The sequence below is a fragment of the Coffea eugenioides genome, chromosome 6 (genome assembly GCF_003713205.1).
Source record: "Coffea eugenioides isolate CCC68of chromosome 6, Ceug_1.0, whole genome shotgun sequence".
Taxonomy (NCBI): domain Eukaryota; kingdom Viridiplantae; phylum Streptophyta; class Magnoliopsida; order Gentianales; family Rubiaceae; genus Coffea; species Coffea eugenioides.
This window is the reverse complement of record NC_040040.1, coordinates 55,074,369-55,146,004: the sequence shown is the minus strand read 5'-3', so window position 1 is coordinate 55,146,004 and position 71,636 is coordinate 55,074,369. Positions and strand designations below refer to the sequence as shown.

Here is a 71,636-nt window from a genome sequence, read left to right as displayed (position 1 = left end):
GACGTTTCGTTCAATAAGAATCAAGAAATTGAAATTCACTTGGAGAATACTCGTGAGATACTCGCTCACTTTTTAAATGATAAAACTTTGTAACATTTATACTTGAAATAGTCATGCGAGTCGAAAGTACAAGGGAAAACGTACTTTGAGCAATCATTATTTCATTTCTCAAGGTTACAAGTTCGGCCAAGTCCTTACTTATACTTCGAACAAGAAGACTCAAGTACCCTAGATGGTTCAAGTACTATTCATATCAACTCGACCCAAGTCGCAAGTGTATTTATATAGTCCTCGAGCGTAAATTTGGGCAGCATGCCCTTTGTGTTTACCTAATTTTCCAGCCATTTAGGCTTCATTATTTTTCCTCAACAACAACCCAACATCACACATAAAAACAATTCAAGCCAAGAGCCGTTCCATAGGCTCACAGTATCATAAAAACAAGATTTACAACAATCACAAGTGCAGAATTTCAACTTAGCACAAGACAGATTTGACGTACAAATGCGGAAATAACATATCCGAGGCTACACTTATCGGATTGAGGCGTAACCTATGCCGTTTCGAAGCTAAGACACAAAGCTACAACATTCATGAAGGTCACTTAGTCCATTTCCTAGTGTAACTTAGTTAAAATCTCAGATTACTAAACCAGAAACCAATTCACCGGCTGTTTAAATGCAGAACACTGTAATGGACATAACTCAGTGTACACAAGTCCGAATCAGGTTTTCTTTGAGGCATTTTAAAGCTACTTCAGAACACTACAACCTTTATGTTTTGGCCCAGAGCTAAATCAGAATGGATCCTGGTCAAAAATCGTGATAAACTGGACTGAACTGAAGAAACGGACTGCTGGGAAATTCTTAAAACAGTAAGGGTATTTTGGACTTTTCACGTCCTACGTTGCTCCGATTGAGCTGAAATTTGGTAGGCACCTATAAAATACAATTCTCTACAACTTTCCTTCTTTGACCCAAGGCCAATTCGGCCTCTAACATACAGATACAATTTCGGACAGAATGCTTGGGAAATTTTCCAGAAATCTGAAATTTTTAGCTCTAAGTGTAATTTCCTCAAATTTCTGGTTCTAATCACCACTAAAAAACCTTATATAACTTTAATGGCAACATTCATGCATCATACATCAACTTGAGCAGAAAATCAGAAACCCTAGTTCATCAAATAAATTGGGGAAAAACTTCTACACATGCTAGCATCCATGAATCCACCACCAATCAAGCTACTAAGCTTACTTTAACCATGATTGAAAGAGAAAGTTAGAGAGATATCATCCTCTTACCTTGAATAGAAGTCACTAAGAGCAGCCCAAGCTTTCTCTTTCCAAACTTTCACCACCAAACACTAACTAACCACTCAAGGACAAGAGTAATCGGTTTACTTTGTTAGATTTCTCACTTAGTTGGTAGAAATCAAGAAGAAATGAAGAAGTTCCTCCCTTGTTCTTCCTCTCTCTCTCTCTCGGCACTTAGCAGAAAAATGAAGGAAAAATGGGGCTTAACTTGTCTTATAAGAGAGTAAGAGAATTAGGACTAATGGTGTCCACAAATCTTGGCCAACACTTGGACTAATCTTGACCACAAAATTTTCTTTCTCTTGCCTTGCCTTTGAGCCACACATTCGGTCAAGCTATCATTATGAGGGGGAAGATATTTTGCTCAATTAGTAATGAGCTTATACAGTAAGAAAGTGGGGGTCAAGTGGTGCGTTCAAACGGTAGTGCGCGGGACCCGCCGGTTCGCGCCGTTTTTCTTAAAACTCACGTACTAGGGTTTTTTACTTCCCATTCACTAACCTTATATCATTGCTACTACTCACATATTATTTCTCACTTAAAAGTCACTTTTAATCACCAAATTGATCCTTGGCCAGTACCGAAAATTCATCCGGCGGAAAAATCGCAAAAACCCTAATTTTGCTCAAATCTTGAAACCGAAGCGAAAAACCCTATTTTCTAGGTTCATCTGCACTTATTGTTGAACAATTGGGTAGTAGAGCCTTAATAAATAATAATTTTCAAATAAAAGGAAATTTTTAAGAAAACGTGAGGAATTTACAATTTCAATAATTAACATTAGAATCTCTAGTAAAATATGAAAGATTTAAGAAACCGTTTAGTCACAAGTAAACTAGGGTTTTTTTTTTTTTTTTTGCTACAATATTAGGGTTTCTAGTCTTTTAAACCAAAATAAGGTTTTAAATCAACCCAAAGAAATACACTTTAATATTTTCTTCACAAACAACCTCCTAATATTCGGGATGTTACAATCTCCCCTCCTTAAAAGAATTTCGTCCTCGAAATTCATACATGCACTTCGAATAACATAGGGTATTTTCCTTATATACTCGTTTCCGACTCTCAGGTCTCACTATAGCCAAAACTGAGTTAAATAGTAGGAATCACGAATCGTACCTTCTACGTTCCCTTCCTCCTTCGACGGTCCAGGGTTGGTCTTGGTCGAGTTATGGGCCCTTTTCTTTTCTCGTAATAGAACTGAACAATCAGCAATCCAATGCTTGGTGCTCCCACACCGCAGGCATTCTCCCCCTCTTTTCCAACAATTCCCCTTAGTATGATTGGTTTTTCCACAATAGTCACAAGATAAGTGGAGGATTGAAGTTTGATCTCCTTGTGAGACAGCTTTTAGTTGCCTTCCTCCAGCTGAGGCTCCTCTCGGAGTACCTTCTGTTGATGTCTCCAAAATTTTCACACCACTAGCTCCTCGACCTACTTTAAAGGGCGGCCTATCTTGTTCGCCTTGCTCTTGACTTTGATTTTCACTAGGTACATCCCTTTTTCTTGAATGGAAGCCCTTCACTTGTGCCCTTGAAATTGCTATCCTTTGGGCTTTTTCTGGGTTCTTCGTAAAAGTTTTACCTTGTGCCATTGCTAAAACCTCTTCAGGCATCCCTTCGTATTGTCTTTTTAGTTCTATGTTCTCGCGCAATAACTCAATTTTCTCCGAATATTCGTGTTTCCATTGCCCTTTCCAATGCTCGGCTAGTCTCTTTTGGACCTCTATTTCATTTCGAAGAATTTCGATTTCCTTATATATATCATCCAATTGTGCCATCTCACAGATTCACTGGAACTCAAGTGATAGCCTGTCAGGCAGATCAACAGATCAGGGTAAGTAACTAAACACAAGTAATAATCTAACCATATACCGGTTGGTTGAAAAATCGAATGAGACGGACGGGAGGGTAGAACATAATCGGGGCAATATCTTAAAATGACATCAAGGAAGCATAACCAAGGGAAGAAGAAAGAAATCGGTCTTTGGCGAGACTTTCTCGACATATACTACAACCTAATCATCCTCTATAGGAACCCTAGCCAAACTATTACTCGATTCGTCCATGAAAACACTCCTGGGTGTTCAGGTACAAGAATCCATAATAAGGTAATTCACAACTCGAGCCGGCCGGTCCCAAGAGTAAATTACCCATATTAGAGATTCCTACCCAGCATACATATCTAAGGTCCCCAACAATAGACAATTGTTCCACACTTAACAAGTCAATCCCCACAGTCCAAGAATCTTCTCCCGGCACGAGCTCGATAGGAGCTCTGATACCATCTGTGAAGACCCCACCTCCCCCTAAGGCGTACCAAAGGGTTCGGCGGACCGCCTGCCCAGCTCTCGCCAGGACTCAGTCACTATCTTAATCGAGTCACGTACACACATCCATGAACCATAAATAACATTCCCAATTCAAGCTTATAATTTACATTAATAGAAATCGAGGTACAAAGTCTCAATACATCAAACTAGTTCAATACGTATACAATCTAAGTACAACATGTTCCATTCGAGGAATAGCGCGAGTACAAGACCAAAAAGTCAAAAATCAAAACAAAAGGCTACGCTAGTCTTTTACAAGCCTCACGCGTCACTCGTACCCCTGAAAGGAAAACAAATGGAGTGGAATGAGCTAAAAGTCCAGTGAGGTTCCAAATAGCAAACTGACCATTATTTATAAGTACGAGTTTTCGATATAGCAAAGTAACAAGCATAAAGTGTTCATAAATGTGAACAGTAACACGTCAAGTGGCAATCTTAATATGAACGAATGTAGAAAATTTTTCAAAAGAAACAATAATCCAATAAACAATAATCACTCCAAAGTATAAGGATACGGATGACTCTCAGGAGCCAAATTCCCATTGCATTACCAGAAGCTTGATCCCGTAGTAGTTGACACTCCGTCAACTTTCAAGTAAGTAACCAATCCAGTAGAACACCACTTAAACGACTCTCCGTCCACCGTTCAACCCCCAGCTGGGCCCAAAAATCCTCAAGAACACGGGTGGTAATACTCGAGTATACCGATTAGTCGAGGAGATATCACTCCACTCGACAATACAAGAGACCCAGGGTTCGTTACCCAATCGACCAAGCCCTTGCTGGCTCGACTAGAGTAACTCGCCACAGGGTTTCTGGAATTCCAGGAAGTGCGCGCATCATAAACAAGTATATCAAGTCAATTGCAACAATAAACAAGTATATCACGTAAGGGCAAGTGCGATAAAGTACACTCTTGCCCTTACAATTCACGTATATAACATGTAATCAGATTGGTCACGTATCAAGTTCAAGTATCAAGTTCAATTCGGTATTTGAAAGCACTCACCCAAAAGATATAGTGCTACTGGTCACTTTCAGGTTATACTCCGAGTTCGGAGTCCAAATCTGCGATAAAACTCAATTTGAGAACTTTGAAACATGACTAGAGTTCGAAACTTAGACGTTTCGTTCAATAAGAATCAAGAAATTGAAATTCACTTGGAGAATACTCGTGAGATACTCGCTCACTTTTTAAATGATAAAACTTTGTAACATTTATACTTGAAATAGTCATGCGAGTCGAAAGTACAAGGGAAAACGTACTTTGAGCAATCATTATTTCATTTCTCAAGGTTACAAGTTCGGCCAAGTCCTTACTTATACTTCGAACAAGAAGACTCAAGTACCCTAGATGGTTCAAGTACTATTCATATCAACTCGACCCAAGTCGCAAGTGTATTTATATAGTCCTCGAGCGTAAATTTGGGCAGCATGCCCTTTGTGTTTACCTAATTTTCCAGCCATTTAGGCTTCATTATTTTTCCTCAACAACAACCCAACATCACACATAAAAACAATTCAAGCCAAGAGCCGTTCCATAGGCTCACAGTATCATAAAAACAAGATTTACAACAATCACAAGTGCAGAATTTCAACTTAGCACAAGACAGATTTGACGTACAAATGTGGAAATAACATATCCGAGGCTACACTTATCGGATTGAGGCGTAACCTATGCCGTTTCGAAGCTAAGACACAAAGCTACAACATTCATGAAGGTCACTTAGTCCATTTCCTAGTGTAACTTAGTTAAAATCTCAGATTACTAAACCAGAAACCAATTCACCGGCTGTTTAAACGCAGAACACTGTAATGGACATAACTCAGTGTACACAAGTCCGAATCAGGTTTTCTTTGAGGCATTTTAAAGCTACTTCAGAACACTACAACTTTTATGTTTTGGCCCAGAGCTAAATCAGAATGGATCCTGGTCAAAAATCGTGATAAACTGGACTGAACTGAAGAAACGGACTGCTGGGAAATTCTTAAAACAGTAAGGGTATTTTGGACTTTTCACGTCCTACGTTGCTCTGATTGAGCTGAAATTTGGTAGGTACCTATAAAATACAATTCTATACAACTTTCCTTCTTTGACCCAAGGCCAATTCGGCCTCTAACATACAGATACAATTTCGGACAGAATGCTTGGGAAATTTTCCAGAAATCTGAAATTTTTAGCTCTAAGTGTAATTTCCTCAAATTTCTGGTTCTAATCACCACTAAAAAACCTTATATAACTTTAATGGCAACATTCATGCATCATACATCAACTTGAGCAGAAAATCAGAAACCCTAGTTCATCAAATAAATTGGGGAAAAACTTCTACACATGCTAGCATCCATGAATCCACCACCAATCAAGCTACTAAGCTTACTTTAACCATGATTGAAAGAGAAAGTTAGAGAGATATCATCCTCTTACCTTGAATAGAAGTCACTAAGAGCAGCCCAAGCTTTCTCTTTCCAAACTTTCACCACCAAACACTAACTAACCACTCAAGGACAAGAGTAATCGGTTTACTTTGTTAGATTTCTCACTTAGTTGGTAGAAATCAAGAAGAAATGAAGAAGTTCCTCCCTTGTTCTTCCTCTCTCTCTCTCTCGGCACTTAGCAGAAAAATGAAGGAAAAATGGGGCTTAACTTGTCTTATAAGAGAGTAAGAGAATTAGGACTAATGGTGTCCACAAATCTTGGCCAACACTTGGACTAATCTTGACCACAAAATTTTCTTTCTCTTGCCTTGCCTTTGAGCCACACATTCGGTCAAGCTATCATTATGAGGGGGAAGATATTTTGCTCAATTAGTAATGAGCTTATACAGTAAGAAAGTGGGGGTCAAGTGGTGCGTTCAAACGGTAGTGCGCGGGACCCGCCGGTTCGCGCCGTTTTTCTTAAAACTCACGTACTAGGGTTTTTTACTTCCCATTCACTAACCTTATATCATTGCTACTACTCACATATTATTTCTCACTTAAAAGTCACTTTTAATCACCAAATTGATCCTTGGCCAGTACCGAAAATTCATCCGGCGGAAAAATCGCAAAAACCCTAATTTTGCTCAAATCTTGAAACCGAAGCGAAAAACCCTATTTTCTAGGTTCATCTGCACTTATTGTTGAACAATTGGGTAGTAGAGCCTTAATAAATAATAATTTTCAAATAAAAGGAAATTTTTAAGAAAACGTGAGGAATTTACAATTTCAATAATTAACATTAGAATCTCTAGTAAAATATGAAAGATTTAAGAAACCGTTTAGTCACAAGTAAACTAGGGTTTTTTTTTTTTTTTTTGCTACAATATTAGGGTTTCTAGTCTTTTAAACCAAAATAAGGTTTTAAATCAACCCAAAGAAATACACTTTAATATTTTCTTCACAAACAACCTCCTAATATTCGGGATGTTACAATCTCCCCTCCTTAAAAGAATTTCGTCCTCGAAATTCATACATGCACTTCGAATAACATAGGGTATTTTCCTTATATACTCGTTTCCGACTCTCAGGTCTCACTATAGCCAAAACTGAGTTAAATAGTAGGAATCACGAATCGTACCTTCTACGTTCCCTTCCTCCTTCGACGGTCCAGGGTTGGTCTTGGTCGAGTTATGGGCCCTTTTCTTTTCTCGTAATAGAACTGAACAATCAGCAATCCAATGCTTGGTGCTCCCACACCGCAGGCATTCTCCCCCTCTTTTCCAACAATTCCCCTTAGTATGATTGGTTTTTCCACAATAGTCACAAGATAAGTGGAGGATTGAAGTTTGATCTCCTTGTGAGACAGCTTTTAGTTGCCTTCCTCCAGCTGAGGCTCCTCTCGGAGTACCTTCTGTTGATGTCTCCAAAATTTTCACACCACTAGCTCCTCGACCTACTTTAAAGGGCGGCCTATCTTGTTCGCCTTGCTCTTGACTTTGATTTTCACTAGGTACATCCCTTTTTCTTGAATGGAAGCCCTTCACTTGTGCCCTTGAAATTGCTATCCTTTGGGCTTTTTCTGGGTTCTTCGTAAAAGTTTTACCTTGTGCCATTGCTAAAACCTCTTCAGGCATCCCTTCGTATTGTCTTTTTAGTTCTATGTTCTCGCGCAATAACTCAATTTTCTCCGAATATTCGTGTTTCCATTGCCCTTTCCAATGCTCGGCTAGTCTCTTTTGGACCTCTATTTCATTTCGAAGAATTTCGATTTCCTTATATATATCATCCAATTGTGCCATCTCACAGATTCACTGGAACTCAAGTGATAGCCTGTCAGGCAGATCAACAGATCAGGGTAAGTAACTAAACACAAGTAATAATCTAACCATATACCGGTTGGTTGAAAAATCGAATGAGACGGACGGGAGGGTAGAACATAATCGGGGCAATATCTTAAAATGACATCAAGGAAGCATAACCAAGGGAAGAAGAAAGAAATCGGTCTTTGGCGAGACTTTCTCGACATATACTACAACCTAATCATCCTCTATAGGAACCCTAGCCAAACTATTACTCGATTCGTCCATGAAAACACTCCTGGGTGTTCAGGTACAAGAATCCACAATAAGGTAATTCACAACTCGAGCCGGCCGGTCCCAAGAGTAAATTACCCATATTAGAGATTCCTACCCAGCATACATATCTAAGGTCCCCAACAATAGACAATTGTTCCACACTTAACAAGTCAATCCCCACAGTCCAAGAATCTTCTCCCGGCACGAGCTCGATAGGAGCTCTGATACCATCTGTGAAGACCCCACCTCCCCCTAAGGCGTACCAAAGGGTTCGGCGGACCGCCTGCCCAGCTCTCGCCAGGACTCAGTCACTATCTTAATCGAGTCACGTACACACATCCATGAACCATAAATAACATTCCCAATTCAAGCTTATAATTTACATTAATAGAAATCGAGGTACAAAGTCTCAATACATCAAACTAGTTCAATACGTATACAATCTAAGTACAACATGTTCCATTCGAGGAATAGCGCGAGTACAAGACCAAAAAGTCAAAAATCAAAACAAAAGGCTACGCTAGTCTTTTACAAGCCTCACGCGTCACTCGTACCCCTGAAAGGAAAACAAATGGAGTGGAATGAGCTAAAAGTCCAGTGAGGTTCCAAATAGCAAACTGACCATTATTTATAAGTACGAGTTTTCGATATAGCAAAGTAACAAGCATAAAGTGTTCATAAATGTGAACAGTAACACGTCAAGTGGCAATCTTAATATGAACGAATGTAGAAAATTTTTCAAAAGAAACAATAATCCAATAAACAATAATCACTCCAAAGTATAAGGATACGGATGACTCTCAGGAGCCAAATTCCCATTGCATTACCAGAAGCTTGATCCCGTAGTAGTTGACACTCCGTCAACTTTCAAGTAAGTAACCAATCCAGTAAAACACCACTTAAACGACTCTCCGTCCACCGTTCAACCCCCAGCTGGGCCCAAAATCCTCAAGAACACGGGTGGTAATACTCGAGTATACCGATTAGTCGAGGAGATATCACTCCACTCGACAATACAAGAGACCCAGGGTTCGTTACCCAATCGACCAAGCCCTTGCTGGCTCGACTAGAGTAACTCGCCACAGGGTTTCTGGAATTCCAGGAAGTGCGCGCATCATAAACAAGTATATCAAGTCAATTGCAACAATAAACAAGTATATCACGTAAGGGCAAGTGCGATAAAGTACACTCTTGCCCTTACAATTCACGTATATAACATGTAATCAGATTGGTCACGTATCAAGTTCAAGTATCAAGTTCAATTCGGTATTTGAAAGCACTCACCCAAAAGATATAGTGCCTTTACTGGTCACTTTCAGGTTATACTCCGAGTTCGGAGTCCAAATCTGCGATAAAACTCAATTTGAGAACTTTGAAACATGACTAGAGTTCGAAACTTAGACGTTTCGTTCAATAAGAATCAAGAAATTGAAATTCACTTGGAGAATACTCGTGAGATACTCGCTCACTTTTTAAATGATAAAACTTTGTAACATTTATACTTGAAATAGTCATGCGAGTCGAAAGTACAAGGGAAAACGTACTTTGAGCAATCATTATTTCATTTCTCAAGGTTACAAGTTCGGCCAAGTCCTTACTTATACTTCGAACAAGAAGACTCAAGTACCCTAGATGGTTCAAGTACTATTCATATCAACTCGACCCAAGTCGCAAGTGTATTTATATAGTCCTCGAGCGTAAATTTGGGCAGCATGCCCTTTGTGTTTACCTAATTTTCCAGCCATTTAGGCTTCATTATTTTTCCTCAACAACAACCCAACATCACACATAAAAACAATTCAAGCCAAGAGCCGTTCCATAGGCTCACAGTATCATAAAAACAAGATTTACAACAATCACAAGTGCAGAATTTCAACTTAGCACAAGACAGATTTGACGTACAAATGCGGAAATAACATATCCGAGGCTACACTTATCGGATTGAGGCGTAACCTATGCCGTTTCGAAGCTAAGACACAAAGCTACAACATTCATGAAGGTCACTTAGTCCATTTCCTAGTGTAACTTAGTTAAAATCTCAGATTACTAAACCAGAAACCAATTCACCGGCTGTTTAAACGCAGAACACTGTAATGGACATAACTCAGTGTACACAAGTCCGAATCAGGTTTTCTTTGAGGCATTTTAAAGCTACTTCAGAACACTACAACCTTTATGTTTTGGCCCAGAGCTAAATCAGAATGGATCCTGGTCAAAAATCGTGATAAACTGGACTGAACTGAAGAAACGGACTGCTGGGAAATTCTTAAAACAGTAAGGGTATTTTGGACTTTTCACGTCCTACGTTGCTCCGATTGAGCTGAAATTTGGTAGGCACCTATAAAATACAATTCTCTACAACTTTCCTTCTTTGACCCAAGGCCAATTCGGCCTCTAACATACAGATACAATTTCGGACAGAATGCTTGGGAAATTTTCCAGAAATCTGAAATTTTTAGCTCTAAGTGTAATTTCCTCAAATTTCTGGTTCTAATCACCACTAAAAAACCTTATATAACTTTAATGGCAACATTCATGCATCATACATCAACTTGAGCAGAAAATCAGAAACCCTAGTTCATCAAATAAATTGGGGAAAAACTTCTACACATGCTAGCATCCATGAATCCACCACCAATCAAGCTACTAAGCTTACTTTAACCATGATTGAAAGAGAAAGTTAGAGAGATATCATCCTCTTACCTTGAATAGAAGTCACTAAGAGCAGCCCAAGCTTTCTCTTTCCAAACTTTCACCACCAAACACTAACTAACCACTCAAGGACAAGAGTAATCGGTTTACTTTGTTAGATTTCTCACTTAGTTGGTAGAAATCAAGAAGAAATGAAGAAGTTCCTCCCTTGTTCTTCCTCTCTCTCTCTCTCGGCACTTAGCAGAAAAATGAAGGAAAAATGGGGCTTAACTTGTCTTATAAGAGAGTAAGAGAATTAGGACTAATGGTGTCCACAAATCTTGGCCAACACTTGGACTAATCTTGACCACAAAATTTTCTTTCTCTTGCCTTGCCTTTGAGCCACACATTCGGTCAAGCTATCATTATGAGGGGGAAGATATTTTGCTCAATTAGTAATGAGCTTATACAGTAAGAAAGTGGGGGTCAAGTGGTGCGTTCAAACGGTAGTGCGCGGGACCCGCCGGTTCGCGCCGTTTTTCTTAAAACTCACGTACTAGGGTTTTTTACTTCCCATTCACTAACCTTATATCATTGCTACTACTCACATATTATTTCTCACTTAAAAGTCACTTTTAATCACCAAATTGATCCTTGGCCAGTACCGAAAATTCATCCGGCGGAAAAATCGCAAAAACCCTAATTTTGCTCAAATCTTGAAACCGAAGCGAAAAACCCTATTTTCTAGGTTCATCTGCACTTATTGTTGAACAATTGGGTAGTAGAGCCTTAATAAATAATAATTTTCAAATAAAAGGAAATTTTTAAGAAAACGTGAGGAATTTACAATTTCAATAATTAACATTAGAATCTCTAGTAAAATATGAAAGATTTAAGAAACCGTTTAGTCACAAGTAAACTAGGGTTTTTTTTTTTTTTTTTGCTACAATATTAGGGTTTCTAGTCTTTTAAATCAAAATAAGGTTTTAAATCAACCCAAAGAAATACACTTTAATATTTTCTTCACAAACAACCTCCTAATATTCGGAATGTTACAAGCAATGCAATTTGCATGCGGATAGAGATGGCAAGGAGAGAAAGCTCCAACTCCAGGAGTTGGAGGAAATTCGTCTTGAAGCATATGACAATGCACGTTTGTACAAAGAGCGTACCAAACAGTTTCATGACCGCCTATTGCGTGCGAAACACTTTTCTCCAGGACAAAAGGTACTCTTGTTCAATTCACGGTTGAAATTCATGCCAGGTAAGTTAAAATCTCGTTGGACTGGACCATATGTGGTAGCCAATGTTTTTCCCAATGGTGTGGTTGAAATCCAGAGTTTAGAGACTAATAAGAGTTTTACAGTTAATGGTCATCGGTTAAAACCGTTTGTTGATGTTTCAGACATTGGCACTGTGGAAGAGGTACACTTGATAGATCATATCTATGCCTAATTGCTCACTGAGGAGTCGTCTAGCCAAAGACGTTAAAGAAAGGCGCTTCTTGGGAGGCAACCCAAGGCCTCCATTTTTTGTTATAGTTCTCTTTCGATTTTCGTTGATTTTTGGTTGTTTTGTTTCATTGCCAGTGTTTTTGGTGTTGGGCAGGAGACTTGGATTTACAAGGCATGCCCACGCCCTATAAGTGATGCTGTTGAACATCGTAGAAATGCTTGGGCAGAAGACTCTGCCTTATAAGGCGTGGGCACGCCTTACAGCAACTCTGGTCCACTCTGGGGACACAGGCTTGGATTGAAGACTTCCGCTTCCATCTGAAGCAACGCTACACCACACTACCGTCGGAGGCTCCACGCTGCCAGTCCCTGACACCTCCTCTACCATGGTGTTTTGCTGCAGTTTTTATTCATTCAGGGAAGTTTTTTGCTCCCTTCACTTGACTTCAACTTTTCGTTCTTACATTGAGGACAATGTAGACTTTAGGTGTGGGGGGAGTAGTCTAGCTTTTCCTTCTTACTGCTTTTCCTTCTTCCTTAAAAAAAAAAAACAAAAAAAAAAAAACCTTTACCTTACCTTTTGGGATTTTTATGGTTAGCCCTGATAAGCCATGGCTAGATTTTCAAATTTAACTATTGTTACGGTTTTAGATGATAATATGTTAAGTATGATATGGTAAAATTTTAGGATGACTCTCTGGTGAATATTTGAGATTTTGTGACTCTTGCAATTTCTTTTGGTTAACTTTTCTAGGCATTGTAAATATTTGTCTGACATTTTTGTGTGAACTGGTTCAATTATTAATCTTAGTTCTCCATGTTAAGGAAATGAAGCAGGCTTGCATAGTTTTAATTTTACTTGGGTGTTTATTTGTGAATAACATTCGGCTATACTCCGCTGGTTATCATTGACTAGCAACCGGGGGTCTTCACCTAAAGTGTCGATTTTCGCGTCAAAAAGCAGCGATAACTATGAGTATGTGGTCTTTAAGCGGTTTAAGTTGAGTAACCGGGCTCCTTCATTGAAGAGATGTCAGAGTTCGCGTCAAAAGACTTGAATGGCTCAAGACTAAGCACTTCCTTCAAAAAAAAAAAAAAAAAGGGAAAAAGAAACAGAAAAAAAATGAAAATGATGAAAAAAAAAAGTATACGAGCATGAAAGTATGCGAATAATTGTATTGCCTGCGGATCCATGAGTCTTTATGTTGAGATGTTGCTTAATGGTTGGACCAGTTATTAAAGAATGTTGGTTGGATATTTTCTATTCTTAGATTAGTTAGTCTGGATTTGAAAGAGTCATTGGTTTCAAAAGCTAGTTGGAGAGTTATCTCGTAAAATTTGTCATCAGTACTTGACAGTTATCTAAATTACACATTGGCAATAGTTGCTTTGATTAATAGCCATTGTTTTGAATTCAACTGCAGCAAAATGTTTGCTCGCTTGGTTGTGTGTTTAAAGTTTGAAATGCTTGAGGACAAGCATTGTCTTGGTGTGGGAGAATTTGATGGGGATATAATTATGCATTTTATTTGTGATTATTTGGTCTTAATTTTGGCAGTTTAGTATGCAAAGTATTGGATTTCTGCTCATAATTAGTATTTGTGTTAATTGTAGGTGGTAGGCATGAAAGATGATATCGCGAGGTAAATTTCCAGAAGACTTTTCGTCTCAGGGCGTGGCCACGCCTTAGAAGGTGGACGAAACCGAAAGACGGACCATGGTCCACGTGAACCCGAAGCACTGGATTGGAACCTTGAAACAAAAGTTGTGGGCCTCCTAACCCTTTGAAGACTACTGGCGGCTACAAAAGGCGAAAAAGACCAAAAGAAAAGGGAATTCACGTTTTGTGATTTGAGAGATTAGCTCTAGTTTTCTTATTTTTGTTCCCTAGCCGTCAGACGTCGGGAGACCTTTTCGTTTTCGCACTTGGTCTTGGACTTTCTTTTTTTCTTTGCTTTTGCTTTGTGATTCCTGTGGCCTAGCGGCCGCACAACTTTTCACTGCATTTTTCATTCAGCAAAAACTCCATGAAAACTCCAAATTGCTTCATGATTATGCGGCAAGGCTAATTCGTTTATCTAGTTGAGGAATAAATCAAGGATCGGGGCACCATAACTGTGAGATCGTTTTAATTGTTTTATTTTTAATTTATATGTTCATGGGTATTTGATTATTCTCTATTTTTCCCTGAGTTATTATTGTTTAGATTTACTGGATAATTAGGCCTGTTATTCGATTTTCTAAATAATTGGTAGCCAATTAGGATGTTGGCGCGTCGCCTTTAAGCATCTTGATTAGTGGCAAACGAGACAATTTCACCGCCTCGCAAGCGGTCTAATTTGGATCGTGGGAATAATTAATCTAGCCTAAATAAACCCGCATGTGTGTTTGTCATCTAGAAGTGGGTCTTTCTAATTCCTAATGCTGTGGCTACATTAAATCCTGTGAGCGTTTCTGAGGTTGTCTAGTCACAAGAGCGTAGTTTATGAGCGTCTCTTGACTACCATAAAATTAAGGAAAGATTGGTGGTTAGGCGCGTCGCTTGACCACTATAACCAGTTTATTCGTGAGTATATGAATTGTCCCTTGTATCTGTGATCAGTTGTGTGCTTCGGTGCCAAGATTAATTCCTTGACTAGGTTGTTTTAATTAATTGTTATTTGTGTAGTTTGGATCCTGCTATCTTACTCAACTTTAAATTTCAGTTTTTATTCCTTTTTAATTAGTTGGTACTACTGCTAAAAATCCCCCCCATTTTCCTGTGTGATTTGCCTACCTGTTCCCTGAGGAGACGACCCTATTCACCACTATACTCATTCAGTTTTGGTAGTAGGTCTAATATAAATTTTATTTTTGGTGGTTTGACACCCACCAAATATATATATATATATATATATATATTGAAAGAAGACGTACCTGAAAATCAAGAGTAGTGGAAACCCAAAATCGATGCTTTAATATGCCAACCGCTTGCACCGGAAATACCTAACCATGAATTTGATGCTTGAAATCAATATATTAGAGGCTAAATGTAGTGTAAGCTAGGGGTGCTAGCAAGTCAAGCTGCTCGCCAGCTACTCGCGAGCAGCTTGATCAAAAGCTTGACTCGAGCTCGGTAAAATCGAGTTCGAGTTCGAGCTCGAGCTACTCGTTAAATTTAACGAGTCGAGTTCGAGCTCAAGAAATAAGTACTCGAGTGCTCGCCGAGCTTAATCGAGCTTTCATATTTTATTTATATTATATATTATATATATATTTTAAAAATTATAGATTTATTTCAAAACTCGAGCTCGAGTTCGAGTAGCTCGGACTTGATATTTACTCGAGCTTACTCGAGCTCAAACGAGTCGAGCTCGAGTTTAGTTTTATTTAATCGAGTCGAGCTCGAGTCCAAATTTTTTTACTCGATCGAGCTTGAGCTTGAATAGCACAAATTTTGATCGAGCTCGAGCTCGAGTATGGTGCTACTCGGGCTCGACTCGGCTCGATAGCACCACTAGTGTAGGCATAGGAAATAAGAATTGATAAGATTACAAAGAGATATTGATAAGAACATTAAAAGTATGTTTATCTTAATTTAAGTTGGTTAAAACACATAACTTTGGGTAGAAAATAAGAATCCTATAATATTAAGAATTCTTATAGGAAAAAAATCATAATCGTCCAAATAACTTTGGGTAGGAAATAAGACCTTATGTGACCCGTACTATGCACGTATATAAACTTGTACGTAATAAATTTACAAATGCGTTATCAAGATAGATTTTACCGACCTTAAAAGACCACCTCCACTATATCGAGTCCTTTAAGTGCATGGACTCTTATCATGTGCATCCACACACGAAATACTCCCCACCATCTGGGCAGAGATGTATTGTGATTAAGGAATTATTAGCAGAAATATATTTAAAAAAAAGATGGGCGGAGGACACTACGGATACTACGGACGGAGGCCTTTCTCTTGGATTGAAGGACACTACGGACGGAGGGTCGGGTAGGGGCCTTCGGGGTGCAAAACTTCAACAAATACCTAATGTTTTATCTCATCTTTCTTTAGCTATGATAATGGGATTTTATTTCTTTGGTTGATGACACTCCATTTTCTTTATGGACTTTTCCAGAAATTTTCAATCAGATGAAGTGCCATTTCTCTTTGTACATCAATTATGCATGGGGACTGTGAGTCTTGAAAAACTTTCTCGGGCTAACTTTCTTTAATTTCCATGTCTAGATTGTTTGTATGTTGTTCTATATATATGTAGATTATCTTAAAATAAAAAGGATCTATGATGAAGCTGTTATAAAAAAAAAGAATAGGATACTATAAAAAAATATATTATCATTTATTCCTATATATCTAATAGAGGAGATTTATATCTCTTTTATTTATATCGCATTACTTTCTAATTCCTTTTTTGGGTAGGAAATAAAAATCATATAATATTAAGAATTTTTATAGAAAATAAGAATTGATATATATTCAAATAAAAAAGGAGCAAGCCACGTAGGAAACTACTTGTCGTCTCGTTAAACCACGTAGGAAAAAGAAAATATGAAGGGATAAATATTAGGATACGACTTTATTATATATATATATATATATATGATTGTACTTCATATTAGGCGGACCCACTTTTCAATAAGACATTTAGCGTGCGAATTGTGAAAGACCCCATCTAAGTCTTGAGATTTTTTTCTATTATCAAAAAAAAAATTTGAAATTTTTTCTCTTTTAAAATTTTTTAGATTTACTCGACTGGAATTTCATGTTGCCATCAATTGGGGCTCACAAGGAAAAAGACTATTCTGCAACATTAACAACAGGAGGAGTAAATTGGAAAATAATAAGAACAATGAAGGACTCAGTATTCAAATCCCGATTTACTTCCCTCAGTATTTTTTTAATAATAAAATAGAATAATTTTATTAATCATGAGATCAAATCTGCAACAAGTGCAGAATTAACCAGCATACAAATGGTTCCCTCAGAATTCAAGTCGATAATCAGGTATCAATGTCCATCATTTTATGAGTGGATCCCAATAAACAATATATATCTCAATCCTACGGTTCTATAGTGGAAATGTGAAAGCCTCCCAGGTCAATAGAATTTCGAGCCTCTAAAAGTTAAAAGAGGAAAAAGAAAAAGAAAAAGAAAGAAAAACGTGAAATATGGGAATTGGGAGATGCAAAATTCATAAGGGTGTAACTTTTCCTGAATTTGTAATTGAGATTGGGATTACTATTCATGGATTAGCCAATGTAGTGTTGGCATTTTATTCCAATGCAAGTGTGGAACTAAAATACCTTTTTAATCAATGACACAATTAGTTGATTTTTTTTTCTTTTGAAAATTATAAGCCGCAATTAGTTACAAGTGGTAATTGCTAAGTCCTCTAAGTTATCTGTAACATGTGACTTTGTTATGGAAAAAGAAGAAATAGGTCTAAAGAATTAGAGGAAAGAGTTAATTTTGCTGTAACAATCAGCTACTAAATGATACAATACTTTTTATTGTGATCATTGTGATCAAATATTCTGTTGATCATAAGAAACTTCTTGTACACCAATACTCACTATATTAGCACTAGTTTTACTAGTAAAGAATGGTTAGAGTATTAGTTACAACTACATTTTAGTGAATTACCCAGCTATGTTTTCCATACTCTGTAGAATTTTCCGGTACAATAAAATAAATGCATCTTCGTCCTAAATATCAATGGATACCGAGCTCAGTATGAAATTGCTTGGAAATGCAAATACTACAAAATCTAACTGAAATATTATGGTAAGAATTTCCTTCAATCAGTAAATCAAAAGAATTTCCTTTTAATGGTGCAACTCTTACTCCACTCTTTAGTAGCGACTCATCTTCCCCAAAAATGAAAGGAGAGTATATGTGAAATTGGGTTGAGTCAACTCTGGGTAGGGGTCCCTTTCATTTTCCAGATTCAAGTAGATTTCTTTTCTTAAATCATTCATGTAATGAATTGCATTATCAAATATCACTACTTTGTGCAGGACCTTGCTATCTAATAAATGCGCATACTTGATTATTTTACGTATTACATTTACTAAAGGCTATTTATTAAGATCTTCTCCGAAAACGTGGGGCAGGTACATTTTTTGTTTGGTATATGATTGTGTCTAATTATTATACTTCTTATAGTAATTAGAGTATACGTAGATAAACCGTTATAACATTTGGTATCCACAATCAATAGCAACTAATAAAATGAAAAATTCATGTGCATAATGATATAATGTAAATATATGCAAGAAATATAATAACGTTACACAATTGCATCTGCCCCGATTCCCTCTAGGTCATTTGTTTCAATTAGAAACTGATGAAGTGACTTTTTTTTCTTTTTTTCCTTTTTTTGGTTTAGGTCTGGAGGTGTTCAGACTAGGTTCCTCTTCATTGTACTTGAAAATTTTCTATCTATTACACATCTATAAAATGAATTTAGAAATTATTCTTAAAAATCAACACTGTTCAGAATGGATTTTATCACTTTTGTTAGTTACACATAAAATTTCATATGCAATTGACTAAGCTTTGCGATCTAATCAATCATTACTAATTTTGTTATAATTTTGACCTATTTTTCACCATTCAAATATTTCTTACAAATTGAATGCCAAAAAATTGTCAATAGAACATAATTTTTGAAGTATTTTGATTTAGAGAACAAAAAAGAAATGTAATGACATACTGGATGATTTTATAGTGGAAGGATTGTATCAAATAATAAGGTAAGAGCGGTTGTAAGTAAGAGGTCTTGGATTCAAATCCTTTTACTTACAAAAAAAGAGAGGGTAGAATATGAAATTGAGTTTTTGTAATGGGTAACCTATGAGCACTCGTTAACACATTTAACATTTATCTAACATACCATATATATACACATAGGGATGTAATCGAACCGAGCTGCTCGCGAGCTATATATACACATAGGGATGTAATCGAACCGAGCTGCTCGCGAGCTATATATACACATAGGGATGTAATCGAATCGAGCTGCTCGCGAGTAGCTCGCGAGCAGCTCGGTCAAGAGCTTGACTCGAACTCGGTCAAACCGAGTTCGAGCAGCTCGATAAGGTTATCGAGTCGAGTTCGAGCATCCAGAAGTGATGCTCGAAGGCTCGACGAGCTTTATCGAGTATTTTAATTTTAATTATTTAATATTTTAATTTTAATTATTTAATATATTATTATTATAAAATTACCCTTATACCCAAAAGAATTGTCAAATTTACGAAATGTTTCAAGTCATATAAAAATTTTAAAAGGGTAATAATGTCTTTTCGCTCAAAAATAATCAAAAAAATGAAATTTAATAACTCGAGCTTGAACGAGCTCGAGCGAGCTCGATAAGACTCGAATGGACTCGAGCCCATACAAGTCGAGCTCGAGTATTGCGAGCAAGTTTCGAGCTCGAGCTCGAGCACCCCTATCTGTATGTCGAGTCGAGCTTGAGTATCGCGATACTCGAGCTCGACTCGACTCGATTACAGCCCTATATACACATACTAATAATTATTACCTTCCATTAGATTTATACTAGTGTGAATGCCCGTGCTACACATGGTGCTAAGATTATTGAAAGAAATTAAAAGAGAGGGTGAATTTAAAAAAAAAAATAAAAAGATTGTACTAACATAATTAAAATCTAAGATTTGTCTAGCAATAGTTTAAAGTATGATAAAATGTGTACATCATTCAAAAACTGCATTACATCATTCAAAAACTGCATTTTTGTGGAAGATGTATCTTGAAATAATAATAGAAATTTATATTAGAAATGAATGATGGGTCCATAGAAATAACTGTTATCACATGTTTTATTTGATTTCAATATGAAATACTTACAAACATTAAATTGAACATGGGGCATGTATGTTTTTTGTTTGGTATGAGTATGTCAGTTATTATATGCTTTCTTATAGTAATTACTTTATACTTAGACGAACTGTTATACTTCTTCCAACATTTGATGTCCACAGTCAATAGCAACTAATAAAATACAGAATTCATGTGTGCAATAAGATAATGTAAATGTACACCAAAATATGCAAGAAATACAATAATAGAACACAACCGCACCTACCTCAATTCCCTCTAGATCATCGGTTTAATTCAGAAACTGATGATGTGACTTTTTTCTTTTTCTTTTTTTCTTTTATTTTTTTGGGGAATCAGAATACCAGAAACCTACTGCTATTTTGTCTTTATTTGTTGCTGCAAATTCTTTTTAGCAAACAAAAATATATGGGAACATAGTCAAATTAGAATAGTTGGATTTTAGACAGGAGGGTGGGTTGAAAAAGCTTATTTGAGTTATGATCCCAACAAACATATGAATTATTGAAATTTTACTTTGAATATATTGTCGTAGTAATTTGAAACTTGTACGCACAATTGCTCAAAAAAAAAAAAAAACTTGTACGCACATGAGTATGAAATATACAGCTGTAATTAATAAAAGTTGATTTTCAAGCATCCAATTGACATTGACCTGTACTTAGGCGAAATGGTAGAAATCTACGGTCTTGTCGGCCCATTTATCGTTGGCCCAAATGGAAGTGAGTAATCTTACTTCATTGATTTACAGAAAAATCATTCCTTAATCAGTCAGATTCTTTCTATTTCAATATTTCCATTACAATCCTTTAAAGTTTCTTTTATAAGCAGCTTACATTGGTATTGGTGGCTTAGTTTCGGGTAAGGCCTCTGATTTATAGTTGAAAACTCTGTCTATTGGAATATACTAGAAGTCAGTTAATCATAGCTAAGTCTTGTTTTTCTCTTCTTCTATTTCAGTTCTGCTTATTGCAGCAAAACATGCCATTGGCATTATCCTCTTGTTTCCTTTCCTCCTTTGTCGTTGTCGTCGGAGGCATTTATCGAGGCATGATACAATAGAAGATTTCCAACAAGCAAACAACAACCTCATGCCCATTAGGTACTCATACAAAGAAATAAAGACAATGACAAACAATTTTGAGGAGAAACTAGGTGAAGGAGGCTATGGTTTGGTTTACAAAGGCAAATTGCGTAGTGGAGGGGCAATTTGTGAAGATCCGAAATTTTTTTAAAATTTTTTAAATTTTTAGTCATTATTTTATTTCCTTGCATACATTTTCTATATTTTTCTTTAGTATATTCATTTTCTAGATATTTTATAAGGGAGTCAAGTTTTTAAATTATTTTCTAGTATAAGTTAGTTCATGTGACATTAGTAGTGTATATTGGACGTGGGACCCGTTAGTGCGTTAAGTGCGATAAATTTTTGATAACTAGGTGAAGTTGCATAAAGAGATATTATTTTATAAGGTGCTAGAGGTTAGTTATATGGTGTAACCATTGGAAGTGAGAAGATGAGATTAAACCTCAAGAGGCCATGTGTTATGAAACTATTTGAAGATGGACTTTGACCAAGGTTACTTAACTTTATTAAAAATCAAATTTTAACCAAAATTTCCTTATTTTTCCTTCTTGCTTGGCCGAACTTCTTGAGGGAGAGAAAGGGAGAGAACTTCATCTTGTATTCTTGCTACAATCTTGAGTTCCAACCATCAATATTGCAAACTACTCCACAAAAGTTGCTTACTAAGGAGGATTGGAGGTGTTGATGGAGTGATTTTGGAGGGAAAAGTGTTAAACTACCATCTTTCTTGAGGTTACAAGGTACTTTGGCAAAGAAACTTCCTTTTCTTTCATATATGTGCAAATTAGTGGCTTAAGGTTGTAGTTTTTTGTGACTTTTTGAGAAAATTGCATGGTTTGGAGTAATGTTATGGTAAATTTCAGTTTTATGGTAAAAATTCTGCTCATATGTGATGTTTGAGGGTTGTCCATGCTTTGATGGCTTTGCTATATGAATTATTGAGGTTTTATGTGCTAGTTTCCTTTGCCTAAAGAAATTTCCAGCTTGGGTGTCAAATTTCAGATTAGGGTTTCTAAATTTGACTTGACTGTGGTTGGGTTTTGGAGCTATCAATTGGCTATAATTGAAGGGTGTTGTGACCCTAATTAAGTGTGTTTAATAGCTTGTGATTTGTATGTGCAATTGAGACTTTTTGGATGAACTTTGGTATTGATTGTAGGATGGAAAAGTAAAGGAATTTAAGGGGCAGTGCTGTCCAAATTTTGAGTCCATTTGGCTCCTTTAAGTGGGGTTGATTTTGGGTAGAAATAAAGGGCTTTGGGGTTGTACATGTCTTTAGGACCAATGACAGGTTGTCGAGCCTGTGCAATAATAAATACCTATTTGAGAAAAATACAAATTTTGTATTTAGCGGTGAGCAGGGTCGAATCCACAGGGATTGGAGATAATTCGTTTCTTCTAGAGTTCAAAGCATGTGGAGTTTTTGAAAAATATAAAATAACTAATTAACCAACTAATGAAATAACTAATGGAAATAAACAGGAATTAATCAATAATCAATACGACTCTAGTCAAATTTGTAACTTTTCAGAAACGTTCCATTCAACTGATCATTGATGCAAAGATAATTCAATTACTCATTAATAGATTGGTTATAGTTGTTATACAAGCGATAAACAACCAGCCTTCCCTTACTTTTTCGATAGTCAACGTACGACCATTAACTATTTCCCTAACCAAGAAATAAACTTAGGTACGACCATAGGATTTAATTTTTCGATTGCAATAGGAATTAGAAAAGGCCAGCCCTAACCAACAAACACGCTACGAGGGTTCGTTTAAGTTAGATCATACATTTTCTTAACATGAAACCAATCACGCTAGTCGCCACTGGTATTAATCAATAGAACAATTACGGATTCAATCAATTAATATGACAGTAGATTATTAGGTTAATTCGAATATCGGGTCCTTGACATTCAAATAACGAAACAACCATAAGCAATTAAACTAGAAAACGTACAAATACCAATGAATAAAAGAAATAAGTAAAAATATTTGATCTCACAAATGTTTGGAACCGCATCTTCAAATTAACCCTTGACTAGAAAATGGAGATTTAGCTACACATCCTAGAAGAAATTCCACCAGACTCCATGGAATCTGGTTGCAATTGGTTTTCCTCTAAAACTAATGAAAACAAGCCGAATTAGCCCAAGCAAGTGACGGCTCCCTTTTTGCTTCCCTTGCAGCCGAAAACTAATCAATTCCTCCCCGCGAGATTGTTGTTGGCCAACTCTTGATTACGCGGGAATCCGGCTTTTCCTTCTTCTTTTTTGTTTCCTATTCGGACTCTACTACCAATAACACCGCATGTTTCCTAAATAGAAAAAGGTAACTACTAAGATAATATTCCAAGTTCCCTAATCCAACACTAAGACTAATAATGAAGATTAAAATCTTTAAAATCTTCCTTCAAAAATTGCCTTGAATTCGACTTGGACTTGGAAACCAATCCCGAACGTGTCACCATCAAATTAACTGAAAAATTGCCACTTTTAATCATAGTTTGCTCCTTTTCCTACAATTAGCACCATTAACCAAATATAAGTAGAATCCGACAGTTACAACAATATTTGGCTAAAATCAAGGGAAGAATAATTATAAGTATTATAAATTTAGCAACAAATTATGACCTATCAACCAACTGTTACCTTTTCACTCCAAAGCCGCCTTTTTGCTTTGCATTAGTAATTCATTTAGATAGGTACGACTCGTAATTGAGTCTCAATTGTTTTTCCTTGGTTGTTCTAGGACGTGCCGGTGATCAAGGGCGTACTTCAGGAGGAAACTTGTGAAGTTATTTTGCTTGACTGGTGAGTGTACCACTCGCATGAATGGTTGTTTAACTGGTTTACTTGTACATGCAATCTGTGACTTCTGTTTATTCTGAATGAAATGGGGTGTACTTTATCACACTCGTTTCTCTCGTCTGTCTGTTGTGGTTACTGTATACGTTTGAATCTGTTACTTGTATATGATTTGATGTCGTTTGGAGGTTTGTATCCAACGACCCTGCTGGGACCTCTGAGCTCAAACCTTGTGGATAGTTACTTGAGTCGATTGGCAAGGGCTTGGTCGATTAAGTAACGAACCCTGGGTCTTCTGTTTTGTCGAGTAGAGTGTTATCTTCTCGACTAATCAGTATACTCGAGTATTACCATCTCTGTTCTTGTGTGGTGTTCGGTCCTAGCAAGGGGTATGTTTGGTGGATGGAAATTGGTGTAAAGTAGAGTCTACGGTCATGGTCGTATCTTCAAACATTGACGAAGGGTCAACGGGCTTGGATCAAGTAATGAAAAGGGGAAATTGGCACTTGAGAGTCATCTGTATCCTTTACTCCTGGTTTAACTGTGATGTTCCTTTCTATCTATTTGATGTCTCTATTTAATTGATCTCAAGTGTACTTCCGTGATTCCTGATTGCTTGACTTGTTGGTACCTCATTGGGCGAAAGCTCAACCCTCGTTACCTTTGTTTTCCTTTCAGGGTACAATATTTTGAGACCATGATTTTGGAGATAAGAGTTGAGCTAGTTATAGATATTCTTTTGTTAAGCTCCTCTGTATTAGTAAACCCTAATTGTATTTTGATCTAATGTAATGTTTTGACTTGTAATAACTCCAATGTATATATTTATACAAGCATATGATTTCATATATTAGTTGAGAGGGCAAGTTTCTATGGTTAGGTGAACTTATTTAGTATTTGTTGGTTAAACCGGGCTAGTGCAGAGCTTGAACGAGGAAGAAAAGAGTTTTGGCGGGAATCCACTGCAAGGGAATCTGGCCGTATATCCGGCCAGATCTTGGCCGGATTAGTAGGGGAAGTTAAAAAAAAAATTGGTTTGTTCTCTGCCTTGTATCCGGCCAGGAATCCGGCCAAGTTTTGGCTGGATTTTGACGTGGCCGCGGTCCTTTTCATTTTCATTGGAGCATTTAAACGAAACTCTACAGCACTGTATGGTTTGGTTATCATGCTTTCGGCTTAGTAGTCCTAGCGAGAGTTGGGCAGGCAGTCCGCTAACCCTTAAAGTACGCCCTAGGAAAAGGTGGCATTGTCACATAGTTGCTATCAAGATGCTGAACAAATCAAAAGCTAATGGCCAAGAATTCATCAATGAAGTTGCAGCTATTGGAAGAATACACCATGTGAACGTGGTTCGGTTAGTGGGATTTTGTGTTACTGCCTCAAAACATGCTCTAGTGTATGATTACATGCCAAATGGCTCTCTGGACAAGTTAATTTTCTCAAATTGTCAGAATGGTTCTCCATTGAGTTGGAAACGAGTTTGTGAGATTGCAAAGGGGATTGCTCGTGGCATTGAATACTTGCATCAGGGGTGTGATATGCAAATTCTGCATTTTGATATTAAACCGCATAACGTCTTACTTGATGAGAACTTTGTTCTAAAAGTTTTGGACTTTGGACTTGCAAAACTTTACCCGATGCAAAAGAGTATTGCAACTCTTACTACTGCGAGAGGAACTTTAGGTTACATGACCCCGGAGTTGTTCTACAAAAAGATTGGAAGAGTCTCACACAAGACAGACGTTTACAGCTATGAAATGTTAATAATGGAGATGGCTGGGAGGAGGAGAAATGTGGATGCTCATGCTGAGCATTCTAGTCAAATATACTTCCCTTCATGGATATATGACAAATTCAATCAAGTGGAGGAAATGGAAATCGGAGATCATGCAACTGAAGAAGAAAAGACAATTACACGAAAATTAATTTTGATTGCCTTGTGGTGCATACAGATGACACCTGAGGATCGTTCTTCAATGAGAGAAGTTTTAGAAATGCTTGAAGGTGATGCTAGTGATCTAAAGTTGCCTCCTAAACCATTGTTTTACCCTGTGGATTCACCCATATCCATGCAAAGAAACAACAATAGTAGTTCTCCTGATGAGTCAACGGCACCCCTGTGTAGCTCTGTGTCTTTAGAAATAGAGCAGATGGAAGACTAAGGAGTACTAGTACTTCCAGTGAAAGCTTTGCAGTGGATTTGTCCTTCAAACTCTTAAACATGCAACCTAGTACCAGATAAAATGGCAGACTAAAATACTAGCTAGTTTAACTTAATAATTTCTACAATTGAGCTCCAGTGCATTTTTTTTCTTAAACTATGTTATCTAAAACATCAAGCAGGATATCTAAATATTTGCTGCAAATTCATAAGATCAATCTTTCCCGTGGTGTTGTTGTTACTGGTCAAATTGTTAGTTTAATGTAGTCCTGTGGCCTTTTTTCTTTATCCTTGGATTTTTCCTTGGAAACGTGTCTTTCCTTTTCATCAACATGCTGAATTTGGGCTAGCCCAAGTTCACTCATGCTTTACAATCTTTAAATTTGAATTTTCATTAATTTTATGGATTTAACCAGCAATCTCTCATAATTTCAATGATGCAATGAGAAAATATAGTATTTACTCTAATTGATCTACTAATAGATGTAAAATACATCATTAAATGAAAAGCTTTAAATAAAATTTTTTATTACAATTGGCCTGATTAAATTTTTTTTTTAAGTGTAAGTGGAATGTCGTGAACTCGAAACCTCTCATTTACACTCCCTCCTCCGGCTATATTAAGTTGAATTTTATAGGACTTGCAATTTAGATTATAAAATTGAGCATTTCAGTAAAAATAATCTTACATTGATTCATGTTCTTTATGTGTTACCTTACAGCCTACGGATATACAAATTACTATAGGATTTAGATAAAGAAATGTATACATCAACACAATTAGGGGTGAGCAAATTCGGTACGTACCAAATTCGTACCCGATTTTAAATTCAATTTAGTATTTTGAAATCGGGTATTCGGTAATTTGATACAAAAGCGGTATTTACCAAATTCGCCAAATTCTAATGTAGCATGAAATAAGTAATGAGATTTTCAATTTGGTAATAACCGATTTCGAATTCAAATTCGATAAAATGAAATAGGGCATCATATTACCACATTCGAATACTAAATTAGTTTATAAAATTGTATAATATATAGGTAAATGCTATTAGTATTAATATATTACATAGGTAAAGGCTATTAATAATAGATAGTATATAGTACAATCATGTACCTTAATAATAAAAATATATAATGATGTACAATATACTATTTTAGTATTTGTTATATGATTATAATAATACAAATATACAATAATAATAACTATAATACTTATCCTTTTATACATAACTAGAATTAGATAATAAGTATAAGTATAGTAGTAAATATTACACATATTTAATAATTAGAATTTAGATATTGGTTCATCATTCATGTTTGGATTATTAAATATTTAAATGTGTAACCTTTAATTTGCAAGTATTGGTATACTCTAAAATTACATCACATAAATAATATGTGAATTAATGTTCTCTAATTACTAATCTTGTTTAAACGTAGACAACTAAGCACTATGATTAAGCAGTCTAAGCTAATGTATATGAATTACATGTCAACATATTAATGTATTAGCTTTCACCATTGAAAGCAATCAAGTTATTTGTGAATAAAGCATTTAAAGTATATAAAAAATAAGAATAAATGTAAGTGTAATGCAACACATAATCAGTAAATTATAAGTGACTAAGTGTATACAACTACACAAATGGGTCCCATTTTAATTATGTGTAAATTACTATCCAATTCGGTTATGACTGATTTCATGATCGTTTCCGAATTCAATTTGGTAACCGAATGAATTCGGTTATTCCTAATTCAAAATTGAAAACAGTTTAGAGTTTTACAAGTGAAATAATCAAAAAAATCAAATTCAAATAACTGAATAACCGAATTTGTACCAAATGGTCCGAGACTAGATATGGCTGAACCTTTCATATCCTAAACTTGGTTCACTTTGAAAACTTTTAGATTTCTTAACCCGCCAAGCTTGATATGGCTGGGCTTGGATTGCCTAAGATCAACCCACTTTAAAATTGAGCTTCAGTAAAAGGCCCAAAAATTGAACCTTGCTTGATCTCACATTAAGCTCAACCCTAGTTTGGGTGGGACAAATATAGCGGTCAATTTGATTCAGCGCTATTAACAGTTCTAGTGCTATGGCAAGTGAAAAATAATATCACCGTAATATCAGCTCATAGCTCTCGGTCATTTATTGTTGATTGCAAATCTCTCTCCATAATGACTTTTTTTTGCAAATTTAATTGGCAAAGAACCTTAACTGCGGCAGGCAATAATAGACTCTATCACTTATGAAAAATCTTATTACAATCTAGACTAACTTCTTGAATAACTACTTAATAAATCTAGCAGTTGAGGGTTATTATTACTTTATCCCCTTAACGTTTGGTGTTACTTTGAATTTTTCTCTTAACGTTACTTTTTAGTTACTTTACTCTCAACACTAATGATCAAACCTAACGGAGTCTGTTAATTCAAATGAAAAGACTTGTATATCCCTTAAAATTGTTATCATTTTACCCTCATATAACTATAGCTTCATTATTAATTTACCCTATAAAGTTATTTTTCAGGCAATTTATCCCACTATTAAACCAATTTAGGAAGTTAAAAAACTTTAGAAGAATGTAGCCTCCTCTTTGTATAATAAAAATAATAAAAAATTTAGAGTGGCTTTTTTCCTTTTTAGTATCAAGACAAAAAAGTCAAAACATTAATTTCTTTCTTCTTGGCAATTTTATTAATATTGAAAAAAATTAGAAAGATAGGGGGCAGAGAAAGAGAGAGAACTCAATTCTTTTTTTTTAAAAAATACAAATAAGAAAGAATTCAATGTTTTAATTATTTTAAAATTACTTTACTTTTCGGTTTACCACCCAATTCCAATCCTAATCCCGATGACGTTGAAGTAATACGATAATATTAGATTCTTCCTTATTTTCTTTCTTCGCAAAATGTAATTTTTTGTCTCTTTCTCTCCTATTTCTTTTTCCTTTCTTAGTATGAATAAGTGTGAAAAAAGAAATTTAATAAAACTCTTTTATTTTTATGTTTTTGAAACTCTTAGAGTGAAAAAAAGGAAGAATAAAACCATTCCAATTTTTTTTTATTTTTAATTATATACAAAAAAGGGGTGAATACATCTAAAAATTTTTGAACATACTAGTTACATTAACAATGGGGTAAAATGTCTAGAAAATAATATTAAGGATTAAAGTGATTGTATCACTATAATTAAAGGGATAAAGTGATAATAACAATGTAGTAAAACGATTGTATCACTATAATTCAGGTTTGATGGAGAGATCAGTTTTCTCTGTGTAGATAAATAGTTTGGAGTCAAGTCTACGCCTGACTGTGTTTTGCATCTATATTTTTTAACTCGGACCGGACCGGTCGGTTCGATCAGTCAAAACGGGAACCAGTCAAGTGTCCGGTCCGAGTTGTTCTTCAAAACTGGGAAGACTAAAAACCTGATCAAATCCGGTCAAAAGTTGGGTTTGACCGGGAAAAATAGGAAAAACCGGTTCAACCAAAGCATTTGTTAAAAAAAGGTTAAACTTTTTCAATATTATGTTTTGACCCCTAAATTGTTAAAACTTATTAATATACCTCAAATATTTCATACTTTATAAATGTTGTCCTAATTTGATGTTATTTTTCAATCAAATCCATAATTTTAATTCAAAACTTGTTAATGTTCATTAAATAATATAAATTGCTATTTGATTGTTTTAATTTCTTTGTATTTTCTTGTTAAATATATTTGAAACATCAAATATATATGAATATACCTTTATTAATATTAACATACTTTTAGGTATTTTATATACAATATTTTAATTTTTAAATAATTTTTATTTATGACATCATCCGGTTCAACCCCGATCGAATTTGGTCGAACCTATTGTCCCCTGACCCCTGAGCTCGGCCGAGTCGATACCTGATCCGGTCGAACCCATTGACCCCCGAGGGATCCGTTTGGATTAGTTTTTTTTTGGGATATTTTTGAAAAACTTTGCTGTAGCAGAGTTTTTAGAGTATAATTTGAAATATTTTTAGAAAATATTTTGGGATATTTAAGAGTAGAAGAGTTTCTAAAATATATTTTGAAATATTTTTTTTTAATTTTAAAAAAATTTAAACTAATTTTTAGATTACCTTTTAGAGTATTTTTTAAAAATTTTTATTGCATTTGAAAAATTAGTTTTTGAAAAACATTCCAAAAACAGAGGATTCCAAACAGATATGCATTAAGTTGTGTTTTGAATCTGTCAGGAAATTGCTTTGATAATGACTTGTAATGGTGGGGTAAGGAGAAAAAAGAGAGAGCTAGTCTTGTGTGAATTGCAACAGTCGACCATTGAGTGACCTGAGCTCATATTCTACTTTGATGAGTTTTTTTTTTTTTTTTTGCTGCACTTCCTTCAATTCCTCTAGAATAATATAATACATCACAAAGTAACTAGTGCAACAGTAGTTTCTAGTTATGATCGAGTTAGCATTTGGAAGTAACATTCACAACAGTTTCTGTTGATTAGACCTTTTTTCTTTTAAATTTATAACTACGACTGGTTAGGGGAGGATTTGACTTGGCAATTGGAATTGATTTATAAAAGTTGATGACAGTCAATTTTTATTAACCAGCTTCTTCAAAGCAAAAATCCAAGGGCTAATTAAGAAGATTTGGCCCCAGAGCTGGGACTTGTCTTTTAGGGACCATGCGATAGAGTAACAGATTATGCTTGATTTCTCAAACCATTTACAGACAGTGGACAGTGGACAGTGGGCACAATACAGAATTACATTGTACCATCTTGGAAGAAGTTTTCTGCAACTTCGCATAGTAAATATAGCTTGTGGGAAGACACCACGAATTTATGATTCATGTAAAAGTTTGGAGTTTGTATTTATGACTCATGGTCATATCATAAAATTTTTAATCTAGGTATACTTGCCCTGAACTTGGCACATTGGCCATTTGTGAGACAGGCAATTCAACATTTGCAAAAATGTTTTATTTGCCCTTGCCGGAATCAATTAGTTTCATAAGTCTGTTGTTTATGTTTTTCCCTTTTGCATTTTCTTCAACTTATTTTACTACCAGAACAATGCCCTCATTAACATCACAGTCATGGTCATTTCATAAAATTTTATCCTTATAGATTCAAGAAATTGCACCGTTGGTTTCAAGGTAAGCACAAACTTGATGAACCGTGTTAAAACAAGTTCCAGCTCCGTAGCCAAGTCTCCTTAGTTTTAAACGGACTAAAAGGACTTCATTTTAAATGCATTTACCCGTCTTAACTACCATCAATGGAGCCCAACAGGAAAAGTATGCTTGCTGGTATTCTAAAAGTTTATTAAAAATGTATTTCCAAGTCAACTCTCAAAAAAAAAATTTCGAAGTCAACTTGCTTTAGTTAATCCTGAGCCTTTTTTTTTTTAATATATCAATCTGGGCCATGTTGAGCAGCCAATTAAAGTATGTGGCTCCTCCTGCAACAGCAGAGATTCAATAAATGTAATTGACTGTAACATGCCAATTGGTGAAGTCCACCCCATGAGTCTTGGTCTCTTCAGGACCACATTCTGCTGATCATGAACTAAACCGTCCAAGTACAGAGTTACAAGACTTCACTCAAAAACAGACCTGCGGATTTTAGTATCTGCACGCATAATCAATTACTCAGCGGTCATTAATATGTTACAATTGCAGATTTTGGTAGTTTTAGTCTCCCTTGCCTGCATTTCCTGTCTCAGGATTTCGTGAAACAGTTCGGATGGTAGTTTAGCTCCCTCTGAATTCTCAATAGCTTTGCTTGGTACTCAAAAAGTCTCCCTTGACTTAATTTACTTTTTGTTGTCCGGGTTCATACAATAGTTTTGTTGAAGTACCACACAATGGAAATTGTGACAGTAGCTTCCAATATTCTGTAAAACTATTTCTAATATTTTCTAAATACGTCGAAAAACATTCACTTGAACCTCCTTTTTATGATAATTTGTGCTGTAAGAATTCGCTTTAAAGCAGCAAGTGAAAAGCATTTTCAAGTTGACATCCCCAATTAATAGCTATATCCGTTTGCTATAGATTCTGTTGGATTTTTCTGCACAACCAAATTTTCATGTTACGGTCCATTGCTGCCTAACAGAGCAAATGTTATTTTAATTTTCTTACACAGCAATAACAACAGAAAGACTAGGCCATCAATGGAGCCCAACAAGAAAAGTATGCTTGTTGGTATTCTAGAAGTTGATTAATCTTCCTGTGACAATTATCAACCATAAATGTTATAATAATACAAAGAGGAAATTTCAACAAAGAGGAGGACAAGGAAGTTCAACCAAGAAGAAGAAAATGGAATTGCGAGGAAATTAGTTTTGAAAGCACTGTGGTGCGTCCAAATGACCCCAAATGACCGTCCTTCAATGACAGAAATTTTCGAAATGCTCTGAAGAGTCAACAGAACAAACGCACAACTCTGTAGCCAAGAAATACTCTAGACTAGTGTGGAACTAAAATATATTTTAAATCAATAACCCAATTAGTTAATTTTATCATGTCAAGCTCATCATAATTTGCAGTTGATTTTTTTTTTTTTTGAAAATTAGAAGCCACAAAGAGTTATCTGTAACTTGTAACTTTGTACACCAATACTCACTATATTAGCACTTGCTGATCATTCCGCTTGTTGGTTTTACCGGTGAAGAATGGTTAGAGTATTAGCTACAAGTACATTTTAGTGAATTACCCCAGCTACATTTTCCATCACTCAGTAGAATTTTTCTATACAATAAAATAAATGCATCTTTGTCCTAAGTATCAATGGATATGGAGTCCAGTATGAAATTGCTTGGAAATGCAAATACTACAAAATCTGACAGAAATTGTCTGATAAGAATTTCCTTCCATCAATAAATAAAAAAGATTCCATGTCTATATTCAACTTGGTTTGCCATCTCCGTGTGGAAAAAGAACAAAGTAAAGAGAAGCATAGAATTGTAGGAACCAAGAATAAAAACAACATAAGATATTAATTGGGGAAAGTCTGATAATCTTCTTCACATTCTTTTTTTCTAAATTATTTAATTGTATTGAACTTCAGAAATTAAATTACAAAGGAGGAGAAGCTAAAACGAAGAAACCAAGCGTGGAAGTTACTTCCTAACGTGTCTGAGATACTGGAATTGCCTTGAATCCAAGCACTTAATCCCCATAGTCCGCGACGGTAGTGAAGAAACGTTGAAGGTACCCGACTTTCGTGATTGTGCAGCTTGTCTTTCAAGGTCATCCGCTGCTATATTAATCTCTCTGTAGCAATGTGTTAGGGTGAATACTGCCTTGTTTAGTAAATTCTGAATCCTCATAACCTCTGCATCGATTCTCCACGGCCAGCTTTGCAAGCCTTTAACAATGTTCAGCAAGACTAGAGAGTCCATTTCTACCACCACATGACTACAGCCCAAGGCTAAACATAATTGCAGACCTTCGAAGAGCACCGTAGCTTCAGCTTTCATATTAGTTTGATACCCATAGTATGAAGAAAAAGCAGCTAAGACTTGGCCACTTGAGTCTCTAACAATCCCACCCCGCCCGAGTTCTCTGGATTCCCAATCGAGGCGCCATCAATATTCAGTTTCACAAATGGCTGTGTAGGTAGCGACCAAGCTAGAGTTAAGCATTTTGTGGGCTTAGAACACTTGGAGACATGTAACAATCCCATCCGTCGAGGCTCCATTCCATTGCAACTGTCTGAGACAAAGGGGTGAGTCAAGGAAATGAAATGTAGCAATTCAAGCACTAGACGAAAAACATAGTCAGCCGTCAACATACATCCTTCAAAGATGGCTTTATTCCTAGATTTCCATAGCTCTCAACAGATTAATAATGGGATTATCTGAGTCAGTTCAACCAGTAGTGAACCCCCCCCCCCCCCCCCGAGGACTGGATCCACCAACTTTGCAATTGAAGCATAATGTCATCTGATAGCGGTTTATGTAATCCCAACTTCTGTTCCATTTTCTCCCACACCTGCACTGCCAATCAACATCCAAGGAAACAATGGGTAAGACTATCCTCATTATCACAAAACGAGCACTTCGAAGGAAGATTGAAACCAAATTGCTTTAGGACATCTAGAAATGGCAGCATGAAGTTGATCAATCTCCACATGAAGATCGGTACCTTAAGCGGTATCCTCCTACTCCAAATCAACCTCTTGGAGACCATTGAGGTTGAGGGTTGCCGAAGCATTTCCATTGCTGAGGATAGCTGAAATGTACCATTTGTAGACGGGCGCCATACCGGCTTATCCTTACCCTGGGAAAGCTGAGGCTGAGACCGTAGAATTTGCAATTTTTCATCTTGTGTGAGTGCTGAGTCCACTTGGTTCAAATCCCAGACATTATCATGCAGCAAGTCACAAACCCCGAATGTGCAGCAAAGGCACTTTCCCCTTCTGGCCCCTAAGGGGACCAGAACCAAGCCAACTGTCATGCCAAAATGAGGCACTACCATCCCTTATCAAGATTTGCAGGTTGTTCTCCACCGAATCACGCACCCGTAACATCCGCTTCCAATTATAGGAACTTGAAGGCTTCACCGCTGCTGTAGTTATATGCTCAACTGAAGCATATTTAGAAAGCATGAATTGGGACCAAAGAGTGTTTGAAGACCCCAGCTTCCACCATAGCTTGCATTCGAAAGCTTTTGCAGTGTCATCCAGCTGGCATAACCCCAACCCATTCTCCTGTGTTGGTTTACATAAGTTACTCCATTTTGTCCAATGTCTTTTATCTCGCTCTTCAACTTCTCCCCAGAAAAAGGAGGACATGATCTTCTCCAATTGGCACAATATACTTTTAGGCGGTTCTAAAACTGTGAACGTATACAAAGGAATAGCAGCCAGGACGTGCTTGATTAGAATTAATCGGCCCCCTACAGATAGCAACCTATTCTTCCACCCAGCTTACGTCCCACACATCCTATCAACAATTTGTTGAAAGTGCTCTTTCTTACCTTTACCTTTGAAAAGTTTGCTCCCTAAGTAAACAAAGGGAAGATCTTTCTGCTGAAGCTCCGTCCATCGAGCTATCAACCGCTTCCTAGCCGTTGGGCATTTGCAAGACATCACACAAAAACTCTTTTCCTTATTTATCTTCTGGCCCGAACCACTCTGGTATAGTTCCAAAAAATCCATTAAGGCCTTCACTGAATGACTATCTCCCCTACAAAAACTAACAATATCATCAGTGAAAGTTAGGTGTGATACTGGCATGCAACCATGGCCCAATGCGAACGGCTACATTGATCCCACATAGATCAAGTTCTTCAAGCCCCGGCTCAGCACCTCTGACACTAATATGAAAAGAAAAGGAGAAAGAGGATCCCTTGCTTCAAGCCACGGTTCGCCTGGAAAAAGTTGACAGGGATTGAGAACCAAGCAGAGGATAGGTTGTTTATGATCAAGGAGATAAAACGAGGATGAAAACCAAACCGATCCATCAAAATCGACAAAAAAGCCCATGAGACATAGTCGAACGCCTTCATTATGTCAAGCTTGAATATAACGTTGTGCCCCCAAACCTGCTTATCAATCGAATTAACCATCCTGTGCAAGCAAGATGTTATTCGAGATCTCTCTACCATTGACAAATGTCGACTACTCTAGAGAGACGAGAGTGGGCAAAACATTTTTTAACCGATTACAAAGAATTTTAGTAAACACCTTGCTAATGAATGTGCGCAGACTGATTCGCCTGAAATCTGCAAATGTCGTTGGAGATTCCTTTTTTGGGATTAGTATCACCAAAGTGCTTGCAATGCCCTTAGGGAGCGAAAGACAACACAAAAATTCTTGAGCAGCTTGAAGAACGTCATTTGCAATTATATCCCTGCAATGAGTGTAAAAGCAACCCGCAAACCTGTCACAACCAGCTGTACTATTACCATCAAGGTCAAACACTGCTCTTTTAGCTTCCGTAAGAGTGACCTCCTTTAGAAGCTGGCTATTTTGTTGAGAAGTTATAAGTGCAGAATCAGATTCAGCAACTCCGTAGCTGCCAGGTTGTTTACTAACGATGGCTCTGCTAACAAGGACTTGAAAAAATCCACAACCGCAGTACCAATGTTGTCATCACCCTTAATGTAGTTTCCATTCAGGCTTTTAATTCTTCTAATAGTAAGCTGTGATCTCTTGTCCAACAGAGAAGAGTGGAAATATCTTGTGTTTGCATCTCCCTCCTTAACCACTTAACTCTAGCTTTCTGCTGCCAAAAAGTCTCTTCATCCGCCAAGTGTTTCAGAAGAGAAGCATGTGCTTGGCTCCATTGCAGGCACGCTTCACTAGTTTCCTCCCTCTCTAGCTGTAACTCCTTCTATTTAACATCTTCTTCAGCTTTAGCTACATTGTCGAAAACATTCCCAAAAGTCTCCCTATTCCATGCTTCCAAAGTATGCTTTAACCTCTTCAATTTTATGACAAAATGAGTCATTCCGTAACCTGTAGTCGGCTGGTTCCAACTGTGCCAAACTACACATTGTCTATCAACTCCTTCGAATCAACTGTGGGGACTTGAAAATTCTTTTATATTTTCTTATAATTTTCCTTATTTTTGATAGTTAATTTATAGTTTCCTTAATACTAATTTACTTGCCTTAATTTTTGTAACTATTTTTAACGATAGAGTCGAGAGTTTTTATTTTTACTTTTATAGTTGGTGCATGCTAGGGTTTGTATTGCAGTGTAATAGTGTGATCAATTGGTGAGGTGTATGCACTAAATTTGGTGGATAAGAACGGGTGTTAAGTAAGAGAAATTATGTGAGTAAAAGTGTTAAGAGTGAATTAGTGAAACATAAATTAAAAACACAAGAGAGACAAAGAGATAGGCTTGAACCAACTTGCGCCACTTGTCACCGGTTAAAGCCATCACTTGACCAAGACTTTTCTTTCTTTACTTTCTTTATTTTTTATTTCCTTCTTTGCCCCTAGGTTGGCCGAATTTAAGGAAAGAAAAGATAGAGGAAAAGAAAAAAAGAAGAGAAATGGTTGGATGCCAAGTGTTGGCAATCAAGGTCATTTTTTACCAAGACCTTTCTTCCATCTTTATCATCTAGTGGAACAAAACTCTCTTCATTTGTTTTCCTTCTTGGCCAAGAGAGAGAAGAGAGAAAAGAGAAAAAACTCCTTCAAATTTGATTTTGATTCCTAATTTGATTTTGTGGGAAAATCAACCTAAAACCCTAAACCAATCCATAGGAGGTTGCAACAAGGAAGGAAGGACCTTGGTGTGGAGTGTTTTTGGGGAAAAGAAAGCTGTATTTTGCTATTCATCTTAAGGTTTGAAGGTACTCTTGGCAAGGAACTACTCTTTCTCTTTAATCTTGCATTTGAATGAGATTATGGCTTGTTTGTAGTATGTGGTATGGAAGATTTTGTAGTTTTGTGTAGTAGTTTGTTATTTTCCAGCTTTGCTATGTAATTTCAAGCTTTGGGATGCTATTTTCAGCTTTGATATACCCTTTTAGTCTTAACATGGGAATTTCTAACTTTAGTATGAAATTTTAGCTTCAAAATAGGATCTTTCAGCTTTAGTTGTAAATTTCCAGCCTAGGGTTTAATTTTTCAGCTTGAGTATATGATGAATATGTGCCAAGGATATGCCTAAAGTAGTTAGTTTTGTGGCCTAGTATAAGAACCCCTTTTACCTTACAACTTGTGGACTTGATTTGGGTTGTTGTACCATGAAATTTGGCTTTGAAATTGGATGGAAAAGTTAAGGCAAAACAGGGGAGATGCTGCCCGTTTTCCTTCTTGTAGCGTAGGTGAGTAAAAATGAGGGTTGTGGTGTGAATTTAGGATGGTTTGGACTCGCCTTGCTCAAAGTTGTTTGAATCCGCCTTGTTTGTGTCATAAGCTGGATTTTTGTGCCAAAATCATGCATTTTCACAAGGAGGGAAGTAATAATTACTTCAAGCAAGTTTTTCTAGAAGCTTATATCCGGTTTTAAATTTGAAAGTTCTAATTGCTTTTCTTCCAAAGTTGTGAGCATACCTCACATATGTTTTGCTAAGCCTTATGGGTTACATTTACATGAATTTTCCTTTGATATTGACAAGAAAAGTTGGGCATTTTGAAACGCTGTTTGATTGCAACTTGCTATATAATATTCACTCATAGATATCGAGAGTGACCAGGGTATAGGGTTTGAGCTTGACGTTGACAAGCAGTAATTCATTTGGTGAGTATTCAACTGCATGATTTGGACTATGTGACTTTTTACTACATATCTTGATTTGATATTGAAAAGGCGAGTATGTACTTTATTGCACTGGACCAAACTTGCTTGAATTCTTGTCGACTTGTTTACTTGTGAACCGTTATATTTGTGCATGACTTGAAATTCGATTGGAGTTGTCATCTCACCGACTATACTTGCTTTGGGATCCCATCCCTATCGGCTAGTTGGTCAAATCGAGCCAACAAGGGTTTGATCGAGGATCGATGAACCATGGATCTTGTATCTTGTTATTAGCCTTGGTATACTCGAGTATTATGCCATTTGTACTTGATTGGCGTGCGGGCCCTGTAAGGGAGATGATCGATGGTCGGAGATAGTGTGAAGTGGTGATCTACTGGACTTGATAGTGTATTCCAAGGTTGACGGAGTGTCAACGGTTACGAGTTAAGTGGCCAATGTGGGAGAAAAGTATCCTTCCATCTGAATGTGCTACTTGTTCCTGCTTACCTATTATTGATTTGTTTAGTTATCGCTTTATTACTTGCTTTGGGATTGATACTTTGTTTGCATATTTTATTTTGAAGCTCACTGAGTTATGACTCATTCTATTAGTTTTGTTTTTCTTACGGGAGGTGTAAGCATGTGCGAGTAACTGGGACCGGATGGATTTTGTCTAGATCTTTTGACTTTGTAATTAGACTTTGTAATTGTAATAGCGCTAGTGCTCGTCTAGGGTTTGGATTTCAACTATAAATTGAATATGAAAAGCTTTTACTGTAGATATTTTTTGGATTATTTTTAGAGGTATTTTTAAAACATATTTTTGGGTATTTTTATAATTTATAATTTTTATAATTTTATTTTTATATATATTTATGCATTTATAATACATTTATAAATATTTATAAATAAATATATTTATATATTCGCTAAAAAATATATAAATGTATTATATTATATATAATATATAATTTTCAATTTGTATAATATACATAATATTTTATATATATAATATAATATACATAATATAATATATTATACATAATATACATTATTACATTATTACATATTATGTATATTATATATTATACCTAACATTATTATACATTATTATACACAATAATGTACATAATAATATTATACATTAATAATGTATATATTATAATATAATGTACATAATATATTATGTATAAATATTTACACATTTATGTATACAATATTACATATTATGTATATTATATTATGTATAATATATAATATTATGTATAATATTAATGTATATAAATATTTATATAATATATACTATATATATAATTTTCAATTTATATATTTCAATTTATATTAATATAATATATATAATATACATAATTGAAATATACATATGTAGTTGTTTTTTATATAATGTTTGGATATGGTGTTTTTGGAATTGTTTTGGAAATACACATTTACTGTAGCATTTGGAATGTGAAAAACAGTTTTTCAAAAACAGCCCCAAAAATAAGGGATCCAAACACACCCATAGCTTTTGAAAAACAATCTCAAAAACAACTAATCCAAACGGACTTGTATTTCAAAAACGAAATGCTACAGTGCTGTTTTTTAAAAACAACCCGAAAAACAGCTAATCCAAACGGAGCCAACTCTACTAGTACTATATAGGTTTTTGTGGAGCAGAATTGCTAAGTAGGCCATAGCTGCATGTTACTGCCCCACTGCAGAAAATTGCGCAATCATACGTTTGAACTGGCTTTTGATGTGGACTGACCATTAAGGAGCATGGTTCAAAGTGGCTGTTGCGGTTGTGGTCGCGGCGTGGACCGTTCCACATCGGTCTCGGCATATTAGTCGCTGACAGGGTGTCGATGCCTGCACAATAATAAAATTAAGTCTAATTGCCAGTTAAAATGACCAAAACCCAATTCCAAGTACTGGAGCAGGGACTCTAGGTGTGCAATGGGTTACTTGATTCACCCTGTTCCCGAAGAGTTTGCTTGATCCGATATACCCGAATGGATTGGTTATTTCTTTTCACAAATAATTATGAACTTGTAGACAGGGCAAGTAGGGTCGTATTCACAGGGACTGAGTATATTTGTTTCTTAAGAATCCAAGGTAACACAGAGGGGTGATTTGGTAGGAACGACGATAATTAAATAAATTCAAATAAGAAAATAAAAATAAATAACTAATTAGGAATTAAACCACAATTCACTGGACTTAGAATAACAATAATTAAAGGCCTAATTCAATTAAAGCAAGGAAACAATTAAAGATAAAATAAAGTAGGCAACTAAAAGTCAAATGGCAATTCACCAAAATCAAAGTAATATTAATTAAAGATCTAGCCAAGAAATAACTTCAGCAATGGTTCACCTAATTGATCATCGAAGCAAAGGCAATTCCAATTATCTATCAATAAATAGGTTATAACTGCCAACCAGAGTTATTTCAGATTAGCCCGCGTATCCCCCTGACACGAATCTAATCCTGCCAGTTGTCACTATTTCATGACAATTAAACAATTACGGATTTAATGCCCTAATTGACGATAAGTTACCAAATCAATTAATTATCCGGATCCAAGACAATCAATTAATTAAATAACCACGAGCATAGAAATCAGGAAATATGCGGATACCAATAAATAAAAGGAAAAGATTAAATTAAAACGATCTCACAATTTTTAGGCAAATCAGAGCCTTCGTTACTCCTTGACTAGCGTGGTGAAATTAGTTCATGTTCGATGGACAAAGCCCATGGAAAATTGCAGCAAGAATCACGGCCATTATCACAGAAATTGGGAAAATGCAATTCGCTTGCGCGATGGAGGATAATGAAGCTACAGAGGAGAATTCAATGTTCCTGACCGTCCCTGACATGCAAGGGAAGCAAACCCACTACAAGACGAAAAGCTAAAGTCTACATCAAAATATTACAGAGCATGATTCAAGTCTTTTTTCTCTTGTTCTTGACATACGTGAGCTCCATATCTCAAAGCTCTCTATAGAAAAGTCAAAGGTGAAAGCTAAGCTACAGGACGAAAAGCTAAGGAAGCCGGCCGTCCCCTCCTCTGCTCTCCTTTCTTGGTTTTTATCTCCTCCTCTTTCTCCTATGCGGCGGATCCAGGGAAAAGAGCACTCCAGCCAAAATGACCGAAAAGGGCCGTGTCCCTTGTTTTCCAAAAATGCCCTTCCAAACCTTCTATTTTAATTTTTTTCCTGACGACTGTCAAAGTAAGCATTGATCGTGGTATTTTTCATCTACTCCCTGAAATAACTGCAAATTACGAAAAGTAAGTAGAATCCAGCAATTAATCCACATCAAGTCAGGTAATAGGGGAAATTAATAGTAAAATAAATAGTAAAATTGCAACCTATCAGTCGCAGTCTTGACGAAACGCGAATTTTTGAAATATTTAATATTCTAAAAATTGTAAAAAATATGATAAACAAAAATAATTAAAAAATTAGTAAAAATAATAAAAATTCGAGTTGAATCGGGATGACTCGGTGTGATTCGGTGTGACTCGGTCGTTTCAACCCTTCACGGTGACGTCTCGGCTAGTCGAGTATCTCGGAATCGTATCATCCCGGTATCGTATCGGAAGGGTCCGAGACGGTGATGACTTTGCCGAGTCATGTTAAGGAGTGATGTTCATGATGCGGTGTGTAAGCCTTCTGCTTTTAATGTTGATGATGCGGTGTGTAAGCCTTAAGGAGTGATGTACATATTCTTTGTTAAATGGGAATGCGATTTAGGGTGACTTTGAAGAACAAAAGTTTTTCAAGTATAAGATGTGGAGAATTGAAGTGCATCATTTGTTATGCTAAAAATACATTATGAGAATTTCCAGTGGTACTATTACAATACACTATTAGAAAGTTTTCCACTTAGATGGTGTGTAACAAGAATAAAGTTGGAAAAATTACATATAACCACCTATAGTTGGACCCCGAAATTGATAGATGAAAGAACGACTTGACTAATTAATGCCTGCATCAAAACGCGACAATGACTTTGACATCTTTTATGAAACGGAACAAGAAAACCCGGGTTTAGGAACCCATCATACGTATTAGTTGATAATTGTTCAGGTTTCTTAATTGAGAAACTAAGTATTATATAACGATTGAAATTCTTTTTGATTTTTCAATGTAGGACAAGTTCTTTTGAAATACACAATTAGGCATTTAGGTGTGAATTGTGGAAGATGGCATCTAGGTCTAGAGATTTTTTCTCTTTTAAATTTTTTGGATTTACTCGACTTGATTTTCATGTTACCATCAATTGGGACTTACAAGAAAAAAAAAAAAAGAGACTATTCTGCGAAACATTAACTGGTCTGATGCTGTTGGAAATTTAAAACGCTCAAATGTGGAATATGCTCAAATTATTCAATACTCCATTCAATTCTAGGGCCCCAAAAATTATAAAGAGGAAAAGAACGAGTGAACCATTTTCTAAACCTGATCTTGATATTTCAAGTGAACTAATTAGCTTCTCATCAGATATCTTTTTATTCTTTTATCGAATACACTAGCTATCATAATATTGTTTGTGTTTTTCATTAAAATAAAGATCATTTCTTATAACTATTTTTAGTTCATCATGCATCACCATAATGATGTGGCTCTGAATTTACAATATAACTTATGTATTAGTAGACTCACTAACTGACTAATTTTCTTCTTTTTAAAGTCTTTATTTATAAATCTATGTTGGACTGCTTAAAAGAAATCATCAAAAGTCTAGACTGGACTCCCTTAAGGAAGAAAAAAATGAAAAAAAAAAATTCTAGTTTGGAACTTTGATATGGATAGTGAATGGCCACATCTAGGTTGGCAGATCAATTTATTTCCTTGAATTTAATTTGCTACATATTTTCTTGTATTTTCATGAACAAATAATGAATGAAAATGTATAATGTCTCTTCATTTTCATGTTACCATCATATCAATAAAGGCTAATAAGAAAAATATCTTTTTCATACAAAACAACAACAAGAGAAAGGAGTTCAAATTAGACTTGTAATAGACTTTTTCATTCGCTGCCAAAATCTTTTTCATTCGCTGTGAAATTTTGCAAAATTTGGTTAAAGCGATTGGTAAGGATAATGAGAATTAGGTAAATATAGTCTTTAATAGATTCATATTTTAATTTTTTTGACTATTGATAAAATCTGCAGTTAGATGCAGAAGAAGAATATCAAAAAAAAGTTAATAATCCTAATTTTAGAATATATAATCAAAGAAAAATAATCGATCAACTATCAATAGCTATTGATCCCATAATCGTGCACTACATATTATTTTGTAAAGAAAAATGATTTTATCATATATTTATTGTTTAAATTTATATCCAACTCAAAATGAGGAGTTATGTCTAACTCATTGGCAATAAGGCCCAGTTCTGAAAGAGATATTCAATAAATTAATTTTGCCTTTTTGAGACCTCAAGTCCTATTCTGTTTGCCAAGTAAAGAGCCCCTTCTCCGTTTCCTATATATATCCGGCTTCTTTTTTTTTCTAATTCACTCGGTCGGTGTATAAGAAGTATGCTTCAACTTCACATTTTGGTAGTTTTGTTGTCTCTAATCTTGATTTACGGCTGGCTGCTGCATATCAAATATTCTTATTTTGATAACAATTGTCAGAGCCATTCCAAAGACACCAGCTGTGACCATAGCCCATCCACCTGCGGGGTTACCGGCATCAATTTAAAGTGCCCCTTTCAATTTAGTGGTGATGATCCAGATTTGTGCCCTGACGTTATTGAATTCTCTTGTGAAAATGATCGAACTGTTCTATCCTTGAGTGTTGGTTCCTATCTGGAGAGACAACAATATAACTTTTCTGTGGAGCTAAACAGTATTGACTATGAGCAACAGACACTTCGTATATTTGATCCTGGGGTGCAAAAGAACAACTGTTCTACTCTGCCAGTCTACCCATTTTACTACCACAACTTCTATTTTGACATGGAGATTGGTCCTGATACTGGTTGGTTGGTCTTTGTGAGCTGTAAAAATCCGGTGAAATTGAAATATCATCCTCTTTACGTAGACACTGCTTCCTGTAATGTCACTGCAAATCATTTTTCAAAAATGAAAGCTCCACCCGGTTATTACAGCTATGTTGTGGTTGGTGAAAGTGTGGTGGCATCTGATATTAAAGAGTCGTGCACTGTCTATAAGAAGGTTCCTGTAGACCTGCGGTGTCTCCCTGATGTAACAGCAGGGGATATTTCGTTTCAAGACATCCACAATCTTCTGTCTAATGGCCTTGAGCTCAGTTGGTACAGTGGCCCGCAGGAGCCCCGCAGGAGGAGATCTCTTTTTTGTAAGTACACTAATTTGAAGATTTATTAACATCGTAATTGATGATTGAGTACTACGGCTTTTCATATGGCATATGTTTTTGGGGAATTAATGCCAAATTAATGTATATTGGAAGATTTTAAGTTACCGTATACTGCTTTTCATCTTTCTTTCTTTCTTTTTTTTTTTTTTTAAAATTATAGAACAACCAAATAAATGCTTATCCTTGATTTCTTTACATATGGCATTAACTGAAAAGAATTAGGATCTTATTTTCTTGCTAAGTCGAACGTGGGGCAGGCACTTTTTTGTTCGGTATGAGTATGTCCAGTTTGTTTAGTTCTTATAACATTTGATGTCCCAATCAATAGCAACTAATAAAATACAGTATTCATGCTGTAAATGTACACAACCGCACCTACCTCAATTCCCTCTAGATCATCTGTTTAATTCAAAAACTGATGATGTGACTTTTTTCTTTTTCTTTTTTTCTTTTTATTTTTTGGGGAATCAGAAACCTGCTGCTATTTTGTCTTTATTTGTTGCTGCAAATCTTTTTTAGCAAACAAAAATATATAGGAACATAGTCAAATTAGAATATTGGGATTTTAGACAGGAGGATGGGTTGACTTTTTGAAAAAGCTTATTTGTTTTATGATCCCAACAAACATATCAATTATTGAATTTTCACTTTAAACCAAAACAAACATCCTTTGAATTTATTGTCATTTGAAACTATTTTTTTTTATTGCCGTAGTAATTTGAAACTTGTACGCACCAGAGTGTGAATAGCAGCAATTAATAAAAGTTGATTTTCAGCATCCAATTGGACATTGACGTTGACTTTTGTACTTAGGCGATGTGGCTCTCAAATGGGCAGAAGTCTACAGTCACGTCTACCGACATGTCATCGGCTCATTTGAATATGGATATAAATGTGAGTAATCTGATTTCTTTGATCAACAGAAAATCCATTCTTTAATCAATCAGATTCTTTCTATTTCAATATTTCCATTATAATCCTTTAACTTTTCTTTTATAAGCAGATGATATTGGTGGCTTTGTTTCGGGTAAGGCATCTGATTTGTAGTTGAAAACTCTATCTATTGGAACATACTAGAAGTCAGTCAATCATTGTTTTGTTCTTCCATTGCCGCAAAACATGTCATCGGCATTATCCTCTTGTTTGCTTTCCTCCTTTATCGGTGTCGTCGGAGGCATTTATCGAGGTATGATACAATAGAAGATTTCCTACAAGCAAACAACAGCCTCATGCCCATTAGGTACTCATACAAAGAAATAAAGACAATGACAAAAAATTTTGAGGAGAAACTAGGTGAAGGAGGCTATGGCTTGGTTTACAAAGGCAAATTGCGCAGTGGAGGTGCAGTTGCTGTCAAGATGCTGAACAAATCAAAAGCTAATGGACAAGAGTTCATCAATGAAGTTGCAACTATTGGAAGGATACACCATGTTAATGTTGTTCGATTAGTGGGATATTGTGTTACTGCCTCAAAACACAGACGGGATCCTCTGTCCAATTTTCTGTGTCCAATTTCCTGTCCAACACAAAACTACGTAGTTCCACTTATTCTTGTGGCTGACGTGGCACATAAAAATAAATGTCTGTTTGGCTCAAGCACCAAGCAACAGCCCTGTCAAATTGTAACCATTCACCGTGAATTCCTCCAAAGCAAACCACTAGCCTAACGGAAAGACATAGCAAAATTTGAGACATACAGAGAGACAATCAAATCCTTGGAAGTACAAAGCAAAATTTGCAGCTGGGCCTAACGGAAAGAATAATCCAAAAAAGAAGAGAGATCCAAAAGTATAATGGAGCCAAACAGGCATTTATTTTTATGTGCCACGTCAGCCACAAGAATAAGTGGAACTACGTAGTTTTGTGTTGGACAGGAAATTGGACACAGAAAATTGGACAGAGTATCCCGTCTGCTCAAAACATGCTCTAGTGTATGATTACATGCCAAACGGCTCTCTGGACAAGTTAATTTTCTCAAATTGTCAGAATGGTTCTCCATTGAGTTGGAAACAAGTTTGTGAGATTGCAAAGGGGGTTGCTCGTGGCATTGAATACTTGCATCAGGGGTGTGATATGCAAATTCTGCATTTCGATATTAAACCGCATAACATCTTACTCGATGAGAACTTTGTTCCAAAAGTTTCGGACTTCGGACTTGCAAAACTTTACCCGATGCAAAAGAGTATTGCAACTCTTACTGCCGTAAGAGGAACATTAGGTTACATGGCCCCGGAACTGTTCTACAAAAAGATTGGAAGAATCTCAAACAAGGCAGACGTTTACAGCTATGGAATGTTACTAATGGAGATGGCGGGAAGGAGGAGAAATGTGGATGCGCATGCCGAGCATTCAAGTCAAATATACTTCCCTTCATGGATATATGACAAATTCGATCAGGTGGAGGAAATGGAAATCGGAGATCATGCAACTGAAGAAGAAAAGACAATTACACGAAAATTGATTTTGATTGCCTTGTGGTGCATACAGATGACACCTGAGGATCGTCCTTCAATGAGAGAAGTCTTAGAAATGCTTGAAGGTGATGCTAGTGGTCAAAAGTTGCCTCCTAAACCGTTGTTTTACCCTCCGGATTCACCCATATCCATGCAAAGAAGCAGCAATAGTAGTTCTTCTGACGAGTCAACGGCGCCCCTATGTAGCTCTGTTGCTTTAGAAATAGAGCAGATAGATGACTGAGTAGAACTCGCGCTTTCAATGAAATCTTTGTCTAGTGGATTTGTCTTTCAAACTCTCAAATATGCCACCTAGTACCAGATAACATGGCAAACTGAAATATCAGTTTGGTATCAATAAACTGAAGGGTAGCACCTTGATATATGCTTCATATATAGTAGTAATACCGGCATCAATATTTGAGTTTAACATAATAATTTCTACAATTGAGCTCCAACACATATTTTTTTCTTAAACTATTATGTTATCTAAAACAGTGAGCAGTATATCTAAATATTTCCTCCAAATTCGTAAGATCGATCCTTTCCAATAGTGTTGCTGTTACTAGTCAAATTGTTAGTTTATAGCCTCGTAGCCATTTTTCCTTATCCTTGGATTTTTCCTTTGAAACATGTCGTTCCTTTACATCAACGTGCAGAATAAGACATTTCCTGGATACTGCCTGCTTGAGTAAGTGGAGGCGAATGCTTCACGGTTTAGCTGATATACTTTTCAAATAATCATGAAGAAGAGAACTAGTATTTCTTCTTGTACCTCCTTCTTTATGGTTCAGTTATTTAAGTTGAGGTTTTTTCGTGTTGAAGAATTCAAGTACGTAAGAAGCATCACGACATTAAGCACAACCATTGGCACCTTCTCTTGAATTATGGATAGGTTAACTATTATTGATTGCTACTGTCATTGTCTCTGAGTTCATATGATTTGATTACAAAAGTCAGTCATTGCTTTCAAGAGAGTGGAGAGGAAAATGGAATTGCTGGCCATAGGGAGCTACTTTGTGTCATAATGATAAACCGTTCTGAAAAGATCTAAACTTCAGTTTTTCAATAAACGTGTCTGAAAATCCATTAAGTTTCAGTGCTGAATGAGATTATCAAACAGGGCCTAAGTAACAACCATTGGCACCTTCTCTTGAATTATGGATATGTTAACTGTTATTGATTGCTACTATCATTGTTTCAGTGTTCATATGATTTGATTACAAAAAGTCAGTCATTGTGCCTAAGCTTTGGAGAGGAAACTCGATTGCTGGGGATAGGAAGCTACTTGTGTTGTAATGATAAACCGTTCTAAAAGGATCTAAACTTCAGTTGTTCCGATAAACTTTCTTGATATGTGTTGCACGAATACAACATTTTAAAAAGTTTTGACCTTAGAGAAAGAGGTGACATATTAGGCTTGAAAATGAAGGGCGTAGGAGTACTCTTAAAACAAATGTCTCAGCTCAGGAACAAAGGACATTAAGCACTTGTTGCCCTCACGAAGTACCTTTTGATCGTGACATTTTGTTACCCTGCAGCAAGGCCAGCATTTCCCACTAGGTAATTAGTTCTAATGATAGTAAACAAGAAATCATGAGTTCAAAGTGCGAAACAAATGTAGCATCTAAGTTCCATAAATATTCATATACATTCTTATCATATTAGTTCACATGTCAAAAGAATTATAAGTATCTCTACTCATGCTGAATTTCATATTAACATAGGCATTTAAAACTATTTTATTTATTAGAGAGTGCTAAAACTGCTTACCTTAGTGAAAATGAATCAATACCTAACTTAACTTAGGTAATTCCTGTGGTACACGTCTTTCGTACCTGTGAAAGCGAGACCCTAATTTAATTTCTAATTGTTAATAATGGAGTAAATTATCAATATTGCAATTACAATTCAGTCCCGTACTGACAAGAGCAGAAGAAATATTTTCGGACATAGAACAGGGAAATGAAGAAATTGGAACTAGGAACGAATCGGCCTGACACTGGAGCCCATCACCAAGGTCCAAACCGTGGGACTTACATACTCAAAGCGGCCATCTCAAAGCATTAATAAGAATTCATCCAAATTTCAAGATTTTCACTCATTTTCCCATTTCACTTTTGATTAGGATTCCAAGTCTAAAATAAGCTTGGACAAAAATCATAGTATTTTATCAACTAATCATTTCCTCGCAAAATTTCTAAAATCATCTCATGGTCCCACTAAAATAACCAACAAAATAACAAATAAGCAAAAGACCCATTAGAGACGTCAATAGTGAAACCTCAAGTACCTAGGAGGAGGAATGGATTGGGTGATATTAGGAAATAAGTGTAAATGAGATATCGCGAATTCGAAATCTCCGACTTACATTGAAAAAAAAGAAGAGTGAACCCCAAGCACGTCATTTGTTCTAACTCTTTTGGAGAGAAATAGTAGGAAGGGTTAGAAATATAGGTGGCAAATTAATTTATTTAATTAAATTTATCCATACCCGTCCATGAATAGATGAGTATGGGTATTTTAAGTTTTTGCATATGGGTATAAAAAGATTACCTAATAATATCCATTTATTAAATGGGTATTATTGGATAACCCATCAATCCCAAGTAACTCATTTAAAATTGTTTTCCCCCAAATCTCCTCTCTTCCCCCACCTTTTTTTTTTTCAAATTTTTCATTTTGTTATGATGGTAACTACTTTTGTTTTATTACTATTATTATTATTATTATTTGTTGATTTTATTTTATCATTTTATTTTCTCTTAGTTTGTTAACTGACTCATTTTTTAGCATTACCAATTTATGATAAGTTTTAGCCTCTTTTCCTATCTTTCCAAAATGAAATTTTAAATTTACACATGAAAAAAATATTAGGTCAAAATTTTTGGATTAAGCTTTTATGTTAATTTTTATAGTACTTAATTCAAAATTTTATATTCTTATTATTCAATTATTAAATAGTATATAATTTTGCGACATAGAGTATGGATAGGAAAAAAATTGATAATTAGGCTTATTGAACATTATGAGTAAATATTTAAAACTAATGATGGGTGCAAAGAGTGGTATAAATCGATAACTTAGTTTGCAAAAAATGAATTTAAATGAGTTTACAAAAAAGTAAAATAAATGGGTTCTAAATGGGTAATTGGGTTATCCAATTCATTTTTTAACTTACCCATTTATACTCATCTAATTAAATGGGTATAAATGGATTGACTCACTTATACCCATTACCCATTTTACCCAACCCAAACCCGTCCAAGTCACCTATTTTGACTCCTCTAGTTAGGAAGAGTAAAGTGAGGTCCAACTAGGGATGGCAATGGGGGCGGGGGTTGGGGCGGGGGCGGGGGGGAATTTTTCCCCCCCGCTTAGAAACGGGCGGGGGGCGGGGGAGTATACCCCCGCCCCGCCACCCGCAAACAAAAAATATATATATATAAATATATATATAATTATATATAATATGTAAGTTAATTAGTTATAAACTTATGATAATGATATTATTAGTTAGATGTATTATATAATGTATATTAGTTTATGTAATATAATTGATATTATCAATTATATGAATAATTATACATGTCTACTAATAGAATTTATTAATTAGTTCTACTAAATTTACTAATATATTTATACTAAATTTCTAATTACACTTAATAGAATAACACTTTTTTCTCAAAAAAAAAGTACAAACACAATAATGAATTAGTGATTGCATTTGTACTAAAAGTGAAAACTTGACTATTTTAGTTATATTTATTTCATCATATTGGATTGTATTCAAATAACTTCTGTTTGATTGTTTTTATGAGTTTCAATTGTAAAATTACAATGAATAATAATTTGATGATGTGTTGATATTTTAGTATTTGATTATTTATTAAAATTTAATTATAATAAAATTTTATTAACCCCGCGGGTGCCCCCACGGAGGAAGCGGGGCAAGCGGGGCGGGGGCGGGGCGGGGCGGAGGGAGCAGGAGGCGGGGGACGGGGGGAACTAATAGGCAACGGGGCGGGGGGCGGGGGAGGGGTCCCCCGCCCCGTTGCCATCCCCCGCCCCAACTCAAAATTCTTCCGATATAAAAACTTGCTCAAATTATTAATTAGTCCCCCAACTTCTAAACTTAATCACATAAACCTCCAAGATTATATAACCTTCACTAATTAACCCATGAAATAAAGTAAACGTGGTCATGAGTATTACACTTATGTTAGGAAAAATTTTCTTGATTAAATAGTCAGGTCGTCTCTTGCATCTTGTGTCTATCATATATTGGAAGAGAGAAACAAGAGAATTTTCACTAAGGAAGAAAAAGCTACTCCTATCATCTTGCAACCCATCAGCACTGAGGTTAGAGCGGTGGTAGCTTCTTGGAAGAAGATTAAACTAACAAAGTATAGCATGGAATTTTGATCTTATATTCTTACCGTCAGTATTCTGTTTGTTTAGTTGGTGACCTTGGGTGTTGTTTGCAATTAGTGTACTTTGGACGGTGTTGCCGGTTTGGCTTTTTGCTACTAATCATAATAAGCTCTGTCTTTGCTATATCAATAAAATGAATACCTTACCTAACAAAACAAATGGAGGTAATAAGGGGACAATTTTCTTTTTTTTTTTAAAATACAACAATAACAACAAAAGGAGTTGACCCAAAAAAAATAACAATGTATAACAACTTGATTTTGTCAACAACAACAACAACAACAACAACAATAATAATAATAATAATAATAATAATAATAATAGCAACGACTTCAGTGCTAAATTCTAGATTAGAGTGCCTTACAAGTAGAGGTGTCAAAATGAGTGATTTGGGTGGGTTTGGATTGGGTAAAATGGGTAATGGGTATAAGTGAGTCAACCCATTTATACCAATTTAATTAGATGGGTATAAATAGGTAAGTCAAAAAATGAATTGGGCAACCTAATTACCCATTTATAATCCATTTATTTAACTTTTTGTAAATTCATTTTTGCAAACTAAGTTATCAATTTATACCATCTTTTGCACCCATCATTAGTTTTAAATATTTATTTATAATGCTCAATAAACCTAGTTATCAATTTTTTTCATCTGTACTCTATGTTGTAAAATTACATACAATTTAATAATTAAACAATAAGAATATAAAAATTTGAACTAAGTACTATAAAAGTTAACATAAAAATTTAATCCAAAAATTTTGAACCTCTTACATTTTTTCGTGTGTAAATTTAAAATTTCATTTTGGAAAAGTAAGAAAAGAGGCTAAAACTTGTCATAAATTGATAATGCTGAAAAATGAGCAAGTTAACAAACTAAGAGAAAATAAAATGATAAGATAAAACCAACAAATAATAATAATGATAATGAAACAAAAGTAGTTAACATCATGACAAAATGAAAAAATTGAAAAAAAAATAGATGAGGGAAGAGAGGAGGTTTGGGAGAAGATAATTCTAAATGAGTTAATTGGATTTGATGGGTTACCCAATAATACCTACATATAAAAATTTAAGATACCCATAAACATCTATTCATAGACGAGTATGGATAAACTTAACTAAATGGGTTTGTTTGACAGCTATACTTACGAGTAAGAAAAGTCCAAAGTTGGACCTGCGATCTGAATTGTTTCAATTGACAATGGTGTGTATTTCAACAAAAAGAATAGATGGAGATAAGAAAAATGACACAAGTAGTCAAGTTTAGTTGGGTTCCCTCAAAAAAGAAAAAAAAAAGAGTATGTTGACTTAGTTCTTTACTCCGAGCTCAGCCTTAGTTTTTAACATTGACCGGATTAATCATTAACAGTATGTTGCAAGTTCAGATTTTGGTAGCTTTGTTGTCCCTAATCTTGAATTACAACTTGGTGACCTGCCTTAGATTTCATCCTTTCTTAAAATTTTTTTTTTTTTTTGGGTTCTGGATGCAGTAATAATTCTTCTATTGTGACTCTGTTGCTTTAGAAAATGGTGCTGCCTAACTTTCTCATTCTTATTTTTTAGATTTTTTAAAAACTTTGTCATTCTTATAGCTATGGAAGTTGTTGACTATCTAGCTTCATAAGGACCATCTTCTACCACATACCATAAATCAATGTAAACAGATTGTAAGAAAATTTCCTTCTTTTCTAGTAATGATCAACCAAGTAGAGTAGAAGACAAGAGCTATATTGATCAGAAACACAAGTATAAACAAGCAATGAGAATTTTATTAAACAGAAAAGTAAATTTGGGGAATCAAACCAAGTGTCTACCAAGCTATCCTCAAACTTGAAGACCACACACTAGGAAGAGCAACTTCTCTTTGATGGAAGACGATCAACTAGATGTACAATGGAGGGAGCACTTCTTCCTTGCCCCAAGCCTCACTTAGTCAAGCTAAGAAGTTTTACAATCACTCAGAAAACCCTCAACAAAGCTACACTAAAGATCCTTTCAATCACAAAAGAAATGCTCACCAGAAATTCACACCACTTTAAAACAAATCTAGCTTTGGAGACTATTTTCTAGCTAAAATATCTCCTGAGATCTTGTAAACAAAGTGTGCAAAAGTCCCTACTTCGTTCAGACCAGTTTGATTTTAAAGGGAACCAGAAATGGGCTTCATCAATGCTTCCAACGGATAGAAGGCAGCTGAAGAGTCAACTAGCCGTTGGGGCTGTCGGACGTCCGACGATCAAATCATCGTCCGAACCAATCGTCCGATGGCATCCAAGTTGACGTTCGGACGTCCGATGCGTCTTGATCGTCCGACACCGCAGCGTCCGATCGTAGGCAGAGAGTTGGCAAGTTAGCTTGGAATTTTTCGGACGTCCGATGCGATCGATGTGCGTCCGAGGCGTGCGTCCGATCCTTCCGGACGTCCGATGCTTCCTCACGAGCGTCCGACAGAGTTTCCTTCTTGATGTTCTTCATCCTTTCGGACGTCCGATAGTTTCCTTTTGGCCGTCCGACATGAGTGACCTGATTTTACTTCTTCATTTGGTTGGTTTTCTTTCCTTGACACCATTGAACCTGATTCTAACAAATTTCTCACATAAAAACATTAGACCAAATCTACATTTTGGTTTGTTAATCATCAAAACCAAGGATTGATCGACCAAGGTCAACAATCTCCCCCTTTTTGATGATGACAAACAAAATGAAGATTTCTTTTATCAAATAAGTTCAAATAAAGCTCCCCCTTAGAAAGTGCCAACATGCAAAGAAATTTCAATAAATCCTACTCCCCCTTTTGGCATCAATCAAAAAGCAAACTCCCCCTTTATTTTTCAAGTCAAGACCATAATAGGGTCCTTGGGAGTTATTACAACATGATCTAGCAATCCACATGGATTTCATACCTTTTCTCATATTTTTCTTTACATAGCAATCATTTTGCATGTGTCCAAATTGGCAACAAAAGTGACACATGATAGAAGTATTTTGCACATAAGTGGATTTAATGCAACTAATTTTCTTAGCAAACTTATTTGTGCCTTGAAAAGATTTGCTTTCTTTTGTTTGAGAAAACTTGTGTTTTTGATCAATATAGCTCTTGTCTTCTACTCTACTTGGTTGATCATTACTAGAAAAGAAGGAAATTTTCATTTAGCAAAAATTGTCTAAATCTGATTAAGATTTTGAATAACCCAATTCACCCCCCCCTCTTGGTTGTCTTTGGGACTTACAGAAGTTATTTCTCATTTTTTTCAAATATATTATTTTGTTTGCTCATAAACATGCTTTCCAACTAGTTTTTTTTTTTTAATATTTTCATCCAAGTTTTTATCTCATATACATCAACATCATAAAAAATATTTTAATAATTATTTCAAATAATATTTTGAATAATACACTATCTAGACACACTCTATGCATCTTCTACTTTGTTTTAATTTTTAATTTTTAATTTTTTTGTATTTTATTCTTATTTTGTAAATAAGATGAAATTTAAAACGTACAAACCAAGTAACAACACGTAATTCTAATACCACTAGCATGTATTTCCAAAATGAACACTTACAAAATTATACAAATAACCTATAATGATTAATTATTTGGTAGGAAGGTTTTACACCGTTCAAGAACATTTATAAATGCCACAAACTCTTAACTAGTTATACTCTTGATAAGAAAAACCTGATAGACATAAGAGCAAGTTAGGGTGTGTTTGGATGGTGTATTTTAGGTGTTTATATAAAATTTTATTGTAACTTATTGTTCTACACTAGAAAATTTTAATTTTTGTATATTTGAGAATTGGAAAGACGAACTTTCTTTTTTCTTTTTCTTTTCCTTTTCCTTTTCGTTTTCTTTTTTCTTTTCATTTTCTTTTTCCCTCCCTCTCCCTTCCTTCCTCCCTACCCACTGCCACACGGCCACACCCAACTCTCCCTGCCGGCGGGGCTCCCCTCTCTCTCTCTCTCTTCTCCTCCCGCTTTCCTCCTCCTCCCTCCCTCTTCCTCCTCTCCCCTCCACCCTTCCCCCACAACCTTCCCCCCTCCCTTCTGGAACCAGCAGGGGAGGGGATTTTTAATTTTCATAAACTGCAAATTTTAATGATAATAACTACCAAGTAAGTGCTAAAGTCTAGACTGGACTGCCTTCCACATAACAGAAGTTTAGATTGGACTCCCTTAAAAAAAATGAAAAAAGAAAATAGAAGAATGAAAAGCCTAAATTGGGTGGCTAGTCCAAAGTCAATTGAGGTTAATGGAAAAGTTTTTCTTAATAAACAACTGCAGCAGTCAAGTTTAGATTGGATTCCCTTAAATCTTTACTGGGAAAGGAGGTTAAAATTTAGTTAAAGTGCATTCATTTGCTCTAAAACCTTACTTGCCAAGCAGCACCTTCTGCATATCCGGCTATTTTCAGTCAACCCATTAATAGCATGTTGCAAGTTCAGATTTTGGTAGTTTTGTTGTCTCTGATCTTGATTTACTTTTTGGTATGCCGATTCAGATTTGATACTATTGTCGATAGCCATTGTTACGCAAATGGTTATCATACCTTCAATTCCAAACACACCGGTTGTGACCATAGCCCATCTTCTTGCAGAATCACTGATGTCAGTTTAAAGTGCCCGTTTCAGTTCAAAGGTGATCATGCAGATTTGTGCCCTGATGTTTTGGAGTTCTCTTGTGACCATAATCGCACAGTACTTCCCTTAACAACGGATGTTGATGGGGAGGAACAGCGCTTTTATGCAGATATAGACAGCATTGACTACAGGAAACAAACACTTCGTATATTTGATCCTGGAGTGCAAAAGGACAACTGTTCTACTCTTCCAATTTACTCATTTTATGAATACACCTATGAAAAGCAAGTTGGGGATATCCGTTATGGACGATTCGTGGATATTGATCCCGACACCAGTGAATTGGTCTTTCTCAGCTGTAAAAATCCAGTGGAATCGAAATCTCCTCTTTATATAGACACTGCTTCTTGTAATATCACTGCAAATCATTTGTCAAAAATGAATGCTCAATCTGATTATTACAGTTATGTTGTGATTGGTAAAAATGTGGTCGTATCCGATATTGAAGAGTCGTGCACAATCCATAAAATAGTTCGTGCAGACCTTCGGTGTCTACCTAAGGTAACAGGAGATATTTCGTTTCAAGACATCCACAATGCTCTGGCTAATGGGTTTGAGCTCAGTTTGTCAACAAGGTCGACACTGCGGAGATCAATTCTTTGTAAGTACACTAACTTTGCAGACCTGCCTTGTATGTTACTTTCTTCTTGGGTATTAATAAATTCTTACTTACCCAGAAAGGTTGAAGGTTGTCCATTTCGGTGATTGATAATTGGTTACGATGATCTCTTGGAAAGTATTAAATTCTACTGAATGAAACTATGTTTTTGGGAATTTAATGACAAGTTACCGTATCTTGAAAGATTTAAGTTAGGAAATGGAGTGGTATATTTGTAGGCTAACAAGTATAGTAGTTCTGCTGTTGATCTCAAAAGCCAAATCCAAACTTCTCTATCTTTCTCACTTTATAGAAGTCTTACTATCATAGTGCACTTGATTAATGCATTGACGGTGTTGATTTAGATTGTGAAGGTGTAAATTTAGGATCTCTGAGATTTTGCTCTCGATTTGAAAATTGTACAATTGATTAATGTGCATTGAATTTTTTCTTCTAGCATTTGAAGCTCTGTTAAAAGTTGAAGTTCAAGAATGCAATTGGACATTAATCTTGATCTTTGTTCCTGGACAGTGCAGGTCTTCTGGTAGCACCATTCTACAATCATGTCAAGTTTGGGAGTGAGTCACTTATTCTTAAAATATACAGAAATGATTTTTTCAGTCAGTCTCATCCTTTCCGTTTCAATTTTTCCTTAATAATCGTTTGAATTTTTGTAATAAGCAGCTGGCGTGGGTTTTGCTGTCAAATTTTTTGGTAAGGCATTTGATTTATAGTTGATAACTCACTATTGGGTGTATGATACAGAGTAAATCACTGATAAATGTTGCTTTCTTCTTCTATTTCAGTTCTGCTCATTGCAGCAAAAAGTTTCATTGGCATTGCCCTCTTGTGTGCTTTTCTCCTTTATAGGTGTCATCGGAGGCATTTATCCAGGTATGATACAATAGAAGATTTCCTACAAACAAACAACGGCCTCATACCCATTAGGTATTCATACAAACACATAAGGGCAATGACCAACAACTTTAAGGAGAAATTAGGTGAAGGAGGCTATGGTTTGGTTTACAAAGGAAAACTGCGGAGTGGAGATGTAGTTGCTGTCAAGATGCTGAACAAATCAAAAGCTGATGGGCAAGAGTTCATTAATGAAGTCGCAACTATTAGACAAATTCACCATGTGAACGTGGTTCGGTTGGTAGGATTTTGTGTTGCTCCCTCGAAACATGCCCTAGTATATGATTACATGCCGAATGGCTCTCTGGATAAGTTAATTTTCTCAGATAGTCAAAATGGTCATCCATTGAGTTGGAAGCAAACTTGTGAGATTGCAAAAGGAGTTGCTCGTGGGATGGAATACTTGCATCAGGGGTGCAATATGCAAATTCTGCATTTTGATATTAAGCCACATAACATCTTACTTGATGAGAACTTTGTTCCAAAAGTTGCAGACTTTGGATTCGCAAAACTTTACCCGATGCAAAAGAGTGTTTCAAGTCTTACAGCTGTCAGAGGAACATTAGGTTACATGGCTCCGGAATTGTTCTACAAAAAGATTGGAAGAGTCTCAGACAAGGCAGACGTTTACAGCTATGGAATGTTGCTAATGGAGATGGCAGGAAGGAGGAGAAATGGTAATGGACATGTAGAACATTCAAGTGAAATATACTTCCCGTCCTGGATATACGATAAATTTGGTCGAGGGGAGGAATTGGAAATTGGAGATCATGCAACTGAAGAAGAAAAATCAATTAGTAGAAGATTGATTTTGATTGCATTATGGTGCACACAAATGACACCTGAGGATCGTCCTTCAATGCGAGAAGTCTTAGAAATGCTTGAAGGTGATCTTAGTGGCCTAAAGTTGCCCCACAGACCGTTGTTTTACCCTCCGGATTCACCCATATCCATGCAAGGAAGCAGTAATATTAGCTCTTCTGATGAGTCAACAGCAACGCTGTGTAGCTCTATTGCTTTAGAAGTAGAGCAGATGGATGACTAAGAAGTGCTCCTAAGTTTTAGTGGAAGCTTTGTATTTCAGATTTGTTTTTCAAACTCTTAAATCTGCCAATCTGCCACCTAGTAACAGTTGAAAACGCAAATTGAAAACTCATTTGGTACCAGTAAAACTGAAATTTAGAACCTTCAGAGATGCATATGTAAATATAGCTCCAATAATTTGTATCCACTGAGCTCCAATATGTAATATCTTGAGATGTTATGCTACATGAGACAATGAGCAATATAGACTTGTTGGTGTTACTCGCCAAATTGTTAGTTAGTTTAACCTAGACTTGTAGCCTTGTTTCTTTAAACCGTGTCTTTCCTTTTCATCAATGGGCCCAATAAGACATTTCTGGATGCTGCCTGCCTGGATATTTGGAGTTGAATGCTCAATGATCTAACTGATAGACTTTTCAAATAATCATGAAGACGGAGTAGCGTTTCTTCTGGTTCCTTCTTTCTTATGGTTCAGTTATTTAAGCCATGGTTTTGCCTTGTGTTGAAGAATTCAACTGTTTAAGAGGCATCATGGAATTTAGTAACAACTATTATCCCACATAAGTAGGGGTAGTTTAACCATCAGAGTCAATAATAGTTTAACCATCAGCCATAATACAGTACATATGCAAAAAATATCATTTGATTACCTCTAGCATTTATTCATCAATTTCTTCTTTTTGTTTCTTGTATTTGCAGAACATTGGAAGCTATTAATACACAAGACTTTCAGTCGAAATTAACCTCTAGCATCTTATTCTAACTCAGAGATCACTGCCAATCCTGAAGCCAAATGTCTTCCATGCAAGCTTGGATTACTTGGATTCATGGGATCTGTTGAGGTGAAAGGACTTGGTGGAAGACTCGGACTTTCTCCATTTCCTTCAAGCATCTGAAGAACGAAGGTTATTGAAGGACGATCCACAGGGTTCCACTGAATGCACCAAAGTCCCACAATTGCCAATTTTTTGGCAATGATCTCCTCTCCATCTTCCTCAACTTGGATTCTCAAGTCTTCCCCTTGAACCAACCGTCCGTAAACCCATTCGGGATAGTACACTTGGCTAACATTTTGCACATTGGCATCAATGTTCTTTCGTCTTCCAACCATTTCAAGCAACAGCATCCCAAAGCTATAGATATCTGATTTGTAAGACACATTGCCAAAGTGCCTTGAGAAGACTTCAGGGGCAATATAGCCCATGGTTCCTCTTGCAGCAGTCATTGAAACTGCACTTCTTCCCTTTTCACAGAGCTTGGCTAACCCAAAATCAGATATTTTTGGGTTAAAGCTGTTGTCAAGCAAGATGTTATGTGGTTTGATATCGAAATGGAGGATCCTCTGTTCGCATCCTTGGTGAAGGTACTCGATACCTCGCGCAATGCCAAATGCAATGTTTTGCAACTTCTCCATTCCAAGGTTATGATGCTCTTGACCTTCCGGAAATATGAACTTGTCCAGAGAACCGTTTGGCAAAAATTCATAAACAAGAGCTCTTTTGAATCCATCAGCACAGAAGCCTACCAAGCGGACAACATTTACATGGTGGATTGTGCCCATTGTTCCTACTTCATTGATAAACTCTTCCCCATTTCCTGTGGAATTGTGCAGCAGCTTCACAGCAACAAATATTTCATTTGAAATTTTGCCTTTGAACACATTTCCATAGCCTCCTTCACCTAATTTATCCTTGAAGTCATTTGTGATCCTCTTGATATCAGCATAGGAATATCGAGTAGGCTTCATGGCAGCGTAGTCCTCCAAAAATGTTCTGATTCTCTTCTGATTTTCCCTGTCTATTTTCTTTGTTTTATAGACATTGTGAAGGGCGCTTGTTGCTAATATGAGAAAGAAACACCCCACGATTGGACCTGTTGTTAAAAGGCACATGTCAATTTTACTTTTTCTTTTCTCTATAGTAGAAAAATTAACTGAGAAAAATGTACAGCAAGATTCTCACCTGAAATGAGTAATTTCTTCGATACACCTGTAACATACTAGCAAATGTCAAAAAGACATCTATGTACAACAGTCAAGGTTAACTAGAAATGTGAATTTCTCTCTCTTCTTTCTTTCTTTCTTTTTATTGTCGCCTCTTACATATGTTCCTAGTATTGTTCGTGCTCTTGGTCCATTTTATCAATACACAGTCACCAAATTGGGTGAGTTCAGAAGACAGGGAAGGGTATAGCTACATGAGACCTTTCTTTAAATTTATCCTTTTCAAGATGTAAATGTTCAAATTTCTGGTGTAGATTCATCTAAAAACTTCTTCTAGACAATCAAATATCTGGTGCTCTCATTCTGTCTGTGGTCTGAATCTTTAGTCAATTAGTCTATCTGAAGCACTTCGACGAGAAATATCAAGAAATGGACCAGGAAGGGGCAGTAAATGGTACGTACCAGAGTCGGGCTTTCCTCCAAAGCAGTCAAATTTATTGTTCGTTCCATTCTTCCATCTGCAAATTCCACCTTCGTGCACCTCACATTTTTTGCATTCAGGCAAGGACCAGGCCAGGTTTAGCAAGTCTCGCATTCCAAATAGTTCCCCCGAAACCAAATTTGTGTCATACATCTTTGTGCATAATTCCACAGACAAAAACCGAATTTCAGTATCAGAACGCGTTGCACGCACTTTGTATCCAGGGGTGTCTAAACAACTAAAGTCATATTCGTCATCCGAAGACCAACCATCATCATTTGCCAATGAGCAATTGAACAAAGTATATCGATCTATCGTGAACAAATATCGATCTATGTAGTCTGGTGCAGAAAACTGAAACGGGGTAGAAGATAAATCAAGATTTCTCAGATACTTGAGTTGGCAACCTTCAGCAAACTGGACTTGGATCATTTGAGTCTTATAGTCGATGTTCTTGACCACAAATTTCATTGATGAAGGGGGAACCTCAAGTAAGGTATGGTTTCCGTTGTCACAATAAAGATTGTAGCCTGGATTATTGTAGCCACACTCTTCAGGCTGCTTTCCTCGTAGCAGAAATGGGAATCTTACGGCCGGACCGTCGGGGCTACATCTTTTCTCTGCACAGACATCGTCAGGTGGTGCTGCTGCAGGTGCAATTGAGACGTTGTCCGCAAAGATTGCAGGGCTTAGTAGAGAAGAAAAGCTAATGGCCACTATGACCAATCTCCAGATTTCCATTTTTTCTTTATCTTCTAATGAGTATTCAGGTTTGATGGAAGAGCAGTTTTCTCTGTATAGATAAATGGTTTGGAGTCAAGTCTACGCCTGTCTGAGTTTTAGCATGAGTTGTGTTTTGAACCTGTCAGGAAATTGCTTTGAGAATGACACATAATGGAGAAAAATGGAGAAGGCCAGTACTGTGAGAATTGCAACAATCGACCATTGACTGACCTGAGCTCATGTTCTACTTTGACGAGTTTTTGTTCTGCACTTTCTTCATTTCCTCTAGAATAATAGAATACATCACAAAGTAAACAGTGAAACGGTAGTTTCTGGTTGGAAGTAAACGTTAACAACAGTTTCTGTGGAATTTATAACTATGACCGATTAGGGGAGGATTTGACTTGGTAATTGGAATTGATTCATAAAAGTTGAAGATAATCAATTTTCAAAGCTGTCATAGGACTAATTAAGGAGAACAATGCCCTTGTTAACAGCATAGCCATTGTCATGCCATATAATTTGATTTTAAATGAACAAGAAATTGCTCCAATGGTCAAATGGCCAAATTGGATCCAAGAAACTGCACCATTTGGTTTCAAGGTAAGCACAAATTTGATGAACCGTGTTGAAACAAGTTCCATGCTCCGTGGCCAAAGCTCTTTAGTTGATCCTTCGCCATTTATCAAGCAGCCTAGAGCTGGGCCATGTTGAGTAGCTGATTGAAGTATGTGGCTCCTCTTGCAACGGCAGAGATTCGATAAGCATAAGGGTAAATTATATTTAACCCCTTGTGATTTCATCTATTATTACATAATCTTCTTGATGTTTCAAAATGTCCACTTCACCTCCCTATAGTTTTATATAAAGTGGAAATTTGACGGAAAATAATCTATACAACGCCTTTAATTGAAATACCAATAGTACCTTTACTTAAATATTAAATCAATCGATGGCTTAACTATCTTGTATAAAAGTATAAGGGGATCACGTGGATAAAATGGCTTAATTACAGAGAGATAAAATGGATATTTATACAAACCATAAGGGAGTTACGTCATAACTGGTTGTGCATTTCGTCCATTTTCAATTTATATAAAACTATAGGGGGTTATGTAGCTATTTTGAAACCTTAGGTGATCATCTAGCATTATGTAAAATCAAAGGGCGCTATAAATAATTTATCCTAAATATAATTGACTATGAAAGGCGAACTAGTCAAGTCCACCCCCACGAGTCTTCGACTCTTCTTCTGATCATGAACTAAACCATCCAAATACAAAGTCACGAGACTTCACTCAAAAACAGAAGTGCAGATTTTGGTATCTACATATATACTTAATCAATTACTCGGTTATTAATATGTTACGAGTGCAGATTTTGGTAGTTTTAGTCTCCCTTGCCTTAATTTACATCTTGTTGTCCGGGTTCAGTATGGATGATTTTGTCATTAACAATTACTACATACCTGCTGATCATCACTGGACTTCAATAAAAAGAACCTGTGATCATAGTCACACCCCATCCTCTTGCTAGAATTCAACTGCCTTTCAATATGAAGTGCCATCCTTTCTTTTTTTTAATCAGGACACCAAATGGATTGATCTTTTTGAGCTGTAAAAGTCCTGTGAATTCCAAATCTCCTGTCTATGTTCAGACCGCTTCCTGTGATATCACTCAAAACCAGTATTCCGGCAATCTCAAGTGGGATTTAGTTACAGCTAAGCTATTATTGTTGGTAAAAATCCAGTGGCATCAGATATTGATGATTCCTGCACCATTCTTAAAATAGTTCTCTTAGAGCTGCTGTGCCTCCCCAGCATAAAAGCCGACATCTCATTTCAAGAAATCCATAATTCGCTGGCAAATGGCTTTGAACTCACATGGGGGGTTGTATCGATCTGACTCTTTGAAGCAATCATTACAGCAAGAAGCGCTATTGGTGGTGTACTTTTATTTGCTTTTCTAATCTTTAGATGTCACTGAAGGCATTTGTCGATGCAGTAGAAGAGTTTCTACAAACAAACAAGGGACTCATGCGTAAAGGCTAAAACTGCAATGGCTAAACTACGATTCTGGGAAGCAAGCGCAAAAACGGACGAAAGTTAAATTAATCAATGGCTGATCCTCTTTCCAAACTCCAACATCAGAATAAAAGCTAAGATAATGCTCTGAAGGCCTCACTGTGAATGTATATTTTTGCCTCCAATAGCGCTCACATAACCCAGAATTGGAACTGAAGAACTATTCCTAACTCTCATTCCCTCCTTTTGTTTTTCCTTGACACACACGCACGCACGCGCACACACACACACCAATTAATGTTTCAACAACTCGGAAGGTGTCAAAAATAATGTGGTACAAAAATATTTTCAAGTAGTAGTAATTGACTTGGTTAATTGGATTCGCCGATGAAGAAAGGATTGTTGTCATTATACCTGGCAATTGGGCGGATTGGATGGGTTTTGGGCGGGTTAATATTGGATTTTCATTTAAATGCGTTACACCCAATCCGCCCAACTTTAGATTGGATTAATTTTAGGTTGAGTCATATTGGGTCAATTCAAACCCATGACCCAAATATGATTCAATATATTAATTAATAGATTTTGATAATATACTCTCTCAAATACATTTTCACATATAATAAAATTTTTTTGCACAAATAAACATATTTTCAAATGAATAGGCATATTTTCACACACTAAAACACTCACAGATACAAACACACACTCATTTCTTAAACTCTTTTGAAATACTTCATTTTTACACATACAAACACACTAAAATACACTTGTGGATTGTTAACAAACCATACTTTGTGGGATCATTAATCCTATCAAGGAGCCAAACATAGAAATTGGAGTTGCAGTATTTGAAACCCTTGAGCAGGAGTTCAAGATTGGGGAGGACAGCCTGTAGAGCATTGTTATGTGCAAATGCTAGAGCACTAGCTTGTTCAAAACAGCCAGCATGGTGGCCTTCAGGATTGAGAACTCGGAGGGCTGGCAAGCAACCCAAGGAGCATAAGCTCAGAAATCCAAATTTTCTGGCTCCGCAATAATGCAGCTCCTAAATTTAATAAAGCACGTGTTTACTTTCATTATTATTTCTTGTTTCTTGATTTTAATTTGTTAATTTGTTTTTCTAACTTAAGTTAGGTAATGGGTGCCCAACATAAATATTCAAACCGTCCAAAATATATGTGGATTTTTATTATCCAACCCAAAATTGACTCAAAACCCAACTTACCCAACCCAACCTCTCAAATTAGTGGGTGGGTTGGGTGGGTTGTTGGGTTTTGGGCATAATTACCAGGTCTAGTTGTCATGCTAATCTAACAACTAAAATTGTGATATATCATGGCTAGTAGCTTCCAATATTAATAAAATTAATTCTAATATTTTCGAAATATGAGCAGTTCGTCCAAAAGCTTTCAACGGACCTCCTTTTTGAGATAATTTATATTGTGTGAGAATTCCCTTTAAAGTAGCAGTTATAGTCATTGTCTTCTCAATCTCCATAGTTGTATCTAGAGGTGGCAAAATGGGCGGGATTTACTTGGGTTTGAAATGGAACCGAGTCATATGGGTTTGGACCCAACCTTACCCATATGTGTTTTGGGATTAACTTGAGCGGGATCACTTTAGGATGTGTTTATATTGATCCCGCCCAATATCCAAATCTATTTTCTACATATTTTTTTTCCTTTAATTCATTTTTTATTTTTTTATATAATTTTAATATTTTTGATTTATTAAATTTCTTTTAGTTTTATTAAATAAACATGCAAGTGCTTTATACTCAAGATTCCACACCAAAATTTGGATTAACAAATAAAGGAAAAAATAGATATACAGCCATATTTCAACATATATCAAGATGGCCAAGGTACTTAAGGTGTTGAATATTTATCCTCATCATTGTCCAAGGATGACAGGTCTAAACTGACTGAAATGCTGGAAATTCTTGTGGATAATGACTAGGAAGACTACTAGATTATAATCACTGGTATGACTATAAAAATTGTTAAAAATAATTTTTGAATCTAAGACTCCGTTTGGATTGACTATTTTTTCAAAAAATAAGTTTTTCAAATACAATGTTACAGTAATATACAATAACTCAAAAAACATCTCATTCATATTAGTATATCAAATATTTCAAAAAAGTTTTATAGTAAAATTTTTCATATACACTGTTACAATAAAATATTTCAAAAACACCCCTAAAAACAGTTAATCCAAACGGAGCCAAGCTATTTGAGCCCAATGGGTATCCAAGTATTTCCCAAAATTTTCCATCAATTAATGGGTACAATTGGAATTTGTTCTATTTTAAATATAATATCAACTTCCAATACTCATCCCGCCCAAAGTCCCCATGGACATGGGTAACCCATTGGAAATTGGGACAAATTGCTACCTCTAGTTGTATCCCCAGAATTCGTCCACACTAAAAGTGATTTTAACTACCCATCCTTATTGTGGGACCTTGTTATTACAACCTTTGGTTTCAAGAAAATGACGAGTAGTTCTTTGTGAAGCCAAAGAAAATGTTGATGATGAGTAGTGGCAGAGTCAAAATTTCGCAGGAGAGAGAAGGGGGGGGGGGGAGAGGGCATATTTAGTTATAAATACATCAAGTTTAAGTAGTTTTAGGGTATAAAATGTGTAGCTTTTATACTTAAAATGTTAATTAAGTAGTAAAAGTTTTAATTTTTAATACTACAAATGACTGTTGTAAACATAAATTGATAAAACAAATAAACGGTGTACTTTTGTAGGCAAGAAGAAAAAAAAAGTTCAGAGATTACACCTATAAAATAGTGCTACATTTGAAAGTATAAAAATGATATATCTTATAGTAAGATAAGACACATGATTAAAGAGTAATAATTCTCTATTGACAAATTAATAATACCATATACCATAACAATCAATCAAAGATAAGTTTAAAGAAAAGGAGCAGGTGGAGGCGGGGCACTAGAGTTATAAAAAAATTTTGAAGGGGGCAAAATTAGAAATTAAAGCAAAATTCTATAAAATGTTGTAGGTACAAATATGATTTCTTAAAAGTTCGGCGGGACAATCACCACTGTAGTTCCCCCTGCGGACGAGGAAGGGTTCTGGAAGAAGCGAAGGAAGAAATAGTCAAAAAGGCGAAAAACGTTTCTACAATAAGTGGCCCCAACTCCCAAGTGACCCGATTTAGCATTTAGTTGGACTTTTTTATGTGCGCGGGACCTTTGATATTTCCACAAGGTAAGTATATTTCTACAATTCTTTTTTTAATTTTATTTTCAGCAAGAGACTTTGACCAAAAAAAAAAAAGGATCTGCAATCCATTCTTGTGACTAATTCGTGTATATTGTCAAGAATACAACTGTAGCAGGCTATAGGTCTAATTTTCATGGGACATTAATGTTTGTAAGCCACGCAATGATAACTAAAACTAAGTATTTGCAAGTAATAGTAATTTTGAATATCTGTAAATAATCCCGAATCTAGACTGGTGTGAACAATTTTGAATATTTGCAATAAAAAAATCACGAATGAAACCTTTTAAGAAAGATTATAAAAAATTGTCAAAATAATGACAATATCGGTTTACAATAGATTTATTTTTTTGGTTCTTCAGCTCAACAAATTTTTTTTTTTGTAATCCAAAATATGCTGCGATTTGAACCACTTTGGATCCGAGCCGACACACCAAACCGAGGGATATGTTGCGGCCCCACATGACACACCCTAAGTAAGTCACGATGGTTCAAATTCAAGATAAGATTCGAACCAAAGACAAAACAATTCCTAAGAATTCACTCACCTAGGAATGATGGAAATTTTCAAAATGCTCTGAAGATTCAACTGTGCAATTGTGCAACTCTGTAGCCAAGAAATGCAGTAGACTAGCGTGAAATTAAAATACATTTTAAATCAATGACACAATTAATTAATTTTATCATGTCAAGCTCTTCATAATTATCCAGTTGATTTTTTTTTTTGGTTGAAATTTAGAAGCCACAATTAGTTGATTTTTAAAATTTTTTGGATTTACTCGACTTGATTGTCATGTTACCATCAATTGGGGCTCACAAGAAAAAAAACGACTATTCTGCAAAACATTAACGGGTCTGATGTTGTTGGAAAGTTAAACGTTCAAATGTAAAAAATCAGCTGGTATACGCGCTTTTGAATCATGATTTGGCTAGACTTATTAGGTAATAGACTTCGAACTTATTAATCCACCTATTGATTAAGAGAGAGCAACGCTAAGATGGATTTTCTAATCGGCTCTATTTGATCAAAGTCTCATACTATAAATTACTATATTACCCTTAGAGTATAAGGAAATCATAGTAGTAATTGGAGTAATACAATAAATTTTTTTAAAATAAGAATATATGAATAACATATAATTGCTGTCCATTGATCATTAAAAAGAAAAAAAAGATGATTAAAAGAGAATGACTCATTATTGATCTTTATTGAATATTTTAGTCGTTATTATGTTTGCATTCATTCGGAACCACGTCAGCACGTTCGTACATAATTAATGACGAGTGATAAATTATAAGGTTTTAACTGTACCTTAAATAAATGAGCAGTAATTATTTGTAATCCTTAGCTGGAGGCTAAATCAACTGCCTGGTTAATGACAATTTGGCCTTCAAAATGTTATTACTCCCTCCGTCCCACTTTGATAGTCCTGATTCTTTTTTCACACAGTTTAATAAAAAGTAGTTAATTTTGTTGGAACAATCAATTTAGGTAGTTATTTTTTTAAAATACCCTCACATTAATTAGAGTACAACTTTATGGGAACTTAAATTGATGGGAAAAAAAGAATCAACTCTCATTAAATGGAGTAGGGTTATAGTAACAACAACTTACATTGAATAAGGGTATTTTAGAAAAATTAAAATACAACTACATTCTTCAATTGGAAAGTGGACTATAATTTGAGACAGATGAAAAAGGAAAACAGGACTATCAAAGTGGGACGGAGGAGTAGTAGAAAATGGAACGACTTGACTAATTAAGAACTGATCATGATGTGTCAAAACCAGCTAATTTAATATTTACCATGTGATATCTATAGAAAACAATGAAAATTTTCTCAACAAACACACTTTTTTATCAACATCTGTAAAATAATTGGTTGTAACTTTTCCCTCCTTTACCTTTAAACCGCAAATCATTTATTTTTTTTAAAACAAAAGTAAACATGATTACACTCAAAATTTTACTCGGATGAATAGAAACAAACTACATATGAACATTACATCACAAGTTACCAAATGTACATCAACTTTTTCCAAAATACAACCACTAGAAGTCGACTAATCAATTACATCCCAAGATTCTAATCAAAAGTAATCAAGTCGGCTTCTTCAAAATTCTTTCCATTCCGAGCTCCTGTTAAGGAAAACAAACTAATAGGGTAAGCTAACACTCAATGAGGCCAAGAAAATCATGCAAGCACGTAATAGAGCAAGTAGAAGAGCATGGGAGAAAGTCGAGACAATAATAAACAAATTGCAAGTAGTTAACATTTCAAGTAGAAAAAGTAAACAGAAACAATTCAAGGATACTGTAGCTCTCAGGAGCTAAATTCCACAGCTTGGTCAAGGTCTTGATCCAAATCCCACGTTGACTCTCCGTCAACCGTGCAAGTATAAAATCCATAGGACTCCACTTTCCCCAGATTCCCGTTCACCGTTACACCCCCTATACCGGGCCTGCTCGTCAAAAGTTTTGATATTACTCGAGTATATCATGGCAATACTACGCGAGTATGCCAAGCAAGATCTCTCCAATAGATCAAGCTTTATGATTTTCTTATGACTTATCAAGCTTCTCGACCAAACCCATACCGGCTTGAATCACAAGGTTAGCCTATGAGTTTGGGCGTCCCCCACGATTACAAATATAAGTCGATGAGATTCAATCCAATCGACATAGCCAACACAAGTATAATTTCACGTATGAGCAAATCGATTATTTAGTCAAGTAAAAGAGAATGAGCACGATAAAGTACTCACTCGATTCTACAAATTCAATTCACATATTCAACAAGAAATATTTCAAGTATTATACAACAAATCATGCACTTGATACTCACCAATTCAAAACAAATGAGTAAGTGGTAACTTGTGATGTAAGATTTGTGAGAGTACTACGGATCAATCGAAATCATTTTACAATCTTCTCAGCATTGAAAATCACAGTGGTAAGTATACCATCTAAAATATTTCGCCAACTGCTACTGCGTAGCCATTCATTTGAATTGGTGGTAATTCAATCTCTTTGAATTTTTTCATTGACCCTGTCGTGTCACTCTCCTCCTCATATTATATAGAGTAGAAGTAGATTTATTGTATCCCGAAAAAAAAAAAACAGTATACCACCGCCCATCAGCGAGGTGGATCTCTGCTCATGTCATTCTCGCATTTTATTGATTTAGTAAATTAGTAATTATGCTGAATGCTTCATAGTCAAAATTGGTGGGAGCAGCACCCCAAAGTGGCCCGCGTATTACGGACTACTCGGACCCTACTCTCACTTGTGTCACTGATAACAACACAAAAATTAAACACTCCCGGACGATTACGAGACAAGTCTTATTTTATCTGTGATTTTTAATTAACGTTAACTACTCCTTAAGACAATTCTTAAGAACCGGTTTGATTCAAAGGTCATAAGTTTATAATTGGGCCCCAAAAATTATAAAGAGGAAACGAAAGAGTGAACCACTTTTCTAAACCTGATCTTGATATTTTCAAGTGAACTAATTAGCTTCTCATCAGATATCTTTTTATTCTTTTATCGAATACACTAGCTATCATAATATTGTCTGTGTTTTTCATTAAAAAAAAGATCATTTCTTATAACTATTTTTTGTTCATCATGCATCACCATAATGATGTGGCTCTGAATTTACAATATAACTTATATATTAGTAGACTCGTTACCTGACTAATTTTCTTTTTGTTTTCTTTTTCTCTTTTCGGGGTTAAAGTTTTCATTTATAAATCTATGTTGGACTGCTTAAAAGAAATATTCAAAAGTCTAGACTAGACTCCCTTAGGGAAGAATAAATGAAAAAAAAAATCTAGTTTGGAACTTTGATATGGATAGTGAAAGGCCACATCCAGGTTGGCAGATCAATTTATTTTCTTGAATTTAATTTGCTACATATTTTCTTGTATTTTCATGAACAAATAATGAAAGAAAATGTATTAATGTCTCTTCATTTTCATGTTACCATCATATCAATACAGGCTAATAAGAAAAATATCTTTTTCATACAAAAGAACAACAAGAGAAAGGAGTTCAAATTAGACTTGTAATAGGCAAGAAAATAAAAATGAACAAAGACTTAGAACCAAGTCAAGAATGAACTCCCTCAGAAAAAAAAAATGGAGGTCAAATTAGACTTGCACTGTGAGAGAAGTTCAGAATTTAGCTTCTGACGCATTTGGTTAGCAGAGTCCTCCATTGGAGCCTAGTGCTGAAAAAGATATGGTTCATGGAATTCTACTGGTTTATTAAACAAAACGTCCCAACTCCCAAAACTAATGGAAGAAAGTACAACATTACCAGAACTAGATGTTGAGATATCAAAGCTGGCTAATTAGAATTTAGGCTTGCTCTCATTTGCTGTGAAATTTTGCAAAATTTGGT

At 35.7% G+C, this 71,636-nt stretch overlaps 4 protein-coding genes across 5 annotated transcripts; 3 read left to right on the top strand and 1 right to left on the bottom strand.

The window, feature by feature from the left end:
* Positions 1-20,762: 20,762 nt before the first annotated feature.
* On the top strand, positions 20,763-26,151 carry LOC113774478 (rust resistance kinase Lr10-like). Its single transcript, XM_027319006.1, has 5 exons — positions 20,763-20,814; positions 20,924-20,953; positions 21,053-21,292; positions 25,238-25,435; positions 25,595-26,151. Exons 1-5 carry the CDS (start codon positions 20,763-20,765, stop codon positions 26,149-26,151), a joined length of 1,077 nt encoding a protein of 358 aa, XP_027174807.1.
* A 15,842-nt stretch (positions 26,152-41,993) lies between these two features.
* Positions 41,994-47,412, top strand: LOC113774477 (rust resistance kinase Lr10-like). The gene is made up of 6 exons (XM_027319005.1): positions 41,994-42,056; positions 44,010-44,694; positions 45,529-45,609; positions 45,719-45,742; positions 45,793-46,175; positions 46,618-47,412. The coding sequence occupies exons 1-6, from the start codon at positions 41,994-41,996 to the stop codon at positions 47,410-47,412; spliced, it is 2,031 nt and encodes a 676-aa protein (XP_027174806.1).
* An 8,625-nt stretch (positions 47,413-56,037) lies between these two features.
* On the top strand, positions 56,038-58,829 carry LOC113774476 (rust resistance kinase Lr10-like). Its single transcript, XM_027319003.1, has 4 exons — positions 56,038-56,848; positions 57,382-57,423; positions 57,530-57,559; positions 57,652-58,829. Exons 1-4 carry the CDS (start codon positions 56,038-56,040, stop codon positions 58,803-58,805), a joined length of 2,037 nt encoding a protein of 678 aa, XP_027174804.1. The 3' UTR covers positions 58,806-58,829.
* A 546-nt stretch (positions 58,830-59,375) lies between these two features.
* Positions 59,376-62,269, bottom strand: LOC113774841 (rust resistance kinase Lr10-like). 2 transcript variants are annotated; one of them, XM_027319474.1, is made up of 3 exons: positions 61,209-62,269; positions 60,766-60,792; positions 59,376-60,679 (listed from the first exon to the last, which is right to left on the bottom strand). In XM_027319474.1, the coding sequence occupies exons 1-3, from the start codon at positions 61,966-61,968 to the stop codon at positions 59,559-59,561; spliced, it is 1,908 nt and encodes a 635-aa protein (XP_027175275.1). In that variant the 5' UTR covers positions 61,969-62,269; the 3' UTR covers positions 59,376-59,558. The 2 variants fall into 2 exon arrangements, with proteins under 2 accessions (XP_027175275.1, XP_027175276.1); XM_027319475.1 differs by having other exon boundaries at positions 59,376-60,676; positions 61,209-62,268.
* Positions 62,270-71,636: the final 9,367 nt, after the last annotated feature.

Coding starts and splice junctions, on each gene's coding strand:
- LOC113774476 (XM_027319003.1), top strand. CDS start 56,038: ATGTTGCAAGTTCAGATTTTGGTAGTTTTGTTGTCTCTGATCTTGATT. Junction 56,849..57,381: donor ACTGCGGAGATCAATTCTTT/GTAAGTACACTA, acceptor TGGACAGTGCAG/GTCTTCTGGTAGCACCATTC. Junction 57,560..57,651: donor TTTTGCTGTCAAATTTTTTG/GTAAGGCATTTG, acceptor CTTCTATTTCAG/TTCTGCTCATTGCAGCAAAA.
- LOC113774478 (XM_027319006.1), top strand. CDS start 20,763: ATGGTAGAAATCTACGGTCTTGTCGGCCCATTTATCGTTGGCCCAAAT. Junction 20,954..21,052: donor TATTGGTGGCTTAGTTTCGG/GTAAGGCCTCTG, acceptor CTTCTATTTCAG/TTCTGCTTATTGCAGCAAAA. Junction 21,293..25,237: donor CAAAGGCAAATTGCGTAGTG/GAGGGGCAATTT, acceptor AAAGGTGGCATT/GTCACATAGTTGCTATCAAG.
- LOC113774477 (XM_027319005.1), top strand. CDS start 41,994: ATGTTAAGGAGTGATGTTCATGATGCGGTGTGTAAGCCTTCTGCTTTT. Junction 45,743..45,792: donor TATTGGTGGCTTTGTTTCGG/GTAAGGCATCTG, acceptor GGAACATACTAG/AAGTCAGTCAATCATTGTTT. Junction 46,176..46,617: donor TTCGATTAGTGGGATATTGT/GTTACTGCCTCA, acceptor AATTGGACAGAG/TATCCCGTCTGCTCAAAACA.
- LOC113774841 (XM_027319474.1), bottom strand. CDS start 61,968: ATGGAAATCTGGAGATTGGTCATAGTGGCCATTAGCTTTTCTTCTCTA. Junction 60,793..61,208: donor TGGAGGAAAGCCCGACTCTG/GTACGTACCATT, acceptor AGTATGTTACAG/GTGTATCGAAGAAATTACTC. Junction 60,680..60,765: donor GAAGAAATTACTCATTTCAG/GTGAGAATCTTG, acceptor GCCTTTTAACAA/CAGGTCCAATCGTGGGGTGT.